Source organism: Phoenix dactylifera, unplaced genomic scaffold, assembly GCF_009389715.1.
Source record: "Phoenix dactylifera cultivar Barhee BC4 unplaced genomic scaffold, palm_55x_up_171113_PBpolish2nd_filt_p 000144F, whole genome shotgun sequence".
Taxonomy (NCBI): domain Eukaryota; kingdom Viridiplantae; phylum Streptophyta; class Magnoliopsida; order Arecales; family Arecaceae; genus Phoenix; species Phoenix dactylifera.
In genome coordinates, this window is record NW_024067699.1 from 411,545 (window position 1) to 465,242 (window position 53,698).

Consider the following 53,698-nt stretch of genomic DNA (forward strand, 5'->3'; position numbering starts at 1 on the left):
ATCGTTACCACTATCGGCCGCCACCATTGGTTGTTCCGCTGCATCATCATCACCTTTACGGTTGTCAAATACAATTCAAGCACTGGTTAAGCAAGTTTTGGTTTTTGATTTTTCAAAATAGAAATTGATATTAATTTTTATGAAAATTGTAAAATGGAAATTGAATTTAATGCCAAACACAATCTATTTTAGGTGTTATTCATTGATGCTATGGTGCAGTGGAAAAAATTGGGTTTCCAAGCTCCCAATTCAATGTGATTTGGTTGGAATTTTTTTTCCTTTCTAAAATCGAAAAGCTAATACAGGATGCTTTAAGAAGGCACAAGTCTAATCATATTTAAAGTGAAACCAAGTCCATGCTCCATTCTCATCGTCTGAACTTTATGCGCTAATATCAATTATTTAGCAAGATTGGGAAGCTGAGGGAAATAAATAGGCAAGATATGGGAGCTGAAAGAATTTAAGAGGCATCACAACTTATCCTAGTTACACCACAGAGAGTATACAAGCTTCAGGGGAGCGCAACTTATCCTAGCACCCTAATCACTGTCAGATATAATGGATCGACAAACTAGTCATCGTCCAAAGCCTACAATCGCCCTTTTGGTAAAAATTCTAATTCTAGTTGATCTAGTAATTTATTTTTGCATCTCCTTCCTATCATTGTAAGGGACTCTGGAGCATATAAATAACCTCATAAAATAAATGGAACCTTCTTTGCTACATCTACTAGCTGTTGAGAGTGCATCCAGTCTCAGAAATAATTTACATAAAAAACTTTCATGCACTGCCTCACCATGCATGGAGAGAAGCTTTTCCTTTTTGCTTTTCTAATGAACCGTAAGTTGGATTGTTTCGCTTTCTACGTACCTCTCATTAAGTAATAGAACGTTTCCCGTCCTTGATGCTATCATCACTCATGGTTTCTTCTTAGGAACTACGACTCTAAACTCATAGAAGTAATGAGAGTCTATCACCAGATCGTTGTTTAATAATGCACCGATATCAGATGACATTCACACATCAATGAGGCTGTGCATTTCACAAACATTGGTTCCTTTGGTAATATTTAATGACAAAATTTAACTTACGTACGACTGTTATTCATAGAGAAGTTGCAAGCTTTGAACTGTGGTTACAGCACTTTCAAGTTATTCTGCTTCAGATAATTCTACCTTAGTAAACCTTTTCAGGTAAGAAGTGATCAAATTGTAGCTTTCAGTTCACTTCTTGCAGGTTTCTCCATTTCATACAGTTGCCATAAGCTCAGTTTTAGAATTCTTTATCACCCTCATCAAACAATACAATCAGCAAACACCTCCTCAGGTGTAACATTTATCCTTCCCAACCTCCTTTCCTCTTCAATGAAAAGAGAACAAAATGTTTCCATGTACAAAAGAAAACAATACCTATATTCTTCAATAAGTGGACCTCCAACAGCAGATTCAACACTAACAAGCTAGGCTGCCGATCAAAACCACATTAGATTCACAGATAAAAAGTTAATGCCACTTTTGATTTAAGAAAAGAAGGCTGGAACTGGATGAAAATTCTGGTATTTGGTTTAGGCTAAAAGCAACATAATCACGCGATCACTATTTTCTGGAATAAAGAAACTTATGATTCCACTATTGAATAAAAAAATTGGGCATTCCATTTGAATGGAAATGGATTTTATTTTTGTTGGGAACTATATAACATTTTTATAGTATAAAATAGTTCAAAACAGTACTTTTGATATGAGACAATTAACAATACTTTATATTGAATTTCAGAAGTAATTATATTATTAGAATATAACTACGAAATAAATATAAGACTAAATAATAAAAAAATTAACTAATACAACATAAAAATAAAAAATAAAAATAAAATTGTAGTAGAAAATATAAGAAAGAAACAAAAGATAATAATACACAAAAAAATAAATTAAATATGTAAAATATGAACTAATAAACAAAATAGAGACTAAGAGTATTCACCAAAAATATAAATATATAATCTTCAAATATAAAATTGAAATAAAAATAAAAACTTAAAATACCAAAATAAATAAAATACAATACAAATGAAAAAATAAATTACAAACAACAAAATAAAAACAGAAAACAGAAAATTAAGAATATAGGGAAAATATGACAGTAATGATAATTGGGAAAAAATCTAGAAATTTTTACATTAACTAAACAAAAAATATGAAAAAAAAGTAAACCATTAATTGTATATATATAGATATATACATATACATACAAATAAAATAATGCACACATAATGATAAGCAATAAAAATGTAAAATAATAACCAAAACAACCTTATAACAATTATTACTTAAAAGTTAGTTGTGTAGGCATACCATATCAAGCAAATTCCCCAAATTAATTATAATAATCATTGTTCTAAAATTTGGCTCTATTCCTTAATTAATGCTATATAGAAGATTAATATAAAACCCATTCCATTCTAATACATAATTAACTTAATTAATTATTAGAATGAAATTGGCATTATTTCCATTTGAACTCCTTCATCTTTGCACCCAGAAATAGAATAGGAATAACAATTTTGATTCCTTTCTTCCGTTCCCTTTCCATTTTGATTTCTATTGCAATTCTTTTCCATTCTTATTAACCAAACAAAGCGTTACTGAATGCTTCCATGCATGGACATTATCTGCAATGATATCCATATTCTGTTTAGTTTTTTGTTAGTTTTTATGAATAGGTGGTGAAAGAACTGAGACTAAAAGAAAGGCTATACTTTTGTAGGTTTTTTTGTAATTTTAAATTAATTTAATAGGTCGCATTATTTTGTTATAAAGATTGTAGTTGATACATAGCAAACTCTTGGAATATTTGCTTGTTGTTTCTTTAAAAAAAGGGGTCAGTGATAATTACATTATTCACAATTTGCTGCATTAAGACTCCATAATACTGTTTTCAAACATCAAACATTTAAAATGAAATCAGTCAGCAAAACTGCACACACATAAAGATGATAGGATAGGTACGATCTTTAAAAATGATTTGGGCAATGATAAAATAATTTTCATGTTATAAAGTTTTAATATCAATTCTGATACCTAATGGTAATTATCAGCCAATCAGCTTTTCACAAATATATTAAAATTTTTGTAATACATGATTCTTAGTTTGTATTGCATAATATGCAGCTCTCCACAGATAATATTACATTTTTTGTGATACGAACCAGAAATTTAGCAATTGTAATAAATTATTATCCAGCACCATTTTACTATTATCACAACTTGCCAGACACTTCCAAGTCATTGCTCTATATTGACATATTGTGTATAACAAGGCAGCATCCCAGGCCTCACCAAGACATGGAACTTACACCACTCAAGTGTAGCATGGATCAACCTTGACAATGCAGAACCTATTGTCAAAGCCATCAACAGGTAAACGAAGGTATGTAGAAATGTAGGAGGGATGAGCAAGCATCTATTAGTTTTAGACAGAGATGCTGGAAAAACGAGTCAATGAAAGATCTTAAAGAAAGAAGTACAATTAATTCATGATTCAGTAACAACAAGACAGCAATTGGTGGCACTTCATTTTCATAGTAAAACATTCAGAAAAGAAATGGCACATACCCTTCACAACAGCACCATGCTATTAAGCAAGAAAAGCATTTAGCAGTGAGAAAGGCACATTTCATCTCATGGAAACCCTAATAGACCATTCATCAAGGGTACCATGGATGAGATTTACATTTTCTTCCAAAAGTTAATAAACCCTTCTGTTAAAGATTTCAGATTCTCCCAAAAGTTTGCTGTCTTTGGAGATGTTTCTCCATGTGCTGAACTTCTTGGCTGTTCACTAAACAAAGAAAATCAGCAAAGATGTGTTAAACATCTCATTGTATAAACATGGAGAAATAATTTAAAGACTGGAAAATAAAATAAAAAATAAATTACTATTCTACATTTCATTTAGATAAGTCTATACTATATAGCCATGTATTTATAGAAATTTGAAGCAAATGCTACTACCATAACTTGTGTTTAGAGCAACCCAAAGTGACATCCAGGTTAGTAAAAATACAGCAATGCAATAGAAGAAACAAATCCAGGAAAAGCATGGAATAAGTAATGAATAGCAAGTGAACCTGAGTCTGAGAGACAAGTATACATAATTTCAATAAGGGTAAATTTATAACAGGCTTACCGATGCCGTTCCTCTGTTTTAGGAGCTTCATGATTTCCCATCTGCTCAACTCCCTTTAAGCTGTCCATGTCCTGAGAAAATTTAGTAGTGCTTATATCTGTACTACTGCCTTCTATTTGTCCTGAAGCAGACCGTGAGACGTCTATTTCAGTTTCCAACTTTAAAGACACTGAAGATTTATGCTGCATAAATTGCATAATTATCAGCAATGACTGTACATATTTATTGGTAAACAAAATATCTATGACATCATGATACTCACAGAATGAACTTTTTTGTCAGAGGGTCTTGAAGATCTGACAACTTGTTGTTCACTAGCAATGCTGCTAGTGGAAGCATTGGACTTTTGATCCCTGTTGGAAACCTGAGCACTATCTTGCAATCTCTCCTTAGAAACTCTGAAAGGGATATCTTTCCTCCGTACTTCTTTATCTATCCAAGCACTGCTGACTCTAGGAAGTCTAGAAACATCAATAACCTTCTCATTGGAAGGATCAACTACCATCACTACAGGGCTTACAGGTTCTTCAACGGAAGGCTTCTCAATGGCTTTATCTATACTTGCTTCCAAATGCATGTTTGCTTCATCATTTTTCAGGAGTGGGCATTCATCTACCGCAATTTGGTCAATGCTTTTCATACTGGATTTTACCTTTGGTGGTGTACTAGAGGTTGAGATTTTTTCTTCATTGGACAAGAACCGTCCCTTTGCAACAGAACTTGGGTCAATGACCTTTTCTGCTTTTCCCAATTGAACTTCCTCAATCTTGTTTGAAAGGGACATTTTATGGTTGTATCTCAATTCCTGAATGATCTCTCTTACAACATAATATGACCCACCAATCTCTTGGCGGATATGAGAAGCAGTGGGGAACTTTCCTGCATTTGAGGATTTGTACCTGCACCAAAACAAGGCACCATATATCCAACATAAGTTTCATGATCATAACAACTCATCCAGCAATTTTGAGACAATTGTTATGCAGGTTTTGCAACAGAAAAAGAAACTACAGGCTTCCGCAATGTACTTAATGTCATCAGAAAATGGACTGAGTTCAGAGAAAAATATATGAAAGTACTGGAATCCTGATCAGCTACTAGAGAATGTATCTGATCTTTTCAAAATTCCCAATGCCGTGCTAGTTTTGGGATTCAAGTTTTTTGAAGAACGAATCCCGAGGAACAAACATCATATGCTTCTATTGTTGTTGAAATTTTAAAAAATAAATTAAATAATATCTTGAGTTGGAGAACACTAACATACTATTTCCAAATAAACTATTTTATTTTGTAAATTAAAAATAAAAATCATAAAAATAGCTAAGCAAGTCTTTGCAAGTTCTACCAACTTCTCTGATCACTTTCCCTACCCTCTAATCCCTTCTAGCGGTAGCAATAGTAGAGTGGAGCAAAGTCCCTTCTAGCGGTAGCAATAGTAGAGTGGACATATGACTGTTTGTATTGCAACGTTAAAATAACAAACTAGTTTTTCAAGCTTCCATATCTACGAAATTAATGTATTTTCTATTAATAAAGATGGTAAGCTGTGAAAAAGCAGCATAGTCCTCGTAGGCTCCCAAGCATTAAAATGAACCCTAGCAATTTTAGATGTTACACATCCTACAGATTTCAATTCATTTTTTTGAGAGTAAGGGAGGGACCCACCTGTACTCAAATTACCCAGGTTCAAATACCTGGGATGCACCATCCAAGACTCTGAACCTAGAACTAAGCATAGGGTTGTGAAACTGTGAATTGGGATAACCCCCAATTCACCAGCAGATTTCAACTCATATTCCTTCAACTCATTCTAGATTCATAAATCAAGATTAAAATCTCAAATTGTAACCCTTTTGATAATTCAATGTTAAACAGATGAAATGATGTTAAAAGTAATAAAGTTATCGCATATGATATGAGAATAGTAAATATGAAGAAAGTAAATATGAAATTGCTTTAAAAAACTAATCATTTTGTGTGCCTCTAAATATAAAATATTCATTGCTAATGATGTTGTTGTCATCCCAAGCCCATATAAGAAAGGTCGACGGTTGATGTTAGGTTGACAGCCAGTATCAAAAATATGACAAAAACTATGAAATGGATCATCCATAAAGCCGATTTCAAATTGTTGGGAAAAGGCTAGATGATTATGATAATGATAAACAAAGGTAGTAGTGATACTGATTATGACCGAACTCTTTGGTAATTGCAAGGTCTCATATATGTTTATTAAAGAAAAGAGAAGGAAGAAACAAAGTTTATAGTTTAAGATCCACCTTTAAAGGCAATTGATTTAATTGCAGCAATGAACTGAGTTCGATGCAAAAATGGATTTAAATGCAGAAGTGTTGCTTTCTGGAAGCAAGAATCTAATCAAATGTTTGTCTAAAGTAATGCAAATACAAGTGATGGATTTTCAGGCATGCATCATACTGATATTCAAAAAAGACCACAATTTATGTTTTGTTTTCTTCTCTTTTTTTTGTTTTCTTTTCACTAAGATTAGCTTTCACAGAATATAGTATTTAAAATGATATTTTAATCAAAAAGATAGGTGGCAGTATGAGGACAACTGCATGAAGGTAAAAGTATCACAACTGCATCAAACCTGGTTTAAAGATCAGCATGGCCAAGCAGCCAATTCATGCTGTGGCAAATTCTTACCCGTTATAGACAGAGTTGGACTAAGGATGCTAGTTCTCCATTTGTTCTATGTTCAATTAAATCATTGGAGCAAACAAGAACTTAGGTGGGGGCATAATTGTATATGAATATGGGTAATGTAAGTCATTAACATTGGCAGAGATGTAAACCTGAACAAGCTATTTATCAAAATCTTTAATCATTTATGTTTATACTAAGAAATATATGTAGCCTTTATAAAAAATAAAAAATTGAAAGTGGGAATAAGGATTTAACTTACAGATGACACTGGCGCCTTTTGGTAAAACTGAGCCAAATCCAACACCTATTCTCAGATTTGGTCAAATTCATCGGTTTTGTCAAAACAAACTCAGTTTTGGACCAAACTTGGTGGTTTAAGCCATATTCCTACATTCATCAGTTTTGGTAAAATGAATCCATGTTCGGACCAAAGTTGGTGATTTCAGCCATATTGAGGCAAAACTAAACAAAAAATGAGCCATCAATCTATAAATTTATGCGCCGTCTGGCTTTGCAGGTTCATGCGAAATCATGGCTACATCTTCATATTTAGTTAGTAATTTTTGTTGGCTCTTGGTTACTTATCATATTTTGAATTGAAAGAAGGTATTTTGAATTTTGACTAGCATTGTAGCATTCCTCATCTATGTTAATTAGCAATTCCAACAGTAGGTCAAAAATTCCGAGCACCGTCAATCATGCACCAGTATCATTTAATTTTGCAATTAATCAAAAATCATAGAATAACAAGAAAAAGACAGAAAAAACATAATTTTCCACATATACTTTTTTCACAGTTTTAAGTATGGGATAGAAATGAATTATCTTTTATCCAGGATTTGGCTAGCCCTCAATAAGCATTCTTATGATTAAATATAACTTTTTTTTTGCAACTTTTGAACAAAAGCGATTGCAAGTTGACTTTCAAGAAACTCAAGAGAAGGGTAACCTATTTCAGAAGAACTGTACAAAATAGATCTAGTCCACCAACTTACTCCAGCATAGAGGGTTCGCAAGTGTTAAGCTTGAATCTGCACAATCTAAGCCAAAATCTTGCAAATGTTAGATGAGACTTATCTAATATATTAGTCCTCTTTTCTAAACTTTATTGAAAGATGAGGGAGAGAAAGGAGGGTGATTCATAGGGAAGAGGAGGAAGAGAGACAAAAGGAGGAAAGATAAAGTGAGTAGTTTTGCCAAAGGGACAAAAAGGCCAAAGGGGAAGGAAGGAGGTGCTATGAGAAAGAGGAGGAGAGGAAAAAGATTCAAGCATGCAAGGGTGTTTTAGGTTTCTTTCTCTGCCCAACGGTCTAAGACAGGTCAAATTGGTTAGGTACAAACTAATACAGATTTGACCCATACATCAGAGTCTTGATTACTGCAAAAGTAAATATATAATCGGAAAGCAGAATTTTCCAAAATGTGTAGATGTAACTAAAAAATACCTCTCATAAAAGCTCCACAACAGGGCAAGGTTGGGGCAAAACTGTACAAGGTTGTCACCTAGAATGGAGCTATGCTTTTTGAAGTAGATGATTCTCAAGTTGAACCTAACCCAGAATGCTAAAAAAAAATGTTGATCATCTAACCACGAATAACCTGGTTAGGGTGGATTGACTCAAACTCATCAAGTAGCTATTTTGGGGCTCAGCTTTGTAAGTCAGCCCCCAATAATTTTGATTAAAGGCAACTCAGTATATTATTGCGAGATGTTTTAAATCTTTTCTTGCAAATTCTAATTTTTGTACATCAGGTCAGGATAAATTTTAGCAAAGAGTTGTCCAGAGACATTTTAAGTCCAGGCTGATTAAAGAACCATCATCTTCCATTCTGAAAGTCACTCCTTAGAAGAGTATATTTTCAAGTTACTCATTCTTTGTGCTGTTGTCAACAACTATATGGGGTTGCTAGCATCGAAATCCAAACTAAAACTAATCATTAGTTTTGGTTTCAATCAGTTTTGGCTGAAAACGACTAGTTCTGGTCCACTATCCATGGCTCCAAGCCAAAACTAATGAATATAGACATGGATGTCTTTTCTAAAATTTTGTTTTTGTGTTTACTATCATAATTTGGTCATATTTCTTCATCTCTAAATACATAGGTTATAAAGTGTCAATATTCAGTAAATTTTCTCTTAATTGTCACGTTAAAAGAGGGTATAGATGACAAGCCTTACCTCTAATGGGTCAAGGCCTCCAAAAAGGCCTTTAACACAATATTTATAAAAAGCAAAGTCTGATGCATACTAAATGGAAGACACTATCGATCATAGTAACATTATTTTTCTAGATATAAGTCACATACAATATTAATAACTACAAGTATTCAAATCACATATAATATTAAATAACTACATGTATTAAGTTAAATAGTTGTTACCTTCAAAATATTAAAAAGAAAGCACACATTAAATATGTTGAGAATTCTAAGTAAAAGTCATGAAATATTTGAATACGCTAGGCACTAAAATGCTTAGGAATTGCTAAAGGTCAAGAAGCAAATAATATATATATATATAAACAGATTTGATAAATACTGATAACTCTCGGATAGAGTATTAGAACGGAAAGATCCATTAGATAATGAACTATTGGTTCTAAGCCATCTCTGGCGATGAATCAACAATTCGAAGTGCTTTTCTTGCGTATTCTTGATGAACCAGCGTTTATATATAGATGTAGGAGGATTATATATATATATATATATATATATATATATATATATATATTACATGTTCATGGTAAAAATTTACGGAAAAATTTATGAATTGCTGCAATATGCATTATAAACTTCAAAACTTCAACTTAGAGCCGTCAAAAGTACACAAAGAACCTACATATCACAATCACAAGATTCTCTTTGTAAATTGGGTGATCCCTCAATGGCGACACTTCTTCTCCCTCTAGGGGAGGGGGTTTCAATCTTGGATGACGCATCTCAAGTATTTAGACCTAGGTAATTTGCCTTGGTGGGTCTTTTACTCCTTCAAAAAACAAAATACTCCAAATTTTTAGTAATAACTTCTCATGACTTCTTTTGCCTTTCTTTCTTTTCAACATTTTTGAATTTTTCCCGATTCTTGTCATCAACACTCTAAAACTTCGAGAGGAATTGGCGAAATTGTTGAAACAGAAACTCTATAAGCATGATAGAATCAACAACTAAAACCAAGTTTTCAAATCTTACCTTCATTTAACACTATTTTGGCGTAAAAATAGCTTTCGTTGTTTGACATGAATTAAAAAAAGTTGAATTAAAAGATCACTTGGCAATTTGTTTCCTCTTTTTCATGTTCTTGCATCTATATCTCATTTTTCGTTTCTTTTTCTTGCCACTTCAAATTTCTCCATTAAGGAACTAGTCCCAGAAAAACTGTACTAGACCAATCAACTAGTTGCTAAGACTAGTTTATGGCAACATTGCTACTTAATTTCTCATGTTTGTGAGAATTATCATTAAAGTTCTACTTTCAGGTTTATGTCAAATTTGAGCTTCAAAAAGCAAAGGGCAGAGTATCTCATTGATCCCTAGTTAGCCGATAGTTTAAAATCTAATTTAGATGAGGTTTTCCTATGATCAATCTAGCCTTTAGTTCATGTCCAGGAACACTTAATACCTTTAATTCGTGTTACGGAAACTAACCTTTATTAAGGTTTACCTTTGGTGAATCTAAAGCCTGGATTTGATTCAAATATTCAAATCTTGTTAAGATTGGTTCATTGTCATCCTTAGCCTTAGTTTTCTTTTTTGAAATGAAATTTGATTGTTGTTTGTCCAAAGTCCTTCTAAGCCCTAAGTTCCCTTTATCAAAACATAATTTGGTTGACTATTTCCTTGTTGTCGATTCATAATACCAAAATCATATTTGGTTTAGATTTTTGCTGAGTAACATGAAGCCTTATGTTCTCTTGTCCAAAATGAACTTGGTCAAAGTTTGCCTCCATCAGTCTAGACCACCAACAATGTAATTGTAATTAAGATCTAGGTAGTCCAGAAAAAGGAAAATCTATAAACAAGAATATAAACTTAAACGGTTGATTCTTAATATGCATATATTGTTGATGCAATGGAGATGAGGTTCAAGAAACATATATCCATATCTGTATTAAGAAAAAACAGATGTGTATATAGACACCATAAATTTCCTATTTGTATTCAAATATCCAAATCCATTTTCCATCATGTTTAGTCTCATATAGCTCCCGTAAACTCCAATGGGAAATAAATCACAACATCAACATGTTTTCAATCTGCTGCTCTGCATCCTTACCGGTCAACCATTACCCAAACTGTATAATTTAGCAGAATTATTACGATCCACTAACTGAGCCATGTGATTGAAGGTTCAAGCTAACCAAGTTGGTAAAGCCTCTATCCAAGAGACCTGGGTTCAAATCGCAAGTTAATTAGGTTTTGATTTGGGGGATAAGGGATTTTTAGGAGAGGGCTAACCCTTGTTTTGTAGCCTATAAACCTGTGGACCTCTCCTTCCTGGAAAAAAATAATAGTAAAAGAAAAGTCATGGGATCAAGTGGATGCAGTTATTTTGTTGTTTTATATACGATCATTTGTTTGATAATAGAAAAAACTGCTGGGCTTGTATACTTACTTTGAGTTAATAAAACAGAGTGGAAAAATATATTGTATACATACTTCCATAGTCATATACATATCTGCCAAAAAAAGAATGGATAAAAATATGGATGGACTAATATATGTTCTGTGTCCTATCCATTTTCAGCCCCAATAAGCAGAGATGCATGTACACCAACTGAAAATTAGAAGTCTATTTTGTATTTATGATTCAGAATCTTTTGATTGGACAAGGTAAAGCTGCAACTCTAACCTAAAAATACAAGTTATACATCATAAACATACAAAAGATAAGGACATGCCTTGGTAAAGTTTATGTCTTAGCCAGAGACCTCAATCAACAACAATGCAACATCCACTTTGTACCATCTCTTGCCTATGCCCAACTCTGGAAAATCAATGCCGTGATTCCAATAGGCCAAGCTTAGATCAATTTTCCAAAATTTATTGTTTTGCCATTAACTAAACAGATACATCATATATATCATCAGAAAATAGCCACTTAATATGTTCAAGTCAGTTATAAGCTTTTGCTAAATGTTTCCTAACTTCCATACACCTCTTGTCCAAATCATTCCTAACAATCCATTACAACTTAAATGGCTAAGATGACCTAAATTGACCCATAATCACCAATTGTGAGTGTAGGTACAAAAGCAAGTACCATAGATTACGAGACTTCTATGCACCAATTTTACAAAAATGGAAGAGAATCTTCTATTTTGTTTGCTCTTTTTCTGCACTAGTCAGTGTTTTAAAAGGTAGTTATGATGCGCAGGCCAAGGTTCGCAATCTCAATACCAAACCCTATACTGATACCATATTGGTACAGTGTCGGTATGCCTGGTAAAAGATCCAATTCGGTATACCAGGACCCGATACATCTTCTATACCAAGTCTTAGTTTGGTACCAGTACAATGTGTTATGCGTCGATACGTCAAACCTTGATGCAAGCAGTCAATTATATAGGCCAAACCTTGATGCACAAATTATATAGGCCACATATTGTATTTAACAAATAGTAGCAATTTTAATATTTAACCATCTCCAAAGAGTATAAATATATGGGAACACCAAAGAAAAACAAGAGTTCAAGTATTACAAAAACAAATCCACTAGAGCAAGAAAAAGAAAGCAGAAAGAAAGAGCTTCAAAGAAAATATCATTCAAGTGCTTTCATTGCGAGCTGCAAGATCACATCTTCAACATTTGCGAGTTGGTGAAGTGCCTTTAAGAGCAATCAAAGCAATCCAACAGAGTCAAGCTCCATTTATTGTTTTGTATTCATTGTTTAAGAGCTGTACTTTATTGTGCTTAAATTCTTTCAGGGACTGAAACTTGGGGGAAAGGTCCATCCAAACCTAAAATTGGATTGTGAATGTGAAAGTTTTGGCGATTTTTTGAGAGAATCAATTGGATTGGTTGTGAGCCCGAATAAAACAATCGGTTGAAGGTTTTGGTTGATTGCCTGAAAAAATCAACTGGGTTTAATTGTAAACCTGAAAAACAACTGTGTTGTAATCTAGATTATAGATTATAGTGAAATTTTCAAGAAGGCAGTCTTGGAGAGTGGACATAGATGCAGGGTTGACATCGAGCTACTATAAATCTCTTGTGTTTGCATTGCTTAATCTGTTTGCTTTTATCTTCAGCTTATTTACTTATTATCTTACTGCTAAAATCTATATTCTTCTATCAAGTTTTAATTCCGCTACATTTCATAAAAGTTTTCGAAAAATCTAATTCACTCCTCCCCCTCTTGGGCTGCATAGCTGGGCAACATCTCTTACTGGTGGCTTAGGTAATAAAAAGAAAAGGTTGTATGTATACATGTACATTTAACTTCCAGCGGCACAATAGTGAAGAGAAATAGAACTATTGGTGGATAAGCTCCCCACTGAAAAAGAAAAGACGAGAAGAAAAAAAAGTAGAACAATTCCACGAGCAAATACTATTCCAAAAAAAAGGCTTTAATGGGTAAGAGTTGAGGTGCCTGGCATCAGAGGTAAGGAGGATACCATGGGCGACGGACTCGAGGGTGCCACTGGTGATGGAGCCAACATAGATAAGGAAGCGGAAGAGGTGGAAGAGGGACTCGTAATTGCTGGACTTGCAATAGGAGGTAATTAGTAGGGCGAACACGGCAACAAAGAAGGGCGTAGTGGCCCCGATGGCCTGATTAAAAAAGATTAGCAAATGCTGAAGCAAAGTATTGTCGTAGATGACAAAGAAGCAGAAGATGTCACTGAGGGCAACGATCTTGAGCAGTTGACATTGAGAGGAGACAAGCTAGAGTGGGACGAGGCAAAACCACTAGAGGACGGTGGCAGTATAGGCTTACAAGGTGAGCATGTGGGGAGTGGTGAGTAATAGGACACTAATATTGGAGAGGTACCAAGCATCGGCATCCCTCTCTTCGATCCAATCCTCAACAAACACCTCGTCTTCACCCTTGTCTCCCTCTTTTCCTTCCCCATCCCCTCAGTCGTAGCCATCTTCTCCCACATCCACCTTCCAGGCATCTTCACCTACAACACCATGGTCCACACCTATGCCAAGAGTGATCGCCCCGGCCTCGCCCTCCTCATCTATTGCCAGATGCTTCATTCTTGTCGTCATTCCTCAAGGATTGCACCAAGCTCATGGCTCTCCAAGCAAGCGAGAAGGCCCACTTCCTCTCTTTCAAGAATGGCCTCACGACCTTTTCAAGAGCGTCTACAAGGTGTTCGAGGGAATGGATGAAACCTCATCACCTAGAATTCTACCATTAATGAGTTCGCTATCAATGGAAGGCCTAATGAAGTGCTCATGCTCTCCAAAGAGATGAGTTTGGGGGACACTTCAAGCCGAATGGCTTTTCTATGCTTAGCTTGCTCTGTGCTTGCGCTAAGCTTGATGCCTTGGAGCTCGATCAAAGGGCACCTATATACTTGGTTAAGGTGGAGCAACAGTGACAATGAAGGAGGCAGTGGGCAATTTGATCTTAGTTGAAATTTTAGAGACTAGAATTTCTGAGAGAGAAGGAAAAATAAGGGGAAGGGTAATTTGGTCATTCTATAAGCACCTTTAATGGTGTTACAGGGTAGACTAGAGGAAGGGTGACATTGACTAAAATTGGAAGTTGAAGGGTCTAACTGAAACTTTTTTTAAGGAGATGGGGTGTATAGCAAAGCAGTTTAAATATATTGAACTTGAAAAACAAGCATAATTTTCCCTTTTCTTCAAAGTGGCACCTTCCTTTTCACACAAGATCAACTCATCATATCTGACTCAGCATCAGATTGCAAAAAATTAAATTGATATCATTGATGCATGTCATTTGCTCTCAATTACATAGAAATTTTAACAACTAGTTCTATGTATAAAGAGCCTTGAATGCATTGCCAACACCTACAAGCATAGGCTCATCAAAATAAAGCAGAATCAGATATTCCTAATGACACAGCATAAAAGCCTCTAAAAAGGATCTCCTTAAGTTCAAGTGTAAATAATTCATGGAGTAATATTTGTAATAATGAACTGTTGCAATTTAATTCATATCTAAGCTGCTTCTGTTCTTGAGGGAAAATGATTAAATCCATTAAATGTTAGGCATTTTGTCTGCTGCAATGGATACCTAAATCTCATTTCTAGACACAAAATTAAACTTTTTAACTTGCTGTTTACGAGAGCTTTCAAGATGTATCAAAGTAGTGGAAATAACTGGCAACGAAGAATGTGATCTTACTTGTCAACAAAGGCCTCTACCATAGCACGTCTTTCTTCCTTTGATTTTTTCTGGCCTTTTTGTGGTTTATATGAACCAGAGGGAACTGAAGCAGCAAATGATTTCCATCGCCCTTTGACATTTGACTTGAGAAATGCACTATATGTCCCAATAAATGCTGTCAAATATACAGAAAAAAAACATTATTTTTGCTCAATAACAAAGCAAGTAAGTTGTACATAATTAAGTAGCAAACTCCTCTGTTCAAAGAATAATACTTTTTGTTTCACTCTGCAAACACTGTATAAGTCTAGAGTGGAAAATTTGGTGGGGTGGGACATCTGCATGTCAAAAGTGATGCTTATTCAAGACAGTTATAGTTATTGTCCCTTAAGTTAATTGTGAAAAATGTACAACATAGAGACTAAGCCTCAATATTAATTGATCTGAAAGGAGCCGAAAGATTCATATGGAGAAACAAAAGATGGAACTTAGGTAACCTATCAATTCAGTAGTGAGATGAAGTAGCTGCAATAACAGGAATATTATGCATTTAATCCAAGCTCATGGGAAAAGTCAAAAAACTTCAATTTATAATGAAAGATACATATGATTAGAACAAAATCGTTTCACGAAGCAAAAAAAGGACAGAACTGATAAAGAAATGATGACTGGGTGGATGCAACAATGCATATGAAGGGAAAAATCTTCAGTATATAACACTACAAATAAAAAGAACAAAATAAGGAAGCCAAAAAAAAAAAAGCCAAACCGAAGACTGATAAAAGGATGTATAAAAAAAGAGAGAGAATAAGAAGTATGTCCTTTAAAATCCATACATCTTATCTTCTATCTTATTATCCTGAGAGTAAATCTTATTCGATCATTTTTTTGGAAAAACCGAATAGCCATATTTTGCCATTAACTATCGCAAGACTCCTTCCTCCTATCTCCCATAATTAAAGCTCATTTTATCACTAAAGCATTATAAAGAGCAGAGACTAAATTTGCAGACACTCTTCATCTATCCGATAAAAATAAATTTGCAGGGCAGAAGAGCATCATAAAAGATTCCCCACATGTCCAACCGTACATCAGCAGGACAACTTCCAGAATTACTTCCATGTTTGATAGGTTTCAGTTTTGTTATAGAACCTAGGTTACAAAGCCCATTTTGCGACTGTTTAGGAGAGTCAAGAGATACCTTTAAAACTTCATTTCGATGCCAATTTTTCAGCAATAAAACAGAACATCTAACTCTTTGGGGGATCACAGAGGGCCTTTCAAACTCCCAATAGGATCTTCATTTGCCGAAGTTTTTGTCAACAAAAACTATACCATTACCACTTCAAGCATGGACATAGAGAGAAGAAAAGGAAAATGGAGAAGGAAAGGTTACCCCTTCGGGGAACTCCTCTCACGGCGGCTGGCATCAGGGCTGGATGGGGATCATAAGCTCCAGGGCGATTCGAATGGCGTTCAAAACCGAAAGAGAGATGGAGAAAGAGGCAACGAGAGGGAGAAGAGGGTGGAATCGCTTCGATTCTCTCTCCAGTTGTTCGATTAAGGACGAAGAATGCAAGAGGAGGGCGTCCGAGGCTTTAGGTTTGACGAACAGCGAGGGAGGAGGGGTTTTAGGTTTCCTTCCGGGGGAGGCGACGTATTCGGGGTTCGGACCGCAACCGCAGGGCGCACACAGCTCCGTGTGTGTAATGATGGGCTTCAATTCTTGGCCACCTACCAACCAAAAATTAAATTAAGCTGCGCCTTCTGGGCCAGGCCCAAAAGTGGCTCCAATCATCCCTGGTATGGGAATAATTTAAGCTGGACATTAGGGCATTGTCGCAGCATAACCAACTATATGTATACATACAAACTATACTTCATGTATCCATAGGATGTATTTGTCTAACAAAAACTGGTGAAGCATTGAAGAGGAAGAAATGAGTAGCCGTTTTAGCAGGGATTTAGCAGGTTGTACTCACGTTAGAGTTATATGAAATGAGTAGCTGTTTTAGAAAAAAAAAAAAAGGAGGAAGAAATAGGATAATTTGAATAACTGTGGTTGGATTTTTTTCGGAAGAGAAAAAGTCAAATTGCATAGACGCCCCTGAGCTTTCTTAAAACATGACCTCCCTCTTGCTTCAACTAATTGGCTAGACATCCTATACCACATCTCTATCATCGGCTAGCATAATTTTTATAATCATAAAATACCTATTTTATAAGTAATTATACCCATTATTTTATTGTTGTCATATCATAACAATCCTAGTGAATTTTCAAACCATCCGAAACCTAGCCATTATATCTTTAAATATATTAACAAACTCTAAATATAACCATTCGTAACCTACTTCTCCTTCATAAAAAAACCTCATATATAGCTCAAAATATAAAAATATTGCTTGACTAGAAAATATTCTACCATTCTAATAAATCCTGAATTCTTTAACTTTCTTTCACCTCTCTCCACCCCACTTTCTTCATGGCTAGCCCTTCCATCTCAATTAATGCTTCTCTTAACTCTCTTCAAGTATCTAGCCTTTCCAGGCAAGTAATAAGAACCGCAAGTATCCTTAGTTGAAGTTTTTTTTAATGTGAAAATCTAATACTCAAGAGTGACGGTTAAAGAAGTGGTATTATTAAGATACATCTCCATCACCACCCCCTTCCCTCTCTTTCTATTTGATTTTTAAGTTTTATTTTCTTGAGTATTTTTGTCTATTTTACGGCATACTTTTGGCTAGCTAGAAATGGAATTTAGAAGAAGAGCCTAAAGCAATCGCATAAGATATTCTTTTTTTGGATGGGTGTACATGCACTAAATAGTTTTTCACCTACCTTAATTAATATTAATCCATCATTTGTAGTCTTTTATATTGTATAACATTAGACAAGATGTCTGGGGTGGTGACTTTTTAACCAACCTAATTTTTATAGTTTTTTTTTCTTCTGTTATACGAGAGCTATTAAAGAAACTCACCATAGTTTACTTCATGAAAAAACTTGAGTGGAAGAATAGGCTGATGATATTGTATAATTTTGCGCTTTAATAACAACTCTAACTGCTAAAGGATATAAATGTATACTCTTTGAAAATTCCCATAGAATTATGAAATATAAACAAGGCTACGAAAATAAATAGAAAAATGCATGCAGGAAAGATTCCACTACTATGGAGCTACATTTGATTGCAAGGATTATAAGGTAAGACTACTCAGAAAAAGAAAAGTAATGGTATTGTATAGATTCTAGTAGGATTAGGATAAATTAAATTAAATATAAACTGACAAATGGTTGCTCTTTGGATTAGAAAAATAAACTTTGCTCCTGGAAAAGTAGTAACATAAAACAAACAAAACATCTAGAGTTTTAAATTTTGTTGAGCATATTAGCAAAGCAAATTATACCACACTGATCCAAGCAAATTATTTGATATTAGAAAATAATGCATGCTATGGAGGGCATGTGTGTGTGAGAGAGGGGGGTGTATATATGTGCAGAGAGAGAGAGTGCTGAAATTAGGGCAACAATATCGGTTGAGCGCACTGTCATTTTGTATAAGATTATAAAGAAAAATCACTTGCTAATAAGGTAAACTATTGAAATTCCTATAGACGTATTTTTTGTTGCCTTGAGGAGGGTTATCGCTGGACCTTTGTTTTCTAATTGAAACATACAATTGTAATGTATTGCTTAATTTTATAAAATTTCTCAATTTATCCGAACACAAGTAGTAAAATACTATAATATGAAAAACATGGACTACGATGAAATCTTTAATATAGTGGATTAATAAATTAAGAATATACCCAATATATAATTAGATTAGTTTTTGCATATTTGGGTATATTTTCTTATATACTTTCCTTGTAGAACCGATTTTAGAAATAGTTAACTACTAAATTGCGACCCCTATGTTCTTTTAGAAATGTCAATATGTCACTTTATTTTGGAGCACTATAACGATCATCAATAACCAAATAACCTCTATATGAACTTAAGCTAATTTTTTTCACATAGTTTAAGCTTTTATAAGATTTGTTTACCTCCAGCATGTAAGCTTAACAAAGCATCAATTGGGATTAATTTGTAATGACAATTGTTTTATGCTATTATTTTCATATAATTTTGGAGATTTTCACTATTATTATTACTCTTAATGGCTATATAGAGTCCTATAGGTAGAGTGCATGCAACATAAATTGGAGGGACAAGCCATCCCACTTTCTTGGATGCCCAGAACTCAAGTTGCACAATAAGATGAGTTGCTCATTCGGTTGAGAGCATCCACTTGAGTCTGTATCATGATAAAAAAAAAAAAATCTTTCTTTCCTTCTCTCCCCTACCTCGCCTCCTCTTCTATCACTGCCCACCCTCATTGTCTTTGGCCACTACCTTCCCTTCTCCTTCACCTTCTCTGCTCTCCTCAAGACTTGCATGGCTACCCACCCCCTCCATAAGGGTGATCAAGTCCATGCCCAAGCCCTCTCCATCAATGGTTTCGATATTGATTTCTTCGTCTATAATACCTTTATCTCAATATACATCGAGTGTTGTCAACTTGCAAAATGTTCGATAAAATGCCTATCAAAGATACCTCTCCTTTTTTCAAACTCTCTTCCAACTACAATAAGTGAGCTTTTCTGTAAGATAAATATTGCAACTTAAATTTTACTTCAACATGAGTTGCAATGCAACTTCAACTACAAGGCTCCAAACAACCTCTTAGGGAGTTCTTTTCTTATTTAAGAATAGGTAATCAATTATATGTTTATTTAAAAGATATATGCTCTCATATGCCATAAAATTACTTGATTTGCATATTTATCTTTAAAATATTAAAGTTACATACATGCACCTCCATAAATTTGCAATTCGAATTTATATCCTCATTCATGGTGCATTGAATTTGTTATTTTAACCTAATTCTAGTTGGCTTAAAGTAGATTCAATTTTGTCAGTTGATGACAACTACCGTTATTTCTTGATATGCTTGCTAAACATCTTAATAACTCCAACTAAGAGTTTCATCGATGGGAGAAGCATATTTTATATTTCATACCAATAAAATATACATATTTCTCTCTTTTAGAGGAGTTATGATGCAATTTGAGAAGTATATACAACAATAGATTAAAGTTATAAAATTAACGACTTGTTTTCTTTTGCTCTTGCTCTCCATTGTTGCTTTCAAAATATTCAAGAAGAAAAATGAACTAGACTGAACACCTTGTGTCATGAAACCCTTCTATTTCTTTAAATTTATTGTAAAATCAATTTTTAGGGTTTTTGGTCTTAAAAATTTACTGCTTTAGAAAAAAAAAGTGAACCAAAAGTAAAGGATAGCAAAAGTTTGGTACAAATACTATTTTCGATAGCGATCAATGTCATATTTCACTTGTTTGTGTATAAAAATGGTGCCAAACAAGCCTTAATATAGCAACATTATTTTTTATTGAGAGGAAACCAATCAATAGTAAGCATGCTGAAGTCATATTTCTAAAATAGAATATATATATATATATATATATATATATATCTATATACATATATATATATATATATATATATATGTATATAATATGTATATATATGTATATATATATGTATATATATATGTATATATATATGTATATATATATGTATATATATATGTATATATATATGTATATATATATGTATATACATATATGTATATATATATGTATATATATGTATATACATATATGTATATATATGTATATATATATATATATATATATGTATATACATATATGTATATATATGTATATATATATATATATATATATATATATATATATAATGGTATTTTTGAGAATACTGAGTTCCAAATGCTTTCTATCTAAAATCAATAAAGAACTTGTCAAAATGATAATCAATACCACTGACCTTGATTGACAACATAAATTTTTAGATTATTTATACATCAACTAAATTTTTTTAAAAAAAACTATTGCATGCTATTGCAACTATATATTATCATATTTTTTTTGTTGTTTTTACTGAACCCAATCAGCCCCCTCTGTGCCTAGCACACCTAGATAGCAACCAAAATCCCAAACATGTCATGTGTTCCAAACCCAAATGGACCCAAAACGGAAACCCACCAACCCAACGGGTCCGGTTCATGACGGCATCCAAGATCCAGAACCAATTTAATTCATAATCATATGCCCTCACCTAGCTTCCAGATATCTCTTCACCTAGCTTCCAGATATCATCCCTCTTTGCCCGAGCCGATCGCTATGAAATGGAACAAGACAAGATTCCAGACAAGCGGTTCTGTCCACCTTTCAACACACTCCCCCTACGTGCCACTCCTCCCAACCTCCCTCCTCCCACGTGTCCACACTTTTCTACCACCTTTCTTATTATAACCTCCTCTCTTCCCCATGCCACCGCCTCCATTCGCCTCTCCTCCCCCCATTCTTGTTTGCAGAGTTCTCATACCAAGCTATATATAGATATAGGACTCCCAAGGAGGAAGAAGAACAGGCTGAGGAACAAGTAGAAGAAGAGAGGATCCAATACTCCATCCAACCATGCCGGCTCGCCCTCGTTTCACCTTCGGCCGGACCGAGGATGCCGTCCACCCCGACACCATGCGCGCCGCCCTCTCAGAGTTCATCGGCACGGCCCTCTTTGTATTCGCCGGCGAAGGCTCCGTCCTTTCCCTCGGTACACCAAATTTTGTGACTAAACTGCACGCACCGTCTCTTTACTCCTTAAACAGTGTCTGCATGCATGCATGCATGTCTACTAATTTTAGGTATACTTGGTTGCAGAGAAGCTGTACAGGGACACCTCCACCGCTGGCGGCCTTGTGATGGTTGCCATAGCCCATGCCTTGGCCTTCTTTGTTGCAGTCTCCATCGCCTTCAATACCTCCGGTGGGCACATCAACCCGGCTGTCACCTTCGGTGCCCTTGTCGGCGGCCGGATCTCCGTCATCCGTGCCATCTACTACTGGGTGGCCCAGCTCCTTGGAGCAATCGTAGCTTCACTCCTTCTAAGGCTCACAACAGGAGGCATGGTAATATATGATGGACTTCTAGCTTCCAATCCTAAGTTGGTGCTCGAGCTTAAAATGATACCTTGTGTATTTTGGGACCATGCAGAGGCCGCTGGGGTTCTCACTGGGATCAGGCATTGGAGAGTGGCATGCAGTAGTGCTCGAGATCGTGCTGACGTTCGGGCTGGTCTACACCGTCTACGCCACGGCGATCGACCCGAAGAGAGGACATCTCGGCACCATTGCACCGCTTGCCATAGGCTTCATCGTCGGAGCAAACATCCTCGCCGGCGGCCCATTCGATGGTGCTTCGATGAACCCGGCACGGGCTTTCGGTCCGGCGCTCGTCGGCTGGCGGTGGAGGAGCCACTGGGTGTACTGGCTTGGGCCTTTTGTGGGTGCCGGACTTGCAGGGCTTATCTATGAGTTCCTTGTGATCCCCGCGGAGGCTCCCCATGCTCACCAGCCCTTAGCTCCTGAAGATTACTAGATAGTCCGATCCGAAGTGTGCGAGTTCGTCTGATCCGTTGTTTTGTTTCTGCTTCAGTTGTTTGATCGTGTGTAGTGGTTTGTAGAACGGTATTTCTGGGAACGCCAACCTCCTTCCAATGTCCATGGTTATCATCACTAATGTACTCGCTTTTGTGTGTGAGAGAGCGTGTTCTGTATCGGATGAAGAGCAATGCCATTTTAGAGTTCTGGCCGCTGAGATTAAGCTGGTGCAAAAGATGAATCGGGTGAGGAGGACTAAACATACTTTCTTCTAAATATTTAAGTCTATTCAAATTTAATTACAAGCACCATCATCAATCTATATTCAGCCTCAATAAATTCGTCCGGCATATTCTCTAATTCATATAGGTTATGGACTAATAAATATAGCGTCTTAAGGATTCAAATTTAATTACAATGATCATTCTATGTTCAATGAATTTGTACTGCAGTATTTTTTAATCCATATTGATTATGGGTCGAGTTTGATTATTTAGATTTTTTAATTTTATATAAGTATTTAAGATCTATTCAGTGGGACTAAACACTGTATGAGTCTTTACATAAGATGGGAGAGTTTATATATCGCTGCCTTAACCCATAAAACAAGAGACCCCTGGGCCAGCTTCTCTAACCCAAAGACTGGAACTCCCTCGAAAACTCTTTATGAACAACAATCCGCTCTTTAAAGAAGCTCAAGCCCTTATTCAGGAAAATAAATTTTCTTCATTTCTTTGCAAATCAACCAATAGATCACCATTGCCACCAGGCCCCATGAAGCTCTGACATACCTCATTTCCTTCTCCAAAAGATTCAAAAGGAAGACACCATCACTGGTTGATCTTTAGATTCTAAGAGTTTTCCAAATACTTCGAGCAAATGTACAATTAGAAAATAAATAGTCCAAGGACTTTGACCACCTCCCTTTTCGTGTTAAGATAATCTCTAATATGTTGAGTGTTTCTTCAATAGAAGCCATATAGGAAGGTGATTTAATTATCAAGTACCTTCGTCCACCATACCATCATGAGATCCTTGCTCTGTTGAGACTTTCCAGCATTGCGGAGGTGCTTCTGTGGAAATTAACCACTAACGGCACCTTCTCAATTGATTCTTACTACGGACTCTCAAACAATGGTGGCCTGCGATGTCCCTATTACAAGATCGTGTGGAGGGCTGATATTCCGAAGAAAGTAAGAGTCTTTGTTAGGTTCTCACTCAGAAACAAGATTCAAATGGAGAAGTTCTTGAAACTTGAATATTGTCCGCTCCTTCTGTGGCGGCAATTAAGGTACAGGTACAATGTACTAGCCTAAATCGGATGGTACGAAACATATCCGGTTCGATACCGGTATCCAATATCGATGACATACCGATATTCAGTATACCAAAGAACTCCATGCCGATACTATGCTAGTGTAGCACTGATACGAAGTTCGATATCAAAATAGCAAACTTTGGTGGTAATAACTCTAAATCGGTGAACTATCTCTCTACAAGGCAATCTTTTGTTAGAAGGTTCACAAACTTCAGCTAAGATGGAGATACCAGCCATTGAATTTTCATGATCTCTGGGATACATTGGAGAGCAACAAATCGTAAGCAGTTGTGTAAGCGTGCAGGGAATCAGCTTCCTGCTGCCATTTGTTGGGGAGTCTAATGGGAGAGAAATAAAAGAATTTGTGTTAGAAAGAGTCATTCAATCCTCTACACTTTGATAAGAGCAATCCGCACTTTTCAGTCATGGGGATGCTTAAGTAGAAGGAACTCAGAGGAGCGATTATCTTTTATCTTTGTTTTCTTCCTTCCATCATTGTAAATAGTTTTGCACTCTTTTAATAAATGCTGGTGGAAGCCCAGGCTTCCTCCGTTTCCATCAAAAAGGAAGTCTAGAATGGGATAAAAAAACTAATTATAGGTGAATTAACCAAGATCAAACTCCTACCAGTGGAAAACAATACAATATCCCCGTCCAGATAGCAAGGTCGTGATTAGCTCTGCCAATCTGAGGTTTTAGTTTCTGCACAGGTTTTTTTTTTCTTTTCCTTTTTCTTTTGTCATTGAAGTAAATCAAGATGTATACATGTTGAAATTGTCAAATCTACAATTGATAGCTTTTCCAAAACCTTCGCATTAGGTTACTTCACTTCCCAACAGACCAATAAACTCATGAAAATTAACTTTTAAGGCTTGAGAACTATCCAACTGATCTCTACATGCTTCACAAAACAATAAATTCCACACCTTTTTGATAATCAATTTTTTTTTCTGAAAAATGGCTCCCTTCTTGTTCTTCGTCTTATAGCCAGCAATTGCCTCATAGGTGTAAAGAATACTAAGACCAACCTCCCTTTCATAAAAGCCAGTTGAGCATCCTATCCACTAGTTCAAAAAAATATTGGACCAACTGAGTGGCAAAGACCTTGGAAATAAATTGAAGCCACCATGTAGGAGACCAAATTGGTCTGAAATCTTTTGGAGAAGGCATACCTTCTTTCCTCAATATGAGCACAATAAATGCGTAACTAAATCTCAAAACTTCTAGCTCTTTTCTCTGCCAAGATTCAAACAATGACAAAAGTCATCCTACCATAAGTCCTCTAAAAAGAAAATAGAAGAAAACCATCTAATCTGGATGCTTTATCTAAATCAAGAGCAAAAACCACCTCTTTAATGTCCTCCAAGGAAAATAGGGATATCAATTTATCAAATTCAAAGAATGTTTACTATAAAGTGCCTCCCAATTTAGGTATAAAAACTGGCTTGCATCTTGCCGAAGAAAGCTTGGAAGAACAAAAGTTGCTTTTGAGATATAACATCAATTCAGAAGAAAGTAATGAGATTATGCCTTTTATGAGTGCTAGTTCTCTATGGAAGAAGACTCAGTTCTGACCCAGCTCTTGCAACCAAGAGATTCTAGATTTCTGTTTCCAATATACCTTTTTATAAATTTTCAATACTTCCTCTTTGCACACTTTCCTTTTCTCACTTTCCGAAGGAGCCATGGAAGATCTATCCTATTTGTCCAACAAATCTATGTCCAACAACCTTTTCTTTGATTCAGCTAACAGGAGCTTCGCCTTGCTGCTCACCCTTTAAGTTTATGCTGGATTCTTCAAGGATTCTCAATCCAAGCACCTCCCACATCCTTTTAAGCTCTCACCAAAGTTTAGGACCTCAGGTACTTAGCACCACCTTCCAAACCATCCTCCTGTGTCCACATTTTCTCAAACTAAAATGATCGAACCTCCTCAGGAAGCTTCTAATCTCTAAACCTGTTGATACATGGTCTAAGCAAGGATTCCAGAAAACTTTCTGAACAACCAGGTGGTAGAGAGCTTCCCCAATCTAAAGAAATCGGAAACAGTCCAGAAAAACCAATGAAAAATTCTGTCCCATGTTGCTTCACATAAAAACCCTTCACATCGAAATCAATAAGATCTAGAGTTCTAATGAGGTCTGAGAATTCCCTAGAGTCTGCAAAAGATCTGCTTGTTCACCTTTTTCTCTGACATACCTGTGTGATATAAAAGATTCCTCCAACAATCCAAGGTCCTTGGAAGCTAACATGTGCTTCAAACAACTCAGTCCAAAACTCCTGTCTAGCAGTTGTCTTTAGGACCAAACACCACAATGAAAGACAGGACTCCCTCGAGAGATCAACCATGCTGAGTAAAGCCTGCTCAAGTATTTTTTTAGAGATAAAATCCTTAAGTTCTGGCTCACTAACTTGCCTTCACTTGAGCCCTTTTCTTTTAGAAATCTCGAACAAACAATCCTAGCACAACCAATCAATTATAGGTGATAAGGTGTAACACATGCCACATCCATTAAGTAGCCTACATATGGAGCAAGCCAAGTAGTTGACGCTTGAATCCCATCTTTGATGAGCTCATCTCCTTCCCTAGTCAAGCTAAATTCAGATGGTAGGTTATGGAATGCATAGATTTCTTAGAGAAGCTTATCATCCTATTCACCCTTCTCACACCCAGCAATCAGAAAAGGAAACAGTGGCCTTTCTAGTTGCATTTTTGGACTTTAGAAAAAGTTCATCCAAAATCTACACAAATTTGTGGAATAGATTTTCCAATAGATTTGACCAGTCAATAACACATCCATCGTCTTCCTTTCTTATATTGTGTTTTAAATATGAATTGACTAATTGATGTTGCCTTTCTTGGGCAGTTATGACTAGCTATTCTTAGTTGATCTATAGGTTCGTTAATCTATTTTTGAATCAATCATTTAGTTGAGAGAAGAAAGAAGAAAGAAAGGAAGGAAGGAAAGAATAAAAATGGGAAAGGAAAAAGGAATGAAAGGAGAAGGAAATGGGAAAAAAGAAAGGCAGGAAGGAAGAGAAAAAGAAAAAAAAAGGAAAGAAAGGAAGGGAAAGAAAAGAAAGGAAGGAAGAAAGGAAAAAAGAAAGAAGAAGAAAAAGGAAAGAAAGAAGGGAAAGAAGGAAAAAGGAAAAAGGAAAATAAGGAAAGAAGGAAGAAAGGAAAGAATGAAGACAAGGAAACAAACACAAGGAAATAAAGAAAAGAAAGAAGAAGGGGAGAGAGACTGAGGGTACCTACAAGGATGCTCAACCGGGATAGCTGTTGGGATGGGGTGGGATAGCAGGACGTCCTATTCCATGAAGAAATTGGAACACCTCCATCCTATAGGATCTAAATCTTGCTATTGAGAAGGCCTTAAATAGTATAATCATATCTAACTGTACTCCATTTGCCACTTGACTTTCATATTTTATACCCAAGCAACTATTAAATTCTCAACAAGACTTCAATCCATTGGTTGGCACTCTCTCTCCTCAGAGCTTGAACTTAGGAGAGTTGGACTCGGAATGTCCAAATACTGGACCATATTATCATGTGAATAATGACTCATGCGAAATCTGATGAAAAAATGAGTTTTTCATCACGATAAGATAAGTTACAAAACAAAAGATCACTATATGATAGACCAGACTAGAAGCATATGAAATTACAGGTTGATAGTAACAGAGATATCTGCCATATCATACTAGCAACTACCCTTGACTATTAGTGCAACTTTGCATGTTTTGAAGGAACTCTATTGCATTTCCTTTAAAAACCAAGTCTAGATGAAATTGGCAACTAATTAACTGGTAGTTTGTTAAACAAAGACATTATGGACTAGACACTCCTATTGTTAGAAAAAGACCAAATAATGAACATGACAATCATATCAAATAATCTACGGTGTGTAAAGGGTTTGGACTTGCCTTCAAACCTCACAAATGGTTTCCTTATTAAACAAGTTGTCTGAATCAAGATCAATAGAACATTGGTATTGAGAACCAATGATTAAGTTATTTCATAGTATAACCCACTAAGGGGATATAACCAGTTTCAACAGAGAAAAACGGTCGCAAGGATTGAACCATTAAGGACTGATTACTGATCTTGGTGAAATCTGCCTTGTACTCCATCAGAGAATGATCATTCTATGGTGTGAGCTTCATTATCCAATTGCAGCAGTTGCAAAAGATAATATTTAGAAATATTAAAACTAAAATCCTTTTTCCTTTTCCAATAGTTATTTTGGTTGTTCATAGAACTAATAAACAATGTTAGGAGCGGTAACATTTAATTCACAATTTGGTAGTTTTAAAGGTGGCTTTGCTATAGAGTGACAACTTCTGATAGGAGAAATAGATTTTTTAACTACTAAGAAATCATAGGTTTTCCAGATTTATATATCATTTTGGAATAGTTGAGTATCTTCTTGAGTCTTGACTATCTGGCTAGTTTATTAGACTCATTCTTCATACCAAAAATTTATGTATCGTTTATTGTGTTGCTAACAGGAGATATATGACCTAAGGTTAACATACATGGAGGAGACAATGTGAAAATGAGGATAAAAAAGGTAAGAGGCTGCAAAACCAAAAAGCAAAAAAGAAAAAAAAAAGAAGAAGTACTTTATTTCAAGTTTCATTCCTTCAGAATCACCATTATTAATTGCATGGAGAAAAACAATCTGCTTCCATACATTACAAAGTAACGACAATATATTCAGAAGAAACAATGAGAAAAATGAATGTAGCTTTCTTAATATATTTAATAGCGTTGGGTTTGCCACCCTCAATTGTCATTTGCTAAATCTTATTTTACATTTGCAGGTTACATAATTGTACAACACAAAGAATGAATAATGAGAGAAAAAGGGGTTTGGGCTACCTTGTATAAAATCTGGCAACCCATGGTGCAAGATCAGTATTATCAGGTTCTCTTTTGTTTTTGGAGTAGTACTCAGACCAGTAGGAAGGTGATACTTTATTGGTGAATCCTTTATGATAGATGCAAAATGGCAGCCAATTTTCACCACCATTCATCCTCCTTTTCCTTTCTCTAGGATAAGCCAAAGGAGCCTGGACATACCTATATGTCAAAAAATGAGTTTTTGTTTATTTTATCTTCTGAAATATGGCAACAAATTAAGGTGAATCAGTGATACCTAATACCATCAAGCACAGCATCCCAACAGAAGTGTGTATGGCCAAAGACATGACAAGCTGATCCGTTTCCATTTTTACTGTGTATAGACCTCAATCTGGCCTCCAGAAAGTCTGAGCCTATTATCTTTGGAAGGTTTGGGTAAAAAAGCATCCTTTTCTCTGGACATAAGTCTTGCCTGCATCAACCAATAATGAGCTTAAATTCTGTACAGAAGTTTTTAAAAAATGGGAGAATGCGACGTTCAATATCAACATTAGACCAAATAAGGATGCTGTATGAAATTCATTCTTATTTTCTGAGTGTGCTTTGCATTAAGAAAATAATATGAAGTAACCTTCATCATCTCACATCACTCCATGTTCACTTCTTGTACTTATTATGGTTCCTTTCTGTGCCATGTTAGTTCACCCGTTGATGTGCCTTGTCACCAGCATTGCATATCCATCACTTTGACTCATTATCAGTGCAACCATGTATTCAACTCTTTCATGCTCATGCAACTTCAAGAATTCTCACAACTCATCCCTTGTATTTGGACTCAACAGCTTGGCCAATCACTATAGAAATTTGCTGATAGTTTGTCTGTTATGCCACATTATCCACATACAATTGTCTCTTATTTATCACATATGGCAAAGTCTGAGTTTATAGCCATCATAACTATAAGTAGGAAGTTAGTGATAAGTAGCATTGTATACCATGTTATTGTATGTACATACGAAGACATAATTGTTCAGTTTTTTGTTTTCTAATGCATTTCCCTCCACATGTTTTTTCTTGCCTTATTTCAGCATATCTATGCACATGCAGGGACACGTGCACACACATGAGCATGCACATACACATGCACATGTGAGCGTGCGCACACACTCAGAGAGAGAGAGAGAGAGAGAGTTGATAATATGGTTGCAGGTTGCAGCGGTAGTGTGGTCTCATTTTAATTATACACCATGCAAGGCTTGTTTCCAATCAAACACCTGATCTTCATTTTTTACAACCCAGATCACTCCATATACCGCTTCTATGAACAATATATGCATTATGTAGAAATGCTTAAGATGTCTTTTATAATTATTCAGCATTAAATGGTCCCACTTGGCTTCATTTTTAAACAAGAAAGTCCCCTCACTGTAATTCAGAGTCTGAACTTGATAAGAATTTTCTTTTCTTTACTTTTTTCTTCGTGCAGTCCCTTCAAAGGTGATGTTTAGATGTAAACCTAAGAGTCCTCAAGATGAACTTAGGTTCTAGTGCAAAGGAGTGTGCCTATGAATATTGACATGAGCTTTAGGCAAGTCTAACACAGGAGAAGGAAGGTCAAACAAGTGCGACACAGGCTTAAAGATAGGAAAATGCCAGTTCGTGACAATCAGTTTAAATTGAGGTTGCTCGAAAGAATGGAGAGATTTATGTTAACATCCAAAGAAAAGGTTGGTATGAAGCCAAATGAACGAAGGTTTTGAAATAAAAAAACACGTTCCAAGGACCAAATAAAGGACGACAAGATGGAGTTTAGTATTTTATAGAGCGAATAGGATGAAGGAGATTGCAGAATAAATAGAAGCATAGTTGATGACTTAAAGAGAACAATGGCATCCAGCAAACAGAATTTCAAGGAATTGCAAGAGAGTTCAAACAATGGTAGATTAGCTCTCAGCTCACTCAAATATGACAAGAGTTATATTTAGTCTTAGATTATCAAGGTCCGTTGTTAGAGAGTGCTTTGAAAGTCAGATTCCCAAACCTGGCATGCCATATAATATTTCCTTTTTTAATCTTTGAGAATAGGAGAGAACCCCAACTGCATATAATTACCTGAGCGAAATCCTAGGAATACACCACCCAAGACTCAAACCCAGGACCTCCATGTTTTAAGCGGAGGGGTATGAGACCACTGAGGTAACACTCAGTTCATCGCACGCCACATATATCTCAAGATGCCAATAGTCAGAGAACTTGTGGGGAGGTGGACTAGTGATTCAAGGTAATCTTCCACGAGAATGGAAGAAACGGAAATCATGTAATTGGCAGATAATGCAGTTCTGTCATGAAGGCAAAGATGGACAATTATGAAGAAGCTTTGGTACAATCAAGAGAGGAAGATGCTCAACAAATTATAAATTGTGATTCCTTCTTGAGAATGTGGAATACCTAGCTGGGAAAGAAGCTCAAGAGGATGAAGTACACAAGCTAAAGGATTTTGCAGACAGGTTTATAAGACTCATGCTTAACATTAGGAGTTAGAGGAAGACAAAAGTCCTACCAAGGGCCTGTTTAGATATTCCTACAGGAGTTGGCTGAAATCCAGGAGGCATCGGGCCTCTTGGCCCATCTAGCTTGCATTTTTTAAGAGCTTGTCCAAACCCATCCCAGATTTTAGCCTTTGAGCTGCAAGAAGAGAAAAAAGACCCATGGAAGTCTTTTTTTTTCTTCCCACAGGATTTGAGTCGGGTGGTGTTTGGTTGATACAAGGCAATGCTTAAATGGATAACCTAATCCACAAATAATACCAGATCAACTACATCCAAACAGAGTTGCATGCTTTCTTCCCAATCATGCTTAATAATGAGATAGTTTGCAGGATCTTGTCAACGAACACATACAAGTAATACCTTACTATCTAACCTGTCAAACTTTCTAATAAGTCCTTTTGCATGGTAAGATTAAGTCAATATAACATAAAATTGATTGAACTCCTTCTAAATATTTTCATTATTTCTGGTTCACATTAAATTCATTAGTTAGGCACTCTCTTTCATATGATAGTACTCTCTGGCTTCATACCTAGTTTACCAAGAATTTGACAATATGGCTATTTATCTTTATTCTCTAAACTATATTGAGTGATCTTTTACTAATCCAGCATGTATAATAGCACTTATTTGAGAACTTACCTTGGAAGAAAGTGTGAGAATGTTATTATATGGAAATTGGTCTTATGGACTTCATCGATGGCACTATTGTTCTTCTCATTCATCATATCAAAGTGATGAGCAAGAGCTACATCACTGTTTGATAATTCCGGGGGCCATGTGCATGCATGAAAATCCTTGCAAGCCTACTCATATAATAAAAAGTGAGAATTGTTATTATTTAAGAGATCATGATAATAAAGAAGTCTTAATCATCTCAAACATAAGCCAGCAAAAGGTTGAATGGTTGCAGACAAGGTTGAATGGTTTGAACAATGTCGGAAAATTTATAAGCCAGCAATTTTGTACAAAATAATGTCAAATTATGCTATTAAAAGAATTCCAGCAAACCGTGTAAAGTTGTCAGAGCTCATTAGCTTTTCAGCCCAAGAAGATTTTACAAGAGGTAATGGCGGATTCTCTGTGTGGTTTTAACTGCATGACTGCAACAAATTATATTCTTCTAAATGAAAAGAAAGTAACTACCTCATATAGTAATTGCACCGGTCGCTAAAGCACAAGGGAGGAATTCAACACTTAAGGATCCATATGTAATAATGAGGTAAAAAATAGTTGCAAGCTTTTTTTTAGGGGAAAAATGCCCAAGATGGGTCCTTTTGGTATAATTGAAAGTTTGAAACCTTAATTGCTGATAAGATATTAATGATACAACATCAATACTGAAAATAGAAGCTGTTAAACTTGATGTACAACATTTAGAATCCAAAACAAAAGCCTACTGAAGCATCAAATAGTCTTAAATAAACAACCTTAATAGCACAATACAGTTTTTGATTTGAATAATAATTCAGAAGCATCCAAATCAGCTAATTTCAGTATTTGTACTTTCTATTGTGTCTAGAACAAAATATATGGTCTGTATTTTCAATTTATTTGGCATATAATATGTTTTAGCACACTATCTTTAGTGGTATTGTTTGTTTCCTTATCCACTTGTTACAAAAGGAAGACACATCCAAGACACTTTTTCTTATAAAAATTTGTTTCCGCATATTTCAAATAATGCAAATTATGATCCATGATGTGTGGATCCTCAATTTATAAGGCTTATAGTTGGTTTTACTTTAAAGTATAATGCATATGCAGATGCATGTATATATGTGTATGTATAATCGTATATCCACGTGTGTATAGAGGGAGAGAATTAGGCTAGAATGCTTCTGAGAGGATTTGGCTCCAGATGCTTCCCAATGGAAATTGATGAAGGGCCCCTCAAAATGAAAATCAACACCGTTGGTCGTAATCTAAGATATATAAAGTAGTTAGAAACTAAAAATCATTTATGTTATAGTTCTCTTGCCTATGCATCTAGCCAGTAAAAAATGAATGGTAGCAATACAGCCAATGAGAAAAAGCCCAACATAAACTACATAATATGTAATTTCAAACCATTGATCTTGTTCTTAATATTTTAAAATATATGCAAATAAAATTTTAGCTAATTTGGATATTTCTGAACTATAGATCAAGCTAAAGCATGATTTCAAACTGCTTAAATTGTCAATTTTGTTTTTGCGGATGCATACATAAAAGACCTCACAAATATATGATTTTTTATTTCTAGCATTTTAAATGTCGTAAATCATGATCAATGATGATGATTTTTATTTTGAGAGGCTCCTTTTAAAAATATTACCCAAATGCTCTGAGAAGCAATGCACCGTAACTCTTTATGTATGTATGTACATATGTATGTCTATGTATATGTAATGTGTATGCACAACAAAATCTATGAAATTGAACTCAGTTGCTTCAAATGAAAAGCGCTGGAACAAACTGTTCAAATAGTATAAAGATTAAGAAAATCCAGAACGAATACATGAGATACAAACCAAAGTTCAAACACTTGGTTCCATGACGAACAACTTGGTGGTTCAATTTCAGTTTGTTAGGCCCCAACATAATAAAAGATAAAACTTAATTAGAAAAGTCATAAATATCAACTTAAAGTACATGGTACTGTTTGGAACTTCTGACTATATAGTTTTAGTGGTATGATACTAGCATAGATGCATAGCTAAGGTGTCTACATGTCAATTTGTCCTCAGTTATTTCACTTTGAAGTCTAAGAAACCAAATAGCAGTTTTTATACTGCAAAATACATAATATATCTATATGTGTGTATAGATTTTAAAAATGCATCCACTGATCGACCAAGTTAATTATTTTTTGGTTAAAGGACCAAGTTAATTATTTTTTATTTAAAGGACCAAGTTAGTTATTCAATTTAACTTTCTGTTAATGAAATTGGAAATGTAGGGTAGACCAGCGGAGAAGGAGAGGTCAACAAACAATATCAGCTGTCCATCATTTTCATTGTTTAAGCAATGATAGGCGTAAAGTAATTTACTGAGATATATTCTACTTTGATGGTCTCAATTCTTTGGTATTGTGATTCATATTTGCAAAGGAAACAGGAAAAAAAAGTCAGTGAATTCTTAAGAAGCATGAAGGGTTCATTCTAGGATCAATAATGTCATAGTCCATTTATAAATTATCCAGTTAATAACCAGTTTTGTGATTATTCACTTGTCAAAGAACTTGTCGATTTAATTTTTATGTTGGCAAGGATATTTAAGGTTTTGAAACTGCTTGAATAAGGTAAAATGGGATGCAGTCAAGGTCGAGCAGAATGGAAAGTCAAGATTAAGCAAATACGGGAAATTGAATAAGTTGCATTCAGATTTGGTTGATCTGAACTTGGATAAATTTAAGCTCAAAAGGTCATGACTCACAAAATGGACAGCATCTGTATCATGCTTGAGGTGCTAAGGATTCTTTTTGGTTGATCTATAGGTTTATAAATTGAAATGTTGATTGACCAATGCTGATTTCAGATCTGTTAGTGTGTCCGGCATATAGGCTGTGGGTTCAGGTTGTTTTAATGAGACTTGACAGTTTAGGATAGCAAAATTAGGTTACTTAATAAAAGTAATAATAGCTTAATCTGTGAAGAGTAATCAATATTATCATGTCATCCAAAACCTTTTCAATACAGAAGAAAGTGAATCACCATCTCAAGTGAAGGGATCCGAACACCAGTTACATCCTTCTCTCTATCAAAACTCTGCAAAGCAATTACACTAACATCAGAAAATAGAAAATAGATAAATTTGACAAATTGAAAGGTGGCAGAGGGGTGATATGGAATTATTTACCTTGTGGTACCACGAGAATAAAGGAATAATTCCCAAACCATTGACATTTCTTGGGCTGGTTTCTACTCCTAGTTCAGCACATACATCAAGCAAGGCTCTCAACTTCTCCAGTGAATTAATCTGAAACAAAATCAATACTTCACATTCAGTCAATTCAACAATGGTGCAAATCATATATCACAAAATTGTGCATTCCCCAACAGTCCAACTCTAGGGGGCATCTGATAAGTTAGATTGGCAAGCACCCACAGGAACAACTTGCCAGCCCAGGTCCCAGGTAACCACTTACAATGAAAAGTAAGAGAAAAAACGCTTTGGCATTTATTTTTTGGACATTTCAAAGAAACAAGGAACCTTACATAGTTCCCTCCTTCCCTTCGGCACCAGAGGTCATGGTTCCCAGGCACATAGAAGACACTACCGAACCTATGCTTCAACTCAGACATGGTGACCACAAAGTTCTTGTATGTTTCCGCAACATCCCCAGCAACAATGAGGATATCATTCCTGTACCACACAGTTGACAAGCGCCTAACCCATGCCATGTTCTCTGCATAGTCCGTATGCAAGTCCGAGATGACATAGACCTTCAGAGAACCAGTGTCCTTCTGACCATGATACAAACAGTTTGTGGGCAACATCTGCTGCCTACAAAAAATGCCAACCCTTCTATTTCTGATACGTTGTTTCAAAACCATGGAATCACAGATACCACTGGGGCAACTCGATTTGCGCAGGAAGCCTAAGTGAGAAGGCAGAAACCCCATGATGGCAGCTACCATTTGCGGCACCAAACAGTGGAACACTAACTGGGTTGGTTGGAATCAGAAGTACCAGCTAGTGAAAGATCTACCTGCTTGGAGAATTAAATGGGGAGAATTAGTATTTCTGCAGCCAGTTGCTCTTCTCAGACTGTAGAATTGACAGCTAATGCAAGAAGAACTACAGACTGAAAAAGGAAGGCACTTCTGCAGAGAATTTTTGGAAGGCATACCAAAAAGGAACTTGCAAAGACTGCAAAGGAAAGCAAAGAATTTTGCTTTTGTCCCTCTCCCTATCCTGTTACCATCATTTTACCGGAAAGTTTTGAGGCCAATGACTTGGAGAACGCCAAAATTATAGCGGTGTGTTTTATAGGGAGAACAATCTTGCTGAAATGAGAAACAAAAGAACACCTGGTCAGAATCCTATGGCAAACAGGGATTGCGACTGCTGGGAGCCACCTGAATGCCAGATATAACAATAGAATTTGACCGTTTGTGGCTGGTTCCTCTACAGAATGTGGAATTTGGAACAAGCAATGCTACACAAACCCTGAGACGAGATGGAAGCTGGGAACAGTGCTTGTTCAGGGATGAGCAAACACATCTGTGGCAGTCACCATCAATATCCAGGCCCTATGCTCCAACTTCTTGGTAATGATGCTCTTCACCATCTTTCCTTGATACAATAAATCCACTAGATAATGGCCGCATGATATGTCCTCCAAGCAAGGAATTCACTTAAACATGAGTTTAAGAAGCAATAATACGATCGTAGTCGACCAATTATTGGGATCCATGGCTTCGAACTTTGAATGTTGAATCCCATTGACACCGTACAAGAGCATAAGTTTCTGATAAGCATAGATCCAAGCTCAGATACAACTTAAGCTGCTAAAATTTTAATGTCGCTGCCGATACAAGCAATTACAAAAGAAGCAGGGCTCATTATTAAGAATTAAGCGCTCAGCCACTAATATCGAATTCATTCTAGAAAAATTGCCTTCAACATTGAGAATCCCACAAAACAAAGCAGCAGAAAACCTGTTCATTGAAAAACAGGGAGAGCCCAGAATACCTCTCATCAATTTATTTATTTATTTGATCAATTATTGGATCACTTCACAATGCAGATCTTTATGACAGAAGCAGCTCCAATGCGGTGCAGTGCAACGACGGCTTCCCCTGGTTTGCACAGCCGCCTCTTCACTGCCGCGTTGAGTGCAGCCTCCAAGATGACCTCCGTAGACTCCGAGTCCGTTGCCTTGGCCGAACCCTCGGCCAGCAGAGGTACCAGCCCCCTGTAGATGAGGCTATGCCTCGCCGGTGCCCCATCGCTGACAGTCCAATCAAATGAATCTGTTGTCAAACTTGGGACTATCACTGATATGATCGGGACTGCCGGACGATACTTGGCCACCAGCTTTGCAGTAGTCCCTCCACGAGTCAAGACCACAATCAATGATGCATTCGCCTTGTTTGCAGTACGGACAGCCGATGATGCAAGGCTCTCTAATGGGCTCATAGGCAGAGGAGCAGTCTGTATCATCCCCTTGTATATGGCACCACAGTCAAGGGTGGACTCTGCCTCAACACAGATCTTCGCCATGATCTTCACTGCCATCTCAGGATAAGCTCCAGCAGCGCTCTCACCACTAAGCATGACGCAGTCAGTGCCATCAAGAACAGCATTGGCAACGTCAGTGGCTTCGGCACGAGTTGGGCGCGGGGACTTGATCATCGATTCAAGCATCTGGGTTGCAGTGACAACAGGCTTGCCTACAAGATTGCATTTGTAGATCATCATCTTCTGAGCAAGGAAGATTTTCTCGATGGGAATCTCCATCCCAAGGTCACCCCGAGCAACCATGAAAGCATTAGTCTCCTTCAGGATTTCATCAAAGTTCATCACACCTTCCTGGTTCTCAACCTTCAAATCCACCACAAACAACATAAAATTAGAAAAAGGTATTATTCATTGTAAGCAAGATTTTGCATAGGTCAAATTTCAGAAGCTAATATGGAGGTAAGTAGAGTCAAGTAGCACATTAAGACTCTAAACAAAGAAATTGTTAGCAAAAGTGCAAAGTAAATAGCATGCCAAGATACTGAAGCTAGTCAACGGTCAAACAAACCTTTGACATCAGTACTATATTCTTTGCATGAGGCCCAAGAAACTCTCGAACATTAACAAGATCAGACCCTTTGCGCACAAATGAGAGCGCAATCATATCAATATTGTTTGGCACACCCCATCCCATGATGTCTTCCTTGTCCTTCTCCGTCAATGTGGGAAGATCCACAACAACACCTGGCAGATTGACATTCTTTCTTTCACCTAAAAGAGCAGTGTTTTCGCACCGGCACCTCACAGTCCCACCATCTGGGTCGCATGAGAGGACAGTCAGGGTTATAGTACCATCTGCACACAAGATGGTACTTCCAGGCTCTAGGTCTTGAGGGAGTTTCTTGTAACTCATACTAATCATGTTCTCATCACCCTTGATGCTGTAATCAGTGGTCACTGTGATTTCCTGACCCTCATTCAGTCGAATAGGCTTCCCATCCTTCAAGAAACCAGTGCGAATCTCAGGTCCCTGCAACAATAAAACCAAAAGAGTAAGAGGAGCAGGTAGATATTGCAAGCAGATGCAAGAACAACCACCAGCACAACCTGTAGTCCAGTAACATGTAGATCCAAGATTCATCAAGCTAAAATCTGGTGAATATTTATAATGTCTTGTGACCATGTTCTCTCTGAAATTTCATGTGACCTACAAGAGCACTGATCTTCTGGAAACCATGTCCATAATAGGGCACGAGTACTACTATATTTGGAGAATAGGAAGTTCCTTAAAACATACATCAAGTTCCTTTTATACTGTTAATGTGCGAAATGATTGCAAGAACATTCATGATAAGTTAAGAATTTAATTACTACACAGAGTACAATTTCTTCTAGTAAATTCAGCATGGAAACAAGATAAAGCATTATGTCTTAGTGAAAATTTATGGTTCAGAAATTCAAGAACATCTAGATGTACCGAGCAAACAGAAAAGACATGAAGTCATGGAGATATAAGTAAATCTGTAACAAATTTTGAGTTCAAATCTGCAACATACATCGGTGCAGTTCACTCATTATCAAAGAACAAGATATTTATCCAATGCATCTGCAGTGAAGTATGACCTCAGAGGATATGTTAAAAAGAAAATGATCGCATCTCCAAAGGTCCAAATAATGGTATCCATCACACTACACCTAGGGCATATGAGACATTCTAATGCATATCAGCAGCATAAAATACTTCAGTTTGGCCTTTTCGGTAATTCCGTAAAACAAATAAAACAATTTAGCCTAGCATATGAGACATTCTAATGCATATCAGCAGCATAAAATACTTCAGTTTGGCCTTTTTGGTATTACAAATAAAACACACTTTTCTAAATGAAAATTTGTCATTTCTTCTCTGTCTAGAGGAACATTATTGGTTCAATAAGCTTAAACTATACAAACGACAACAGAGATTTCACTACCTGACAACTGGTATTCCAGATGATATGTCAGAGCCCTCATTTGCCCTGTCATCTTAGCCATAAAATTAGCACCAATTTGCATAGGGTTGATGTGAGGATTGAAAGATGCTCATAAGGTATTCTCAGAACTTGATGGGCCAGAAATGCAATGCATATCGAAACCCATATTGATCGGGTAAAGCTTAATGGAGCAGGTCAAGATTTAGAGAGACAAGGAATAACATAGACGGAGATTAAATAGGGATCAAACATAACTGTTTCACTCCAGAAATGAAGACATGTATTGCTGAACCAACAGCAATGTAATTTCATCACTTACAAAGCTCAAATACCATTGACTTATCCAACCATTTTACAATTTAAAGGAAAGCAAAACTTGGACCAAAAGCTAAAATTATGATTATTTGCAATAAATATTTTTAAGACCACATTTCCTCAGAGCACATCTCTGGATGCTAGCTAGCTAGGCAGCTAGAGTTAATTTCACTATTTTATCAGAAGATCATCGCTTTTTAATGACCTAAGACTTTTGAACCATATAATTGCATCAGTTCACATTTTTTTTCCTACTAGCTTTTAAAAGAAAAAACTTGTGCACAGGACAGTCACTTTAAAACTACATATGTTCTTCACTAAAAAAACAAAAAAAAAACTACATATCTTATAATTTTGATTGGATAGAACTTCAAATGGTCTTACATCTTTGTATTAAACTGTATAGTAAAAAAAATTACTTAATCTACAAAGTACACAATGGTTAGTTATTTTAATAAGTATAAATTTTCTATGAAGCATAGTGGACATAGCTAGCAAAATTTACACATATCAGTCAGCATCTATATAAATGTTTAAGCATAAATTAGTTAACAAACTTTTACATATAATGAATGAATATTTTACATCTTTAAACACACTAATGTACGTGTATATGCGCAAGGTGTACATATGTGTGCCTGTATGCATATTCAGTGCCAGTACAGGAAAGGTAGTGAAGTTATGTTTACTACATACTTTCTGAAGTCAAGCAATTACAATGAATTGGTGTAATATTAACACAATGCATTGCTTTTTTCAGCAACAGTGGTAAATCCTATTATAGAATAGTACAATCCAGTCAATCATGTGCTTCAGAAAGAATCAAGCTTTAGAACATTTACAAACAACAGAGTATGAGTTTAAATATACAAACTGCAAGTAGTGATACTATCAACCTTCTGGCTTTCTCTAATCTAGATCTTGTACATATATGATTAAACAAAGGTACTCCATGTTTCAACTTTTCAGATTTCATTAACTTTGTATAAAAATCTTCTGAAAATGGTAATCAGATTGCAAGAAAATCTAAATCCAGAACATTAGTTATTTCTGTATCACCATCCTTTCCCACAAAATATTGTTCTGGCTGTAAATTATTCTCTTATTCTTCTCTTTTCTCCCAATCTTTCTTAGTCCCTAATGTTTTATAGTTTCTTTAATCATTGATAGGTATTTTTCCCACTTCACTTTTGTAGTTCCTACCTTGTCCAGTGTTCTCATATACCTCACTTTCCTATCAAAACCCAGGCTTACCTGAGCATGCACTAGTAAAATGGATGCACATTAACAATTTTTTAATGAGATCAGTGTCTTTTAACACCTTCAACCGAGCATTGTTGCACAGTAGCATCTGTGCTTGAAAGGTCCCACATTTCTGATAAAAAGATCATATTTTTAAACAAACTTGTAATGATACACATGTTTTATGTACCATGTGGTGACCATTTAACGTTGCTGATTTCTTCACTATCTCCTTTATCTGGACTACCTACCTGGTTTTATTTGGTGGCATGCAATTGGCGAAAGTTCTAGAAGTTCCATTAGAGTACGTTCCCAGTAAATTTTGATTAAGGGATTTTGGTGAAAAGGAACATGTTTGTAGGACATCATAACAAAAGCTTAAATGAAATCACCATCGACCTCCCTTCAAATGATGCAGTTTCCTTTTGGTTGATATCACTTCCTAAGTAGAAGGCCAAAATGTTACCATATACCGTCTTCTACTTGGACTTTTATGACCATGTTTGAACATGAATAGCTGTCATTGTTGACTTGTCTGACCACCAACACTTTATTTGACTAAATCAACCAAAATTTATAAAGTTAACTTTCAATACATGCAAGACCCAAAACTGGATCTTGCTTTCAAGTACTTACTTCTTTAGAACTTTCTTGAGCACATTCCAGTAATTGCATGCAACCAAATATAAAGCTTATGTATCATAGACCACTTAAGCATTTAAAAACCTTCCATGTTCACTTCCAAAGAGCCTGACTGGCAATCAAAATGCAAAAGGAAGAAAAGCAGAAGTTGGCCAGTCAGAACTTTATGGAACCTAAATACTGCATACTAGAAAATTGTTGGAATTTGACAAAAATTCTTCTTTTCACTATTTTTCTTTTCTTAGTAAAGATTGAACAGATTTTGACCTACATTGCCCCTGGTCATGGACCCAACCTCTTGCCTGAATTTTTAAAATCTGATTTTTTTTTTTTTTAATTAAGAGATGAGTTAAAAAGATACTTATTTTCAAGATACCACTGAATATAACAACCTATCGGACAGCATGCTCAGAAAGCATGATAAATTGTAGAACAAAATGGGAGAAGTAACAAATTATATTGATTGAAACATAATTAGGAAGCTACACAAGGAGACCAATGTGGATGAGATGATCAACAAAAAGAACAAACAGTGAATTTGCAAAAGTAAGCTAGGATAAAAATACAGGTTCCACCAAAATTTGCCATACTAGTTGGTACCGATGCGTACCGACTGAACCGTGCTAGTACCAAATCAGTATGCAGCACGGAGGGCAATACCAACATTTAGTATGCCTAACCGGATGCCGGGCCGGATGTACTAACACTATAATAAGATAGTCCACTAATGTGCACTAGCAAGACCTTTAAAGATAATTTCTAAAAATAGTGCACTTATGGTGTATCCAGCAAAATCCACACATAACACTAGTGCCATGCTATCCCTTGACTGGTGGGAAATTTTGTGATACACATCGTTTTTAGGATAACCTTTCATCTATTGCAAAGCATACATTATGCAGTAATCATATACATGTTTCATCACAAAGCCTAATAGTTGTATTAAAGAAATGGAAGAAGTCAAGTAGGCAAGGATATCGTCCTTCAAGTTCAAGCCAATTCGTTTTAGCCAAATTCTTACTAATAGAGAAGGCAGGCTAACATGAATTGAGTAGAACGTAGAACACTAAAAGGGTTATGGAGAATGATAAGAGGATATGTAACAAACAATAGGAAAAGGAGCTAAAATTGCAGTCGTAGAGGTTGGGCCTACCCTCTAAGCATATGATTCAAAAAGAATTAGACAAAGGTAAGATAAAAGAATTTCTGGTAAAAGCTGACAGGTACCCACAACTCAACAGACAAAGTACATTACATGGTCCATTTTAGGTATTGGTGGCTTATGCATTCAGCGACTTTGCAGTGGACATTCGCAAAATGGGAATTGTCAGATTGGATGAAATACAGAACAAACATATGTCTGTTGAATTCCATCCTTCCTTCTCCTTCTGGAGCTGTCAAAAGAGAATCCACTGTATCTTGATCAAGGATTGCCAAACCGCCTTGATTGTGCACATTATAATAGCATAAACCAACCTTTACAGATATCTCCATTCGGAATTAAACAATTGCAAGTTAAATCATCAAATTAAGAAGACCTTCACCTTGGGATAAAGAAAAACTTCGATCTCTTTTTCTGAGGCAATAACTCATCAGCAACTATTTTGGGCTTAAACACTGTCAAAGGTCGTTTTATTATGAGTAAGAACTTCATTTGGTGGACTGTGGCTAAGAACTTCATTTGGTGGACTGTGGCTGTCAGATGTTGCAAAACCAGATCTTATATTTGGGGTTTCAAGGAATTATAAAGAAAAATATATATCTTTTTCTGAGACACTGGCATTTTTCCCAATTATAACAAGAACGTCGCATGAATAAGAAATTTAGATTAATTGGAGGTAAAATTGTTTTATATATGAGGAGGTGCCCCTTGTTGTTACATGTCACAGCTAATCTCAGTCAGTCTACAACTATATATTTCGACTTCAATTGCTATATGAAATGATTGATAGAAATCGACATATGAATTATAAATCAGGAGGCCCTTATGCAACATGATTTCTTTCTACTTCGTAACATATTTTTTGCACACTTCCTAACACTATTTGGACGAAACATTATGTAAAAAATTTTAAAAAAAAACGATCTTCCTTCAACAAACAAGCAGAAGACGACAAAGAATAAACACCAAATCGTAATAATTTAATCAAATAACTACAGTATCATCATCACCGTGTTTGAGAAAGATGGAACACCAACTGATACCAAACACAATGCACCAAACGATATCTCGAACAAAAAGACGATCACCACGCAACACAATTCAGTTCCTTTAAAAAAACAAGTCTTGTCACAGAATCTACCTCAAAATCAAATATACCAATCACATCAAAACGGTGATTAATAAAATTTAGAGAGACAGAGAAAAGGGAGACCTTGGTGTCGAGCATGACGGCGCAGAGGATCTGGGTGTTTTGCATGGCGGTGCGGAGGTTGTTGAGAGTCTCCTGGTGATACTCGTGGCTGCCGTGGGAGAAGTTGAAGCGGGCGACGTTCATCCCCGCCCGCAGCAGCTTCTCCAGCATCGGCACCGACCGCGACGCCGGTCCGAGCGTGCACACGATCTTCGTCTTCGGCACCCGCCCATCGCTCGGCAGCTCCTTCAATATCCCCTCTATATCTATGTTCGCCATCCTAACCTCTTCTTTCCCCCTCGCTCTCTCCTTCTCTCTCTCAACAGCCCCCCAAATAAAAGAAAACAAAATCCAAAAAAAGTCGTAAAAAGAGTGGGATCCAAGAAATGAGATTAGAATCTAACAATTAAAACGACAAAAAATCTCTCCCTTCTCTAATTTTTATAGGAAATGGGATGCCTTGCGGCTGGGGTTTGACCGGTGGGATCTGCGTTCCCTTCGATTCTATGAGCCCGGATTTCGATGGAATTCGTACATCCGCCCACAGAACCACGGAAGATGGGGGTACATTCGGTGGATTGGCTGGTGCAATCTCAGCCGCTGTATCGATGAACTCCTGCACCGAGACGCGAGAAAGATGGATCTGGCGAAACAGCGGCCAGGGCTGCTGCCAGTGTGCGTCCTATGGGCGCAGCTGAAATTGGAAGCGAAAAGATTTCGAGCGGTTTCGGCCGCTGTCACCTCCTCAAAAAGATACACGGTTTTGTGCTGCCGGTCTTCCATGGCACGCTGGGGCTGCGTCTTAAAAACCAGTTTTTTGTAGACTGATGATGTTCGTGGACCGCTGGAACGGGAGGGGTAGATTCACCTTGATGGCCAGAACAATGTACATTGTTGCGGTTGGTGTAGTAATCTTAGGATGCTGCAAACCAAGGAGGAATTGCTTACAAACGATGCTTGAGCTTAATAATATTATATTATATTATATAATTAATATATGAAAATATAAATATTTGTATATTTTGTTTTGATCTAATTTAAGTTTTAATATATTTTTAATTACGACCGAGCTTCGAATTGGAGCTCAAACTCGAGCTCGAATATGGCTTGGTTGATATTTAAGTTAAGTCGAGTCGATCTCGAGTATTGTTTTTTATTGTTCGAGTCAAGTTCGAGCTTGGATATTAAGACTCGGTCGATCTTGATTGAATCAAATTGAGCCCCAGCCTCTAGCTACTCGACTTAGCTCGATTTGATTTCACCTCTAATTATAAACTTTTATAGTTAGTATGCATCTACAATTATTTGTTTATTTTGATGTATTTATTCTTTTGTAAGTCTTATAACGGATTGTGAAGAAAATTAATAGATTACTTTAAATGATTATTACTCAATAATCATGAAAAACTCTTGGAGATTTATTCATTTAGAAGATACTTATGACTAAATTAGTTTAAATATGCTTGAGTTTTTAAATTGGCCAACGGAGCTAGCTTAACCCATTTAGATCATGGTTATATACACTTGCCCCACTAAAGAATGATAGTTCTTTTTATGATCCCATGTTATGTCCTGGCTTATTAGTAGACTCTAATATCTGTCATTTACTTGTCCAAACATCACATGTTCCATGGTTGATGTGGCTTAATTATGAATTCATTAACTATTTTTATTTTAACTTCTTAAGTTTATACTTTGGTATAATCATTTGACTATGTCGAGGTTTGCTTCAAAACTTCTTTGGTTTTATTTGCATCAATGTTGATTAGAGTAGACCTAGTTAGAGGAACAGCCTTCTGCACATATCATGAAGGGAATTTTATTTTTCTTGTATGCTAAATTACAATTAATCTTTTCTCAATTCATTGACAAAGTAGGACATTGATTTGGGTTATAAGTATATCTACTTAATTCTCCTATAGTATAGGCAATTCTTGTGTTGTTTGCCATGTATAGGAGAGATCCAATAATTTGAGAATATTTAGTTTTACCAACAAGTTCACTCAAGTTTTTGTTAAGGTATGCTCCAGAATCATACAGAGCAGAAATTGGTTTTCCATTAGAAAACCTAAACTTTCTGATTATTTTGTCAATAAAATGAGAAAGGGTCATTTTATTAAGATAGGATGATCTTATTCAGTTTTTCATGATATTGTTTGGGAGCCTATTTCAAACCATACAGGGACTTAACAAGTTTACAAATCTTATTCTCTTGCTCCTTTGCAACAAATTCTTTAGGTTCTTCTATGTAGATCTTTATGTCTCCATTTAGAAACTTGTTGCCCAGCTATGCAGCCTAAAAGGGGATAGTGAATTAGGTTTTTCAAAAACTTAAGTATAATGCAGCGAAATTAAAAGCTTGGCAGATGCATATTAATTTCAGCAAATGAGTAATACATAAATATGCAAGAAATTAATGCAAGCAAAACAAGCAGCACAAACATATAGAATTTATAGTGGTTTGTGCTAACCCTGCACCTACGTCCACTTTCCAAAACTTTCTTATTGAGAATTTTACTATAATCTTTCTAAGATTACAGTCCGATCATTTTACACAGGCTCATAATCAATCGAGTTGATTTTTTTAGATAATCAACCAAAATCTACACCAACTATTTTACTCGGGCTCACAATCAACAAAGTTATTTTTTTTTTAGCAATCAACCAAAACCTTCTCCAAGCCTATCCCCTGTCAACACAATCGAATTCAAAATTTGGATGGATCTTTTCTTAAGTTTCAGTCCCTGAAACTTGTTACAGCAAAGTATAGAAAGAATTAAGTACATGCTTGATAAAGTATAACTCCTAAACAATAAATACAAAAACAATAAATGGAAGTTGACTCTATTAGTTGGCTTTGAATGATCTTGAATACGCTTCACCAACTCTCAGTTGTAGAAGATGTGATCGTTCAACTCACTATGAAGGTTCTTGAATGATTTTTTCTTTTATGTTCTTTTATTTTTTTTTTCTTTTTGCTCTGATGGATTTTTCCTTGTACTACTTGAGCTCTTTTTTTTTGGTGTTTTCATGCATTTATATCCTTTGGAAGATGTTGTAATACACTTCTAGTTGTTAGACAGGTAATAGAGTCGTCGTGAGATGAAAAACAGTCATTCTGACTCACAAAAAACTACTTGTTACTGTTGTCAGGTACAAAGGAGTCGACTAGACATCTTCGGGGGTCGACTTGTGATCTTCAAAAGTCGAGTCGTGATCTTCATGGGTTAACTCAAACTTGCTTCTATTTCTACTTTGCTCTATCTTTCTTCTATGTACATTATGAAGTCATCTCTCTCAATTGAGTGGTCGACTTGTCTGGTGACAAGAGTCGACTTGTTATTTTTAGGGATCGACTTTTCAACGGATTAAGTTTTACTGCTCTCTATCTTTCCACTGTGGCTGTTCAGAGGTCAACTCATTATTTTCTGGGGTCGACTCTTGTTTGACTAAAATCAGCTTGTGTACTTCATGGGTTGACTTGCTACTACGTTGAAGTTTTCAGTTTTTTATCTGTCTTCTAAAACTATTTTAGGGTCAACTTGTGATCTGCTGAAGTCGGCTCATGAAAGCGTATCAATCAGTGATAGTATACCAAATATGGTGGAGGCTAGAGTTTTCCCGGCCTCTAATGGTTTGTATGACTCCAATTGCTACCGAGAGTCATTGAAAGAAGGAGACTCTCATTGAGTGTCTCCTATTGCTTAGCATGCGCAGAGCACGCGCTACCTAGCTTTACGAATTGGATTAGTGTGATCTAGATTGGTTTGGATGGATCAGGCATCCTAGATGGCTTTCTTCTAGAGAGGAGTGTCAAGCAAAGATATCACCTCTAGGATAGAAGGTTCCCTCTTTTAAATAGGAAAAGTGAAGAATCCTCCACCAATGTCTTTTTTCCTTCCTCTTGTACCTCTTCCAAGTACAGAAGGTCTATTATCATGTTTAGACCATTTTCACTTTATCAATTCATACAGGGGCTTAGATTCAATAGGATTAGGATTGTAGTAAGTGGATGGTTTAGATTATATTGGATTATGAACTTGGTTTCTAAATGGAAAGATATTTTCAATGTAAGTTGCCATCTTTAGTCTCAATAAGAGTATTCTTTGATATATCACTTATCTCTAAATTTATCACGAGAAACCTATTGGTATTACTATCTAGGATATATCCTATAAAAATGGCATCTAGATTTTGGATCCCATCTTCTTTCCTTTTGGTTCAGATTTACCTATTTTAGCTAGGAACTCCACAGTTTGAGGTAATCTAACTTTGGAGTTATGCCTTTCTAAAGTTTAAAAGGTGTCTTATTGATTCTGTTGTGGGAATAAAGGGTCTCGGACTTAGTCTCACATCGACTGAATAGCGAAAAGTTCTGTACCTTAAATGGATGCCTCGATTACCCTTCCCTCAGGAGGCGCTTTTTAAAGGATAAAACCGTGAGGGGTGGCGCCCTCCAGCGAGCCCACTAGGCCCGGAGCCACCGATCCCCAAAGCGGACAATACCTTCTGTGGGGATGCAGTATTCTTTTCCTGTTTCAGTTCAGTGGGGACTAAGATCTGAGGTTGGAGGAACTTCGACCTCAACAATGGCGCGCCAGGTAGGGGCCCTTGACCTCGGCACAGATCTTCCCGCTGGGGGGCTGATGTTGTGGGAATAAAGGGTCTCAGACATAGTCCCACATCGACTGAATAGCGAAAAGGTATGTGCCTTAAATAGAGGGCTCGATTATCCTTCCCACAGGAGACGCCTTTTAAAGGACAAAACCGTGAGGAGTGGCGCCCTCCAGCGAGCCCACTGGCCCGGAGCCACCGATCCCCAAAGCGGACAATACCATCTATGGGGACGCAGTCTTCTTTTTCTGTTCCAGTTCGGTGGAGGCTAAGATCTGAGGTCGGAGGAACTTCGACCTCAACAGATCCTTAAAAGATACTCTATTTAGGATTTAACAAGCTAATAACAGGCTTTCCTTCCATAAATTCTTAGGTGTACCAAAACTAATTAACATTGAGCTAATCTATCCTATGTATTAAATGGGAATGCAGAGCACTCCTAGGGTGCCCAGTATCATGAGCTTAAAGGGCATCGCCAAGCACTTCCAGGGCACCAAGTGTCGCACGCAGAATACGAGAGTAACACTTTTCCTCCATTCTGGTTCTGTCGCGTGTCCACTTTTCGAAGCATGTTCCATCATGAAGCTATCCACAGTGTATGCGTGTATACGCGGATGGTCGTGCGGCTGTAGGGTCCGCTAGCTTTGGCCGTTTGCAGCAATAGGAGACAGTGGATGTTTATGCTCTCTCTACCGTATGATCTGGTGGTGTGTGGCTGTTGATCTCGATGGGTGGGTGAGCATGATGCATTAGTGACAGAAAGGGGAAAAATGAAAAAATAAGTTAGCATTGATGTTATCGGGCTATTATATAGAGATCTAGTTGTGGATTTGCAAGCTTTGGGTGCCCGCAGCCGTGTGTGGCCGTCGATCTTGGTGGGTGGGTGAGCATGATGCATTCGAGAAAGAGAGGAAAAAAAAATTCTTTGATGTTGTAGCGCTTATATATATACGAATCAAAATTTAAAAAAATTACCTTTTCTACATAGCAGGGATCTAGCGGTTGCTGTGGACAATGATTTGAAGAATCAAGTATCAAAAAAAAAAGAAAAAAAAAGAAAGAGAGAAAAGATCAGTAATCCTGATTAATATATATATATATATAAAGTTTTTTGTGTACATACCCTTCTAAATATTAAAATTTATAGGAATACTCTTCTAAAATTGATATTTACATGCATACTCTCAGCAAATACTTGTTTTGTATATATATCCATGTCATCTAACACTGTTAAGAAGTTAGCAGTTTAAAATTAAAATGACGAAAATACTATTAATGGGTAAACATGCAAAAAAAAAACGTTTATAAGGGTATATATGAAAATAGATTTCTTAACGGCGTTAGATGGGATGGGCATATATGCAAGAAAAAAGAAAAATGAAGGGTATACACGCAAAACAAGTATTTTATAAGGGTATACATGCAAATATCAATTTGAGAAGGGTATTCATACAAATTTCAATATTTAGAAGAATATATACTCAAAAAAATTATCTTTTACATGCCGCATCAAGATAGGCTACACTATAGTGTCATATGGGTCAAGATTGGAGGGTGTGTCTTTCCATCTGTATTCATCACCTTCTCGGTCTAGGCTCTACTATGAGGGACAGTGTTGATGCTCTATTCATCCGATATCCTCGAGTATGGCAGGCCATCTATGTGGCCAGCCATGCGAATGGTATCCTGTGGGTTGAGGATAGAAAGTTGCCCTAGGTACTTCGAAATATTCTACTTTTTAATTTTATTGGATGTATTCGTACTCGTCAGATATGAATTATCCGTCCTAGCAACAATAATAATAATTTTAAATGACAATTAGGCGCTGGCGGGGTTGGATGCCGTGCTGTAGCTATTTAGCATCTTTGGGAGGAGTGCTTTCCCCCCACATTGATCGAGCTCCACCTAACCTGTAGATTTTTACTCCTCTACTTTCTCCTCCTTCCCTTTACTTTAACCATGGATGTGGGGGGTTGCTTGCTAAAGAAGGCAGCCATCCTGATGCGGGGTCGGAACCCCGACACCAGCCCACACACCGGCCGAGCAGGGAAAGCATCCGCGTCCTCGCCGAGGTATTGTCCGCTCTGGGATTGCCGCCTCGGGTCTTCGGCGGGAGGTCGCCCAGGGCCGCGGCCCAATGACAATCACCGCCGAGCCCTGACGGCGCGGGGGGCCGCGGAGGTACTACCCCTACCCTCACGGTTTTGTCCCACAAAAGGCGCCTCGGTAAGAAGAGGTTATTGAGCCCCCCATTTAAGGCACGGACCTTTCCGCTGATTAGCCGATGTGGGACTACAACTCGGCCCTTCCTCTAGCGCCATCTGATGCGGGGTCGGAACCCCGACACCAGCCCACACACCGGCCGAGCAGGGAAAGCATCCGCGTCCTCGCCGAGGTATTGTCCGCTCTGGGATTGCCGCCTCGGGTCTTCGGCGGGAGGTCGCCCAGGGCCGCGGCCCAATGACAATCACCGCCGAGCCCTGACGGCGCGGGGGGCCGCGGAGGTACTACCCCTACCCTCACGGTTTTGTCCCACAAAAGGCGCCTCGGTAAGAAGAGGTTATTGAGCCCCCCATTTAAGGCACGGACCTTTCCGCTGATTAGCCGATGTGGGACTAAACTGGGAACCCCATCCCACAACACAGCCCCCCCAGCGGGAAGGTCTGTGCGTGGCCGGGGCCCTTCCTCTAGCGCCATCTGATGCGGGGTCGGAACCCCGACACCAGCCCACACACCGGCCGAGCAGGGAAAGCATGGTGCGGTGAGGCTGCTGCAGGGGATGGCCGCAGCATATAGACGACGAGGTCGGCCTTCTGAGGTCAGCTCAGCCTTTTGGTCTCGGCCTGCTGTGCTCGGCCTTCTATGATTAGCCTTCTGTGCTTGGCAGCCTTCTGGATGAGCTCGGCAGCCTTCTGTGCTCGGCGGCCTGGATGAGCTCGGCAGCCTTCTGTGCTCAGCGGCCTGGATGAGCTCGGCCTGAATGAGCTCGGCAGCTTCTGTGCTCGGCCTTCTGGGCCTTAGCCTTCTGAGCTCGGCAGCCTGGATGAGCTCGGCAGCCTTCTGTGCTTGGCGGCCTAGATGAGCTCGGCCTGGATGAGCTCGGCAGCTTCTGAGCTCGGCCTGCATGATGAGCTCGGCACGGCTCTCTGAGCTCGGCCTGCATGATGAGCTCGGCCTGTATGGTGAACTCAGGCTTATTATCAGATTTGGGTGCTTTAATTATACGTGTGGGGTGGTCTATTTTTCCCCCCAACACATCCCATTCCCGCATGTCAGTTTCTAATGGGAAAAAGGATAGAGAAGTTGGAAAAAGAGGTGGGAAAAAGAAATAACCAAGAGGAGAGAGTGTGGTATTAATATGCTATTAAAAAAAAGGGAAAGGAGGCATTAACAAGGAAGGATGGATGGATCGAGTTTCCTGTCGAATAATGGGACACATCCCATATCGTGATATCGATGAGGGACCTATGCCCTTTTTTTTTTTCTTTGTTTCGAACCCCCCAAGTTGCCATTTGGTGATGCGAGGGGAGGATCAGAGACTATTTAGATGTATAGTAGGATACGTGGCACTCAGGGCACCATTTCTTTTTTTGGTTGGGGGGGGAGGAAAAAAAGGTATAAAATGTTGTGATTAAAAAAACAACTTATATTTTTAAAAAAAGGAGATATTTTTATTTCTACTTTTAGTCGCCTGGTGGTCACATGTTAGCATAGGAAAAAGGTCACGGACTCTTTAAAACATATATATTGTGACGCATGCTGCCGAGGGCCCAAGCGCCCTTTTTTCCTTCTCTACAGCTCCAGATTTTTGCTTTTTTTATTTTTTTTGGAAGAAGAAATAGCATAGAATTTTGTTGTTTTTAAAACAATTTTATATGCAAGAAAGATTGAAAAGCTTAGAATAGGAATGGAGTATTTTTTTTTTTTTTAAAAAAAAGAATAGATCCAGATTGGAAAAAAAAACTTTGGCTTTTCTTTGCTGCATTTGGAGGAATTTTTTTCGCTATGTGTAGCTTGAATTTGAAGAAAAAAATGCATGATTAAATAGCAAAAAGGTGGAAATTTGGTCTAAGTGGGTAGTCCAGAGCAGGATCTCACCATTCCGATATAGATCCAGGAGAGAAAGCCATGGAGAAGTAGAGAAAAGGAAATAGATTTATGGAATAGGAGCCTCTGATTTTGGTCGGAGGGGGCCGAACGACAAAGGATATTGCAGGACGCTGTGGATGGAATAGGAGAATTAGGAGTTTGGGGAAAGAAATGAGAAGAAATGGCTTTGAACTTAATCCACTCGCGTAGCAGCCCCCACTAGGCCCCCTTCCATCAGAAAATGTTCGATACATGTAGAAACTTTCTTGTACCCTCCCCACCAGCACGGGCGAACCCGCGTGTGAGTACGTCACCCCAGTACCATCCCAGTATCAGGTAATATACTCTCATTGTTTACTCTTCTGCAGTGAAGTATAAACATTTAAACTCTAATTTGTATGGTAGCAGCAAGCACAATTTTATTGACCCATGCAGAGATTCAGGTGCGGACTTGATGCACTACTTGTTGCAAAAAAAAGCAAGTAAAAGGTAATATAACTTTTACGAACTTTCTATCATCATAATCTATTTCCTGTGAGTCTAAATGTTAATTTTTTCCATTTAGCACAACTGGCAGAGTTTCAAAACCCAACGAATAGATTAACGATAAGCTCTAACAATTGAGGGAAACAAAATCCAATCATCAATTCTCTTACTGGTGTCCATTAGGATTTGAAAGATACAATAAAATCTAGAATGGTTCCCTCACTAATCAGTGAGGTTTTGGATCTCATTATATAAATAGATATTGTTTACGTGATAAGTATGCAGATCTCATAACAACCTCTATTAGATAATGTTTGTTACTATAACAATTTCTATCAGATCCCATAGCCTAGCAGCAATACCTTCTGGTTTAACTGACTTGACAGGTTGGAG

The 53,698-nt window shown here is 37.0% G+C and overlaps 4 protein-coding genes across 7 annotated transcripts; 1 reads left to right on the top strand and 3 right to left on the bottom strand.

Moving 5' to 3' along the window:
- Positions 1 to 3,484: 3,484 nt before the first annotated feature.
- LOC103714793 lies at positions 3,485 to 16,850 on the bottom strand. Of its 3 annotated transcripts, XM_008802204.4 has the most exons (6): positions 16,557 to 16,850; positions 15,436 to 15,498; positions 15,179 to 15,335; positions 4,450 to 5,086; positions 4,188 to 4,369; positions 3,485 to 3,839 (listed from the first exon to the last, which is right to left on the bottom strand). In XM_008802204.4, the coding sequence occupies exons 1-6, from the start codon at positions 16,588 to 16,590 to the stop codon at positions 3,728 to 3,730; spliced, it is 1,185 nt and encodes a 394-aa protein (XP_008800426.2). In that variant the 5' UTR covers positions 16,591 to 16,850; the 3' UTR covers positions 3,485 to 3,727. The 3 variants fall into 3 exon arrangements, with proteins under 3 accessions (XP_008800426.2, XP_008800429.2, XP_026663376.2); XM_008802207.4 differs by lacking the exon at positions 15,436 to 15,498 and having other exon boundaries at positions 16,557 to 16,849; XM_026807575.2 differs by lacking the exons at positions 15,436 to 15,498; positions 16,557 to 16,850 and adding an exon at positions 7,114 to 7,241 and having other exon boundaries at positions 15,179 to 15,297.
- A 4,216-nt stretch (positions 16,851 to 21,066) lies between these two features.
- Positions 21,067 to 22,898, top strand: LOC103714795 (aquaporin TIP3-1-like). The gene is made up of 3 exons (XM_008802208.3): positions 21,067 to 21,862; positions 21,970 to 22,217; positions 22,303 to 22,898. The coding sequence occupies exons 1-3, from the start codon at positions 21,727 to 21,729 to the stop codon at positions 22,684 to 22,686; spliced, it is 768 nt and encodes a 255-aa protein (XP_008800430.2). The 5' UTR covers positions 21,067 to 21,726; the 3' UTR covers positions 22,687 to 22,898.
- A 5,723-nt stretch (positions 22,899 to 28,621) lies between these two features.
- On the bottom strand, positions 28,622 to 36,662 carry LOC120103995 (acyl-carrier-protein phosphodiesterase PptH-like). Of its 2 annotated transcripts, none has more exons than XM_039116912.1 (7): positions 36,260 to 36,662; positions 35,625 to 36,118; positions 35,266 to 35,385; positions 35,121 to 35,174; positions 32,068 to 32,231; positions 29,172 to 29,348; positions 28,622 to 29,095 (listed from the first exon to the last, which is right to left on the bottom strand). In XM_039116912.1, the coding sequence occupies exons 2-7, from the start codon at positions 36,045 to 36,047 to the stop codon at positions 28,891 to 28,893; spliced, it is 1,143 nt and encodes a 380-aa protein (XP_038972840.1). In that variant the 5' UTR covers positions 36,048 to 36,118; positions 36,260 to 36,662; the 3' UTR covers positions 28,622 to 28,890. The 2 variants fall into 2 exon arrangements, with proteins under 2 accessions (XP_038972840.1, XP_038972841.1); XM_039116913.1 differs by having other exon boundaries at positions 28,903 to 29,085.
- A 231-nt stretch (positions 36,663 to 36,893) lies between these two features.
- LOC120104943 (pyruvate kinase, cytosolic isozyme-like) lies at positions 36,894 to 44,885 on the bottom strand. Its single transcript, XM_039116911.1, has 3 exons — positions 44,138 to 44,885; positions 38,162 to 38,623; positions 36,894 to 37,956 (listed from the first exon to the last, which is right to left on the bottom strand). Exons 1-3 carry the CDS (start codon positions 44,393 to 44,395, stop codon positions 37,144 to 37,146), a joined length of 1,533 nt encoding a protein of 510 aa, XP_038972839.1. The 5' UTR covers positions 44,396 to 44,885; the 3' UTR covers positions 36,894 to 37,143.
- Positions 44,886 to 53,698: the final 8,813 nt, after the last annotated feature.

Coding starts and splice junctions, on each gene's coding strand:
- LOC120104943 (XM_039116911.1), bottom strand. CDS start 44,395: ATGGCGAACATAGATATAGAGGGGATATTGAAGGAGCTGCCGAGCGAT. Junction 38,624..44,137: donor CCGTCATGCTCGACACCAAG/GTCTCCCTTTTC, acceptor TTATTGTTGCAG/GGACCTGAGATTCGCACTGG. Junction 37,957..38,161: donor ATATAGTACTGATGTCAAAG/GTTTGTTTGACC, acceptor GTGGATTTGAAG/GTTGAGAACCAGGAAGGTGT.
- LOC120103995 (XM_039116912.1), bottom strand. CDS start 36,047: ATGGTAGCTGCCATCATGGGGTTTCTGCCTTCTCACTTAGGCTTCCTG. Junction 35,175..35,265: donor TATTCTCGTGGTACCACAAG/GTAAATAATTCC, acceptor ATTGCTTTGCAG/AGTTTTGATAGAGAGAAGGA. Junction 32,232..35,120: donor GGATCCCTTCACTTGAGATG/GTGATTCACTTT, acceptor TTATATGAGTAG/GCTTGCAAGGATTTTCATGC.
- LOC103714793 (XM_008802204.4), bottom strand. CDS start 16,590: ATGCCAGCCGCCGTGAGAGGAGTTCCCCGAAGGG. Junction 15,336..15,435: donor TTTGCAGAGTGAAACAAAAA/GTATTATTCTTT, acceptor TATATTTGACAG/CATTTATTGGGACATATAGT. Junction 5,087..15,178: donor GTAGAGGCCTTTGTTGACAA/GTAAGATCACAT, acceptor GTTTTGGTGCAG/GTACAAATCCTCAAATGCAG.
- LOC103714795 (XM_008802208.3), top strand. CDS start 21,727: ATGCCGGCTCGCCCTCGTTTCACCTTCGGCCGGACCGAGGATGCCGTC. Junction 21,863..21,969: donor AGGCTCCGTCCTTTCCCTCG/GTACACCAAATT, acceptor ACTTGGTTGCAG/AGAAGCTGTACAGGGACACC. Junction 22,218..22,302: donor GGCTCACAACAGGAGGCATG/GTAATATATGAT, acceptor GGGACCATGCAG/AGGCCGCTGGGGTTCTCACT.